Source organism: Coptis chinensis, chromosome 4 (genome assembly GCF_015680905.1).
Source record: "Coptis chinensis isolate HL-2020 chromosome 4, ASM1568090v1, whole genome shotgun sequence".
Lineage (NCBI taxonomy): Eukaryota > Viridiplantae > Streptophyta > Magnoliopsida > Ranunculales > Ranunculaceae > Coptis > Coptis chinensis.
This window is the reverse complement of record NC_141459.1, coordinates 105,840,835-105,912,923: the sequence shown is the minus strand read 5'-3', so window position 1 is coordinate 105,912,923 and position 72,089 is coordinate 105,840,835. Positions and strand designations below refer to the sequence as shown.

At 37.4% G+C, this 72,089-nt stretch overlaps 1 protein-coding gene, 3 long non-coding RNA genes and 1 pseudogene across 4 annotated transcripts; 2 read left to right on the top strand and 3 right to left on the bottom strand.

The window, feature by feature from the left end:
* The first annotated feature begins 16,985 nt into the window (after positions 1–16,985).
* On the top strand, positions 16,986–18,356 carry LOC147506651 (uncharacterized). The gene is made up of 2 exons (XR_015193847.1): positions 16,986–17,585; positions 18,003–18,356. It is a non-coding gene; the product is annotated as an uncharacterized LOC147506651 (long non-coding RNA).
* Positions 18,357–30,513: 12,157 nt separating this feature from the next.
* LOC147506650 (uncharacterized) lies at positions 30,514–31,247 on the top strand. The gene is made up of 3 exons (XM_086605806.1): positions 30,514–30,840; positions 30,917–31,066; positions 31,152–31,247. The coding sequence occupies exons 1-3, from the start codon at positions 30,625–30,627 to the stop codon at positions 31,245–31,247; spliced, it is 462 nt and encodes a 153-aa protein (XP_086461932.1). The 5' UTR covers positions 30,514–30,624.
* Positions 31,248–41,054: 9,807 nt separating this feature from the next.
* LOC147506649 (mitogen-activated protein kinase 4-like) lies at positions 41,055–42,711 on the bottom strand (annotated as a pseudogene).
* Positions 42,712–44,759: 2,048 nt separating this feature from the next.
* On the bottom strand, positions 44,760–46,310 carry LOC147506648 (uncharacterized). The gene is made up of 3 exons (XR_015220842.1): positions 46,074–46,310; positions 45,644–45,706; positions 44,760–45,054 (listed from the first exon to the last, which is right to left on the bottom strand). It is a non-coding gene; the product is annotated as an uncharacterized LOC147506648 (long non-coding RNA).
* Positions 46,311–70,110: 23,800 nt separating this feature from the next.
* On the bottom strand, positions 70,111–70,747 carry LOC147506647 (uncharacterized). Its single transcript, XR_015220841.1, has 2 exons — positions 70,623–70,747; positions 70,111–70,539 (listed from the first exon to the last, which is right to left on the bottom strand). It is a non-coding gene; the product is annotated as an uncharacterized LOC147506647 (long non-coding RNA).
* Between the last annotated feature and the right edge of the window lie 1,342 nt (positions 70,748–72,089).

Sequence of the window (72,089 nt, the reverse complement as noted above, 5' to 3'; positions counted from 1 at the left end):
TGTTTGCTATTTTTCATAAACATTGTTATAATGAACTGAGGTTATCGTGGGGAGATCGAAAGATTTGCAAGGCTTAAGCGATCTGAAAAGAGAGAGATTCTTGGGGTCGTAGCGAGTTACTTCACTGAACGTGGCAGTGAAGGGGTGAGATCAAGGACGAGGCAAAAAAGAAGAAAGCGCTAGCTGCTGTAGCTGTGAGTTCAGAAGTTGAGGTTGCGATGGAAAGATAAAAGGGTGATCTTCGCTGTAGGAACCATTCTGGACCTACGAGAACTGGAGGTGATGCCAGTGCATCGGGGAGTGGAGTCGGCACGGTTAGCCGATCTGGACCGCGCACTGGGGGGAGCTCTGAGGTCGCTCAAAAAGAACTGGGGAAGTAGCAGAGAGAGAGCTCTCCACCTGTGATGGATGATATTGTCATCACAGTGTACGATCCTCAACTGAAGAGGAAGGTTGTCCCCTCAGATGTTATGCCTGAGAAAAGTGTACGGGCGGACGACGGGCCCTCTACAACAATGATAGAGCATTCTGGAAGACGACCTGGGTCTGCTCGTAGGTCTAGAGACTTTTAAGGCTAGTCAAATCCAACCCGCTGTCCCCAGTGTGCGTAGTCTGGCAATGAAGGTGATAGAGTATAATAAGGTGAGTGGTAAGTCTATGATGGGGTAGGACGATATGGATCGTAACTTGGTGTACGTTGATGACCAAGGTAAAAAGCAGATTGTCAAGTGCTCTGGCTGTAGCTTCAAGTCGGCTAAGGTGGAGACCTGCTTGCTCGAGAGCATTGCACTTGATGGGGACCGGAGCGAACTTGATGCCAAAGACTTGGCCGAGAACCTGAGGCTAATGGACCTGGCTCAGTGACTGGTAAGTGTTGTCAAGTATTAGTTTTCGGTTTCTATCGAACTGGGAATTTTTGGCTGACAATATGTTTGTTATGTGTTGCCTAGCTTCTTAGTGGGTTCCAAAAGTTGTAAGAGATCGCCCAAATTGCGGATTCGGAGAAGGGTGTAATTGACGAGCTTAGGGAGGAAATAAAGAACGTGCAAACTGATAAGCACCCAAAAGTGTATTATGAAACCCCATTAAGACATATAAATTTGGTTAATTATGTGTTTAATAATCATGAAATAAATATATTTTCATACTTTTGCAGGTATTCGCAATAAACATGGAAATATTGGTTAAACCTGCGATAAAGCACGAGGAACGACATATATATGAATTCTTCCAAATCCGTACAGAAGCACCAAACTTCCGAAGCTCCTACCTCTTGAACCAGGACTCCGAATGCGACAAGTGAGCTGCTTAGACAATCAGGGCGATGAACTCTACGCATAAGCGGGAAGTTGTAAAATTGCCCAAAGACCGGACAGCCACTGGACTGCACATAGGACCCACTATGCGGGCCCACAAGATTGGATGAGTCATCAATCATGGAGCATGTCAAAACAAGAATGACAAATTATTGGTCCAAAGTTGACACCTTGCATGTAATTAATTAGATTAGGTGTTAATAGTGAAAAAAAATGCAAGGTGTCACTTTGTTTTAATGTGGTTTGATGTTTCACGTGGGAGGAAATGAGATTTCTCTCAAATGGAGAAGAAAACAAAACAGGGGACACTCCATTTTAGATTTTTTAGTTTTTAGTTTTGTAAGAAAAACTTGTAATAGTTTTAATGGAGGAAACTTTGGTTTTCTTCTAGAAAATAAATAAAAAGCAAGTGAGTTTAGATAGTTAGTCTTCTACTTCCTTTTTCTCTCTCTCTATTTTTGTACTTTTAACTTGTAATCCTTTATTCCAAGGATCATGAACTAACTTCCCCTTTGGGGAGTTAATCCAACTCATGTGAGGGAAAATATTTGTTCTTGGTTTGGTAAGTTGTTTAGGAAGAACAACTAGACCTACATCCTATCCCAAAATGATAGTTGGTGTAGTGTCTAGTTAGGAATCAAAGTGATGAGCTTAGATATAAGTCATTGCTTGGTTCCACTTGCTAACATGTATGAGCTTAGAGATAAGCTATACATGTTAGGGATCAAGTTTTCTTCTATTAGGACTTGTCTATGAGTCTAGGAAGAATAAAATGAACTTATTGAAATTAACAACAAAAAGTTATCTTCACATGAGGAGGATTAGCTCTCCACCTTTTCTTTTAGTAAATCGTATTGTGTTTTAGTTGCATGTTTTTGAACTTAATGCTTTTTTTAGAAAAGAAACCTAGTATTAGTATTAAACTTACTCACTAGTTCCCTTAGAGTAAAACCAAATTGTAGTTTGTCCTAAACTTTAGGTTAGTTCGAATCCTTACTTCAACTTTACGAACACGAAGATCGTGAGTAAGGAAATCTTTGAATTCGCATTTTTCGCCAAATTAGAGAGTAAATCTCTCTAACATAGCTAAAAGTGAATATCACAAACCGTTCAAGTAGCTGAGAAGAAGGAGTTTGATGAGATGAAGGCAAAGTACCAGGACGCTTATTTGGCAAATATCGCTCTGGGCAATGAAGTTGGCGAGCTAAGGATTGAGTGCAATACTGTTACTGGCTATGCCAAGCACTGTAAGGAAGTCGCCAAAAAAGCAAATGATACTTATAAAGCTCTGGATAGTGATTATATAGAACTGGAGAAGATGTATTATGCCTTGAAGGAGGAACATGAACGCAGGGTTTCAGGTACACCAGAGTTACACGTACCTGGAGATGGATGTGATGTTCCGACCTTAGGTACTTCTTCTCTAGAGATTGTGGAGAGCCGTTCTAAGGTGGTCGCTGATGATACTCTTTCTGCTGCTGCTGGGGAAGAACTAGAGCCCCTGCAAACTGAAAATTTGACCGATGTTTCTTGAAATTTTGAGTTGTGAGTGAATTTTTGGCTTTATACTCAAAGTTTGATACATTAGAGCTGGTTTCTGGATTTATCCAGGCAGTTCGCCCTTTTTATTTGATTTGATACTAAAAGAACTGGTTTCTCGGACTGTTCTGGCAATTCGATTTTTGTTATGTTTAAGTTCTAACTGAGCTGGTTTTCTAGGATGTCCTGGTAGTTCGACTAGTTTATGAACCGGTTTCCTGAGTCTGTTCGGTCGGTTCACATTTTGCACATTATGAAATGCATGCTTATTCCATGTTGCCGACTTCCCCTTCTCCTATCTGGATATTGTTGCATGTTGTTTTGATCTCTAACTTGGAATTAGACCTAGAGATGTAGGTCATGTCGTCTAATTAAGAAGACTATAGCGCTAGGGAGTGGTAGTGTTCGAATAAGCGTGTTGCATCGAGTTGGTCCTAAAAGTGTAGGTCTTCATCAAGTGAGTGGTACTTGGGCTATGTTGCCCTTGAGCTCGAGTGAGCGTGTTGCTCTAGGGAGCGCTCTGCACGTTGTTGATCCTAGAAATGTAGGTCCTTAACTAGTGAAAAGTATTATGGCTATGTAGCCTTTGAGCTCAAGTGAGCATGTTGCCCTAGTGAGCATTCTGCTTAAGTGAGCATTGTAGCTCGAGGAAGCTTGGTGCTTTAGGGAGTGTTCTGCACTAGTGAGCGAGTTGTGCATCGAGCATTTTGCACTGAGTTGATCCTAGAAATGTAGGTACTCATCTAGCGAGAAATGCTTAGCGCTATGTAGAACTTGGGCTCGAGTGAGCATTGTGACTCAAGGGAGACTTGGAGCTCGTGTGAGCGTTTTGCTTGTGCATTTAAAAGAGTGGTATGTATTAATACAATCCAAAAATATATGCACAGTAATAGTGGTAAGAGTAAGAACTCAAGTGAATGAAGTCATCTATTGATAAAACTTTTTTTAACAAATAGGTATTCCAAGGACGTGGTAATTATGTATGCCCGTCCTGAGTCTTAATCTAGTATGCTCCATTGCCAACGACTCGCTCCACTATGTAAGGGCCTTCCCATGTTGGGGCCAATTTCGAGTCGTCGCTAGTCTTTTTCAAAACTAGGTCCCCCGATTGAAAACTTCAAGGATTCACTCGTTTGTTATATGACTTCTTTAGAGTCTGGTGGTAGGAGGCCACTCGAATGGCTACTAGGTCGCAGTGAATGAGGTTTTCTCTTGATCTTTTTCAGCTAATGGGATCTGGTTGTAGCCACTATAGGCATCCATGAAGGACAGGAGCTCGTGGCCGCAGGTCTGGTTGACAAGTCAGTCGATTCTTGGCAAAGGGAAACTATCTTTAGGGGTTTCTTAATTAAGGTTGGTAAAGTCTACACAGAAGCGAACTGTGCCATTCTTTTTTGGGACTACTACAATGTTAGCAATCCACTCAGGGTATTCGACTTTCCTAATGAAGCCAACTTTTTTGAGGTTCTTGACCTCGTCATTAATTGCTTTTTGGAATCTAAGAGATACTTTTCTAGGACGTTGTCAAACTAGTTTGGCTTTTGGTTTGACATTCAATTTATGATATGCGACACTAGGATCAATTCCAGAGACCTCGATGTACGAACAAGCAAAAACATTTTTATTAAGAGATAAAAAGCTTACAAGTTATGCATTGAGAGTAGGATCAAGATTAGCTCCTACATAAACAAACTTAGGGTCTTTCTCAGTTCCAAGCTAGGTTGACCTTCTCTTTGATTTTGGTCTGGGTTGCCATATTAGTGGGCTGAGCGACCTCTGGGGTCTTGGTCTCTTGTGCTACCTCCTTAACCTGAGGAGGTTGGGCGACCTATGGGGTCTTTTCTTTTGAAGTGATTCCTTTGACCGAGCCCCCAATGGTTTCCTTTGGCAGGTTGCTTCGAGGGGGGGGGGGTCTTGGTAAGGATTTTGACCTCAGAGATGAAGTCTTCTGCCCGTTTAACTCTGGCAATCTCTCCCTTGTTGCTGACTGAATCCCTACTGGGCTTGTCTATTGAGAGAATCTGGTTACACTTGTAAGCATCGAGCTGGTTGCTTCGAAGCTCCATTATGCCTCTAGGTCCAGGGAAGTGCAGTACCTGATCGATGGAGTGTTGATGGTACTGCTTGTATCTTGTGGATCCAACGACGTCCTAAGATGGCAGTGTAGGACGAGTTGGCATCCAAGATGTTGAAGCGCATGTTAATGCTGACTTTGTATTCACGCGACCCAACTGAGACAGGTAGAATGATGTCTCCAATTAGGTCGGCTCGAGATCTGTTAAAGTCATAAAGTGGGGCTATTGGATTTATCATCACCAACTTGGGTAGATTCATTTCTTTGAGGGTCAAATAGAACAAGATGTCGCATGAGCTCCCTGGATCTATCAGGACGTGTTTGACTATCCAGTCGCTGATTTTGATGTGGACAACCAGAGCGTCATTATGTGGTAGTCACACCTTGTTGAGGTCGGCTTCAGTGAATGTTATGTCTCCTTAGTTGCGACAAGTGGTACGTGGGATGTGGACTGCCTGAGAGGAGAACTGGTAGACCTCTTGGAGAGCGCCTACTCTTCCCCTTTTCTCCCTTGAGGACATGGCAGAGTCGTCCTGGGAGGTGATCATTTTGATCGTCCTGTTATTGTCTCTGTCAGATGAGTGCTGGCAGTGCTCATGGAGAGATCGATCCCTGGAGCGTCTTCGGGCCTGAGAGCGAGATCTATTGTTGTTGCCGCGAGCTGGGGTTTGACTTCACTGTCTGCGAGCCATCAGCTTATAGTGCAGGTCGCCATCTGCAATATCAGTGTAGTGCTTGATATGCCCTGCTTCAACGAGGTCCTAGAGGTAATGCTTTATCCCCCAGCACTTGTTGGTCTCATGAAACTTGGCTTTATGAAAAGCGCAGTATGATTTGCCTAGAGTGTCACTTGGCTGTTTCACCTCAGGTCGATAGTATGAGGCTTTCTTGATTTTTTCCAGTATGTAACTAGGAGATCGGGTGAGTAGGGCGAGCTCTCTTTTGGTATGAGTTCTGGTGTTGGGCTTCTGACCTTGCTGCTTAGGTCGCTTTTTAGAAGATGGGGCAATCACGAGATCGCCTCACGACCTCCTCCTCTTCTTCGGGCCTTCACGCTCTAGTCTTTCCTCTGCGCAGCTTGATGTACTTGTCCACTTTCGAAATACAAGTCTTCCAGTTATTCAGGGCCCCTTCATTAGCGACCTGGATAGCCATGTGTGTTTCCTGATGGCATTGGTGAAGGCCAAGGTGGAGAACGACTCCTTGAGGCCGCTGTCCATGGACAAAAGCTCTGTCTTGAATCGTCTTAAGAAGGAGCGGATTGGCTCGTAGCTCTTTTGGGACAGCTGGAAGAGTGAATCGAGGTTAGCTTTTTTTGCGTCGGTTATGGATGTACTAGCTAGCGAACTGATCAATGAGCTTCTTGAAGCTGTCTATCAAATTTGGTTATAGTGTGTAGAACCAATCAAGAGCTCATTCTTTTAGGCTTGCAGGGAACAAGCGGCACTGCAGGTGGTCGACCCCTGAGCACTATAGAGTGTGATGCTCTGGATATAGCGAGCTACATGTTGACCAGGGCACGAACAACCATCGTACATCATGAACCTTGGTTGGATGAAATCTTGGGGGGAGGGTTTACTGAGTACCGTAGCTGTGAACAGGGATGCTCGGTACGTCTTTAGCATTTTTTGCACGATATGAGTGGCGTCTTTCTTAACCGTACTCTGATCGATTTTCTGGGAGAGCTCATTGATCTGCTGGCCGGTTCACCTCGTTGATGCCATCTTTAGCAGTAATGCTGTTAAGGTTCTGAGTTGAGACCTGAGTTTTGAGCGCCTCATTTTTCTGTCAGAGAAAGGTGATGCTGTCATTCATTGTTCCGATGTGCGTGGCTGACCAGATTTTTGACATGTTCTTAGAGGCTTTCCATTCTTCGTGGGCTTGAAAGCTTTCGGTTTGAAGATTTTTCTCAAGAAATGGGGCCACAGACGGTGCCAATGTAAAGGCTCGATTTGGGATAGTCTTATAGGTTCAGTGATTGAAGGAGATGGAGAGATGGTGTGAGTTTGACTGAGTTCACGTTGGATGTGAACTGCCTACGTATCAAGTTCTTTAGCCAAACTTGAATCAAGTCAGATGTAGTTTCTCTTCTCTTTATATAGGCAAGTTGCCCGCGCTTCCTCTTCTCCCACGTCAGGTCAAGTTCAGGACTTGATGACATTTAATGGGTCATGAAGGCAAGCCGCGGTGGAGTAATGGAGTGCGCATCTGAAGCTCCGGTCTTGATGATTCCAGCTGTGGCATATGTTACTATCCGTTGCGGTATGAGCGAATGTGGACCTTCCGGAGGTCGCTGTGCAAGATGAACTGAGGGGATGAACTCTATGCAAAGGTCGTGCCATTGGTTCGAGTTACTGTGAAGGGATCTGGCATGGAGGGTTGTGTCCAAGCGACCTGGAGATGTAAGTGAGGAAGATCGGTTGGTAGCTCTGTATGTGTTGGACACGTGTCTGATATCTATTGGATGTGGATATTACTCCCTCATAGTAGGAGACACTAGGGCTCGAGATCTCTACAACCGGGTACAGAGATCATCTCTGTAACTGTGTTATCTCACCGTTGATTTGAATTCGAGATGTGTGTGTGTGTCTCGATACCTGTGTGTGTGCTTCGAGATGTGTGTGTGCGTCGAGATACGAGATGTGTGTGTGTGTGGTACAGAGATCAATCTCTGTACCCGGTTATAGAGGAACCGGACTCGAGACACTATAAGTGAGACAAATCCTTTATTTTCAGTCGCTATTAACTAGATAGTGTCAATCGTGCACGTAGAAATTTGCAGAAAGAACGTGTTTAGAAAGTTTTAGACTTTAGTGTATATGGATAGCGAAAAAAAAAAGACTTTAGTGTATATGGGTTGGATGGTTGGGACAATGGCTACACAGTGAAGAATATCCATTGCAAAATAAATATTGGGATAACCATTCCAAAGAGTTAGTTTAGAAATATATATAATATAAATAAAATACGTAAATTTTTAACAACTAAGTATACAAAGCTTACTCACGAGGAGACAACAAACATCCACTGCTGCAGCAGTAGCTGAATGCTATTAATTAGAATATTAGATATGAACTTGGTGGCCTTATATGGGCATCAGGAGCATGAGAGTTCACCCCAACTCTTTCTTCACTTCTTGTACCTGACATCACAAACAAAAGGACGCCAATACCATGGTATCTTTGGAACATGGTTTGCTCGGATTCAAATAACTTAACCTTCAAGTAATAAGTGCTCCTCTTGTTTTTATCCACTACACCATTTTTTCCCCGATAAACATCCAGTTCACCCATATTTTCAGAGAGAGTAAGCGAGCTGAGTAACTATGGCGGCAGATTATCTGACTACTCAACGCAACTCTATTGGTTAAAGTACACCACCCATTCAAGCAGGCCTCAAGCTCAAATCTCATTAGGACCCTAGGATATTTGGAGTGATGGACCCATGATATTTCACGAGGATATTTAAAAATTCTAATCATCCATAAATTTGTTTGCAAATTAAAATCAATTTAACAGGCAAAGCGGTTGCAGTTCTCAAGAAAAATTAATCAGTTCAATTTATTTGTTGACAGTTTTATCCACCTTTTGAAAATATTGATAAGTTTGTTTGATTTTCACATTTATAATAGATTTTGATTAACAAAAGCTTCAGAAAAATTGGAATTTTTACTATGGGAGCTGAAGTTTATGCTGACAGCGTATCGTTGGTGAAACGAGTATACTTCTTGGCAAATCACTGAAAATAACTATTTTGTACTTATATGTATGACCATCATGGTAGCAAATATCTAGCTTATATAGGATTGGAATATCAATTTTAATTAATTTAAGTTGTCTGATGTTTTGGACAAGTACCGTGATTTTGATTTTGAATGAATGTATAAACAAATGTGTGATTGGGTACTTAATTAACTATCTAAGTACAGACGTACAATACTATAGACCTACAGTTACTACAGAAGTTGGAGAGCTAGTGAGGAGAGAGATATTAATATATAATGTACCTAGCTAGCATATATATATATATATATAAGCCCGTTATATGAATTCTACCTTAAATGAACTCCATTACCAAAAGGTAGTTTTCTCACAATAGAGAATCTAGTTATAAAAAATCAGCCCAAACAAAAATGTTTAACCCTTTTAAAAGTTATTTTGAAATTTGAAAAATTTGGACCGTTGGATAATTTTATAATATTGTAAGCGAATTTTGATACGTCTAGACATCTTCAAATGTGTTGCTTTTTTTTCCTAAAAATGATCTATATTGTGGAAAGAACATCTCCACAAAAATCAGCATATAATTCATTGTTTTTCATTGTGGAGTTTCTTTGGAGTTTGTATAAGTGCAGTTCATATAACGGGCAGGATATATACTATTTTCTCAATGTTTGATGGTATTCAATTGAATATATACCTTGGCCCCTACCTAAGTCCGTCCCGGGTTATTTGGGTATGTTTGACTAGGGAAACAATTGTTGAACCTAGCCTTTTCAGTTGTATAGGCATAGTTTTAGTATGACTCGCTTTGTGACCAACATTTGCCTATTGTTTCAAGAATTGATTGATGTGAACCAAGCACGTTTCTTTTCGATAAACTTACATGTGAACTAGGAGTGTCGGTGCCGACGAATATAAAAAATAGTATATGAATCTGATTTTTAATATCCAAATCAAATAATCAAATATCGGATAATGTATATCACATCTGAAAAATATTATTAATTAAAGTTTTATTTGCTTTGATTAATTTATTTTTACCATTATAAAACATATAGTATAAATAAATATATTTTCATTTTAGTACTACTTTTCTGTTATTATAATTTTATGTCATTAGTTTATTATTTTTTATTATAAAAGCAAATAAATTAAAATTCATAATAAATATAAGTTTTTCGGATCGAACTGGATATAGCTATATCAGAATCTGAAGTCCAAAATTTTCAAATAATATCCAATTTTTCAAAAACTTGGTTTTGAATTTTCAAATATCCACATAGCCTCCTAATGTGAACCAACCAAACACATGCAACCTATATGACTTGGGAGATATGTAAATTAGCTTTCATTATAACTGAAAATGTGAGGCACAGATATGTCGAACCCTACCCCACAACAACGATAGATGGCAGCCAAAAGCTACCAACGAAGTAGCATACTATAATGAAGGGTTATCGTAAAAGACTTTGTTCTTCAGCGTTTAGGACCAAAGTTCGTCCTAAACAGCTTCGGACCACACATTTGAACTGGTTTTTTTGTTTCTTTTTAAAATTTGCTGAGGACTTTTTTTGTGAAGTTGCTAATGTGGAAAATAAATATGTGGTATGGAACCGCTTAGGACGGACTTCGGTCCTAAGTACTGAGGACCGAAGCTTTTCTCCATAATGAAGCGCCCTCAAAATCTCCGTTTCTTGTTCTTTCGGGATCTAAATGGAAACTGGATTAAATTTCAGGACTGTATATCATACCTAACCCACGGGAAGCCAACTCCTTTTTATTTGTTACCATGTACCCAAGGACCAAGGTAAAACTGGGATGTCTAAGCATAGGTTTGTTCTTATCCAAGAGATGCAAGGAATTGAGGCTGGATTACAAGCGGCGAAATCATTGACATAACATCTGATAGTCAATTCAGATTCTGCACGAGCTATTAATATCATCAATGGTATTGAGTCTACTCCATGGTATTGCCAATATCTGCTACCAGCCATTAAAGGCCATTGTGGTTCTTTCAGGAGCATTGTTTTCCAACATATCTATAGAGAAAGTAATAGAGCAACGGACTATGTAACAAATTAAGCTATGTAATATGGATGTAAGAAGCACAATGTACTATATAGGACCTATAGAAGAGAGGTTGTCTGTTATTTTGAAAGAAGATGCAGAAGGAGTGATGTATAATAGAGTTTAGTAATACAGGTTTCGGTCTGCCTAGCCCATAAATACTCTAAATGAATATAGCATTCTGGAATGCTAGAGGGGTAAGAAGAAGTCATCCTTTTTCTTACATAGTAGATATTATTAAGTCTCATAAACCAGATATTATTGGTCTTGCTGAACCTTTAATTCTCCCACCCAACAAGATCCTTTGGTATTTCTTGGGTTAGGGTAGTACAAGATAAATGTTTTTGCACAATAACACCGTGGATAGGATTGGAAATATATGGGTAATGTGGAAGGATGGTCTTGCAGTGAATTTGGTGAACCTCTCTCATCAACAAATCACTGTTCAAATCAATCAAACTCTTATTACTTCTGTACATGCTAGCCCTGCCTATGGCAGGCGACGAATGTTATGGGATGAATTAAATAGAATAAATGTTGGGAATCTTGCTTGGGCTATTGCAGGTGATTTCAATGTGGTTACTGCACTATCTGAAAGAAAGGGTGGGGGACTTCCTTGCCGAGTTGCTGTGAATGAGTTTGTGAAGTTCATAAATGACAATGCTCTCTTGGACTCTACTACTTTGGGCTATGAATTCTCCTACTGCAATAAGAGGCTTGGGGCAGCAAGAATGTTGCAGAAAATAGACAGAATTTTAGTTAATCAAGAATGGTTGCAGGTATTGCCTAACTGGAGTAGCAAGATTCTTAAAAGAAAGTTCTCTGACCACTCTCCTGTTGTTGGATGGAGCCCTTTTATTCCGAAGCCACATAACATTCCATTTAGATTCATGAAGATGTGGCTAGATCATGCTAATCTGAAGCAAGTTGTAACAGAAAGTTGGAATGAACCTTTGGTGGATGTTCCTATCAGAAAGGTCATGAAGAAGCTGAAAAGATTGAAAGCAACACTTAAAGAGTGGAGTTGGAAGGTTTTTGGGTCTCTGCAATGTAGAATCCATGAACTTGATAATGATTTGGGCATGCACCATCCTTACTGATCTTGAGGAGGACCCTCTCAACCCTATTCTCAGCAATGGCCAGGAAAGCATGAAGGAAGTTGAACTCATGGCGACAAGGATCCGAAACCAAAGATGAAAAGGCAAAAGCTCGAGTCTCGGATGATTTTGAGGGGAGAGAAATTCGCTTATTTCCATCACATTGACTAAATTCAGGCTTAAGAAATCACAGATCTTTGAAGTTACTAAACCTGGATGGCAGTCCTCAGGCAACAACAAGAGATAAAAAATTATCTTGTTGAAGCATATGAACAGAAGTACTTGATGCAGCCGGTTCAAATGAGCCATCACCTGCTGGAGCTTATTCCTGAAGCAAATAATGATATTTTGGGTGCTTTCCCATCTTTGGAAGAAGTCAAAGTTGTGGTGTTTAGTATGGATGCCAATAGCTCCCCTGGACCTGACGGCTTCAAGGGATCTTTTATCGGCATTTCGGGAAATCATTGGCCATGACATAAGCAAAAGTTGTCATCTCTTTTTTCAAAGATAATAAAATCCCTCAAGGTATGAATTCCAGTTTTTTGGTGTTGGTGCCTAAAGTTAATAATCCAATCTCTATCAATCATTATAGACCTCTGTGTCTCAGCAACTTCCTCTTTAAGATCATTACTAAAATAATGGCTAACATAATTAAGCATGTAGCAGATAAAATTATTAGTAAGGAGCAATTAGCTTTTGTACAAGGCAGAACAGGTACTTCTGGCATTTGTCTGGCCTCTGAAATGATGAATGAGCTCAACATAAAAAGGAGGGGTGGTAATGTGGGGTTGAAGCTTGATGTGGCACAGGCTTTTGATTCCATTAGCTGGGAGTTCTCAAGAGATTCGGCTTTAATGATATGTGGTGTGATTGGGTTCAGACTATTCTCAAGAGTGCTAAAATCTCATTTATGGTTAATGGTGGTCCTTGTGGTTTCTTTGAAGCTGGAAGGGGTCTTAGACAAGGGGATCCATTGTCTCCTATTTTGTTTGATATAGCGGAGGATGTCTTGAGTAGAGGCTTCAATTGGTTGTTTTGCTCTGGGAAGGTGGGTTATCTCGCAAGCACTAGTCAGGTGAATGCTCCTACACATATTCTCTTTGCAGATGACATTTTTATCTTCATGAATGGAGGGTTGAGGGGGCTTAAGGCAGTCCTAAAACTCCTTCAAGAGTACCAGGTTTCTTCTGGGCAGATTTGTAATCCCACAAAAAGCAAGTTGTTTCTGGGAAGCATGGATCTTGCAAGAAAGAAAAAGATAGAAGAACTTTTTGGTATCTCTGAAGGTTGTCTACCAGAGAAGTATCTTGGAGTACCGTTATTCCAAGGGAAGGTTAAAAAGAGTCATGTGCAGCCTTTAGTGGATAAGATAAAAAGAAAGGCTAGTGGGTGGGCTGGAAAGCTGTTATCTTTCCAAGGTAGAGTGGTTCTAGCCCAATCTATTCTTTCTAGCATTCCCATTCACAGTATGGGGGTGTACAAGTGGCCAACGAAGAGTATTCAGGAAGGGGAAGCAGCTATTAGAAACTTCATATGGTCTGGTAACCCGGATCTAAAAAAAGTTGTTACTCTAAAATGGGAGAAAGTATGCAAACCTAAAGAAGAAGGAGGTCTTGGGTTGAGAAGATTGAGGGATCTCAACTTGTCTTTACTCATGAAGCTTGCTTGGGATTTGATGCAGCAAGAATCCATCTGGAGTGTATATATGCATTCTAAGTTTACAATGAAGAATGGAACTTGGCTCACCTACTACAAGGCATCATCTGTTTGGCCTGGGATTAAATGGGCTTTGGGTCATATGAAGCATCTTATTGGTTGGGTGGTTGGACGAGGTAAAGACATTGACTTATGGCATGACCATTGGGCTGGTGTTTCTATTGCAGATCGGCTACCTAACTTAGACTGGAAGAATTTTAAGGCTACTGTAGCTGATCTCATAGAGGAAAATAATTGGAGTATACCAGCTGCAGTCTCTCAGGTTTTCTCAAATCTAGGAGTGGATCTTTCGACACTGCAGATGCCAAGTGGTGATGAGCAGGATACTAGAATCTGGAAGCCTAATAGAGAGGGATTTTTTTCAATGAGTTCTGCTTTTGAGGCGATAAGGAAAAAAGAATCTAAGACACCGTGGCATAAGTATATATGGGCACGACACATTCATCCCAGGGCTTCAGGCCTAGCTTGGAAAATCATGCACATGGCTATTCCTACTGATGACAAGGTACAGAAGAAAGGGGTGCACCTTGCGTCAAAGTGCAGAATGTGCAAACAACAAGAGGAAACGGCTAATCATATCTTCTGGAATTGCACTGTAGCTCGATCTCTTTGGGATTGGCTTGCCGATTTATTTCAAGTGGCAAGATATGATTATAACTTCGGTAGCATGATGGAAGCATCTAAAACCATAAGCTCATTGGTTCAAGATCTCTGGGTGGCTGCGGTGATTAACACACTGATCAAGATTTGGAAGGTCAGAAACAAATGCACTTTCGAGGATGCTAATGTCAGAATCCACCTGATGAAGAAGCTTATTCTTAGTAGTATTGGCCTAGCAGGTATGCTATCGAAAGGCTTCATGAAAAATGATTCAAATGAGCTGGTTCTTCTTCGTAAACTTAACGTTCGATGTCGAGTCAGACCAACTGAATGCATCAAACAAGTGTCTTGGATACCGCCAGATGAGTATACTGTGAAAGTTAACACTGATGGCTCTTCCTTAGGAAATCCTGGGAATGGGGGTAGTGGTCTGGTTTGTCGTAATAGTGAAAACATGGTTGTTGGAGTCTTAGCTATGGGGCTGGGGGTGGTAACAAACTATGAGGCTGAGTGTTTTGCGATAGTACTTGCTGTGGAAACTGCAGTGCGTCAAGGATGGCTGAAGATATGGATTGAATCAGATTCTAGTGATGTTGTTCTTGCTTTCAATGGGAATCAAGGTCCTTGGCAATGGAGACAAAGATGGAGAAGGGCATACAAACAACTCCAAGAGGTGCGTATCACGCACACTTACAGAGAAGTGAACTTTGCAGCTGACGCAGCAGCAAAAAAAGGTTCACAATTGGCTAAAGATGCAATCCTCTGGAGTTGTACTAGGCCTGACTTTGTGAAATCTCTTGAATGTCCATATAGAACTTATTTTAGGTTTACCTAAGTGTGACTCGAATGATGTAAAAGGATTTCCCTTTCTGCATCATTCTCTCTTTTTCACTAATAAAATTACCTTACTTGAGTGCAAAAAGTGTCCGCCTAGCCCATAAACATTTTTTTTTTTTTTTTTTTTTTTTGAAAATGTAAAACTAGAAATTGGCTAATTTTTTTTTTTCAAAAGAGACAAATTAAACTAATAGTATTGGAAACAAAACTAATAAAGTAAAGAGTAGTACTAGCATGACAGCTACTATCTTGTATCCGTTAACAGCCAATATGCTAATGCCACATCGCACAAGAGAAAGTTACTACTCATTCATTCTAATTCACATTTTAGCTTTTATATATATATATATATATATATATATATATATATATATATATATATATATATATATATATATATATATATTGGCATGGTGTGTCTCAAATATATATTGGCATCTGATAATTAAGATCAGGAAACCAAGGAATTCATCTTGTTCAACTGGACCAGCCATGGTTGTGTCTCTTCGTCTTCGACTCAAACGACAATGGTAGCCCAAAAACAGTCATGACTTTCACCACTACTAAATAATATTTATCAAAAATGCATAATTTTAAAAATATCTTTTAGTATGCATGCAAGATCGCTCATTTTCTAGATGAAATCCAAATGATTGTATTGCTTTCAACAGAAAAATAGGATTTTAATTTGAAAAATACAACTTTAATTTGTATTGTTGCCAGTTGGTTTTCATTGTTTTCTTTCCTTATATTAATGACTTGATTAAGCAAAATTGAAAGGGATAAGTGGTTTTCTACTAACAACAGTGGGAAGAAGAGAATTAATGCTTTGTGTTTTTCTTTGGGTCCTATTACTGCTGGACCCCAATTTGTGTTGGGCAGACTCCCACAAAAAAAAACAATTATTACAAGTGTGTCATTGGTTTCAAAAAATCTAAAAAAAAAAAAACAATTATTACAAGTATGTCATTGGTCCCCAAAAAATTGAATTCGAAATCCCAAACTTAAACGACCCGGCTAGGTCGATTCGAAATCCCAAACTTAAACGACCCGGCTAGGTCGTTTGGACTAAGTCCCAAACGACTTGGCCACACCGTTTGGGACTTAGTCCAAACGACCCGGCCATACCGGTCAAGAGCCCAAAAAACAGAACTTTGAATTTTTTTTCAAAATTCAAATCCCAAACGACATGGCCACATCGTTTTGGACTAAGTCCAAATGGTGTGGCCATATCGTTGGAGATTTAGTCCAAACGGTGTGGCCATATCGTTGGGGATTTTTCTAAGTCCAAACGGTGTGGTCATTTTTTTATAAGTCCAAATCCCAAACGACATGGCCACATCGTTTTGGACTCAGTCCAGACGGTGTGGCCATGTTGTTTGAGATTTGAACTTTGAAAAAAAATTCAAAGTTCTGTTTTGGGCTCTTGACCGGTGTGGCCGGGTCGTTTAAGTTTGGGTTTCGAATTCAATTTTTTGGGAATCAATGGCATACTTGTAATAATTGTTTTTTTTTGGATTTTTTGAAACCAATGGCACACTTGTAATAATCGTTTTTTTTGGAGTCCGCCCAACACAAATTGGGTCCGTCAGTAACAAATACCTTTTCTTTTTGTTTTGTTTTTATTTGTTTTTCTTGACTTGTTTTTATTTGTTTTTAACTAAAGAATTAAGCAAAACTTAACTTGTTTTTATTTGTTTTTAACTAAAGAAAAAATAAAAAGAACCGGAGTTTTTCATCTGTAACATGACGTCACTTGATTGGGCTGTTACCCTGGTACAACACAGTAGCTATCCCACTAGCATTTTCGATAAAGTAACGGAAAATTATTTCTTCGTCGTTAATGCTCTCATCTTGGCTGTTTCTTCGTATTCTCCATCTATTTCTTTCCCCAACTTCTTTTCTCGTTCGATTATTATTTCTCACTCTCCCCTCTCATTATCACACAGGTTAGACAAGTATCCCATTTTCACACATACACGTGTTAAGCAATCAAGGCCGGGGAGTTGAGGGCCGCGTCTTTTTTTTTTCGATAATGCTTGAGGGCTGCCGGCTGCGTCAACCCAAGGTTTCCACTGACATTTTTCTTATAAACAAAATCATGAAATTACTTCAATTGATCAGGATGTCGGAAGATATAACCATGTCCAATTCAAATCAGAATCCATTTCAATCTATCTGATCATATGGCATTGACAAGTGTAACTTCACTACTTAGACCAGATTATCACGCACATGCATTCTTTTGGTCTTGAGTTTTGATAATTCCCTGCATGCATGTAATGGTCTTGAGTTTTGATAATTCCCCGCATGCAATGTAATTCCCTGCCTAGGAGGCCACAAGATATGAATTATATTTCACAAAATCACAAGTGGATGATAGATTAATTCTATCATCCTCACGTCATCACATATTCACATGGTGAGTCATTCATCCCATACTCAATTCTCTATAAATGAGGAGCACACTACACATACTCTACTTCTCATCCAAGTTCCTGTTGTCTTTCACATTTCAAGAAAAATGTCTCATTTGAAAGCTTTTTTTGTTATGGATTCTTCCTAGCTGTTGTTCTTCTGGTTTCTTCTGAAGTAGCAGCAGCTGAGGCTCAAGCTAGTAAGTCTGATTATTATATACGTGATGTATTAATTAAACTAATTACCGCGTCTTGTACCAAGTTTTTGAAATTTCTACGATATTAAAATATGTACGTCTACGAGGCTAGCAATATAGCTGTTAGCAACACAGTAGTGACTTGCGTTGCGTACACAATAACATAGTACATACATATACCTTACTGGCTCACTGAAAGACAAAGTGCTTGGCGGCCTACCTAGCTCCTAGGCTCCTAGCATACCTGAAATGTCCACCTTCTAAGTAGTATGTAATATGTAATAACTCTTAAATCTTAACTAAGTTATATATATATTCATTCTCGGAATTTCATCACAATACATACATTATCCGTTAAAGATTTTATATTAAGCAATACAATCGTAGACACTGACAACTCCCTTGCTATTTCGTTTGCAGAGAACAAAGAGAGCTTTGAGGATGTTAGGATTGGAGGAGATGGAAAAGGAAATTGCATGTATGGCTGTTGCCGCCCCTGTGGAAAAATCTGTTGCCGTTGCTGCAATTATGTTGGAGAACCTATGGATGTTGTACCCGAAACCAAACCATAACTAGAAAGACTAGTGTACATACGTATGGGTCCCTAGTGTGATATGAATAAACCCACTGTGTAGTGTATAATATACCGAATTTGTACTCGAATAAGAGCAGTTGCAACAAAGCTTGAGTCTCATTAGTTTGAGCTCGTAATATGTTGTTTGTGATTTTATGATTGTAATATGCAGAGATAAAATGTTATATATATGTTCTACATGGAGTGCAACTTTAATTCCGTTTAATTTTATATATTTTTCTTCGTGTCTACAACAAGAGTTTATATGCAAGAATATAATATGACATTGAAAGAAAGATACTTGCAACTTGCAAGACAGATGATACTTCCCGGAATATATAAATTTTAGCATTATTGAATTGAGGGACATAAAATATGAGAAATGTAAGCACTCAGATGTGTACGAGTTCGTGGTTGTTAGAAGATATGAAAAACAGAAACAAAGGCACCTTCTTAAGTGAACTTAATTTATGTACATGCTTAAGTTGATTTCAGTATTAGTCAGTCCAAGCATCCACACTATAAGTAAGACAGATCTTTTCATTTTCAGTCGCTATTAAAGCAGGCCTCAAGCTCAAATCTCATTATTAGGACCTAGGTTATTTGCAGTGATGGACCCATGATATTTCTCGAGGGTATTTAAAAATTCTAATCATTCATAAATTGTTTTGCAAATTAAAATCAATTTAACCGCAATTCAAAGCTTTTTCATTTCTCAAGAAAAATTAAGCAGTTCAATTTATTTGTTGACAGTTTTATCCTGTAGCGCCCAGATTTTTTAGACAATTGAATATTCAGATAAAAAGGCTCGATCCAAATATTCAACTATCTAATAAACCAAGACGTGAGCGGTTTTTGACTCACACGAGTCCCAACTAAAACTAAAATATAAAACCCCCCATGAACATCGCGTTCTAACAAAAATTCGGCAGAATTTCCTCTGTATTTCTAACATTTCATAAATTTACAACCTGTTCTGACCTGAAAATCAAATAATACACTTCTATTTATCATATTAAACCTCAGCCGTAATCCTACTACAAAAAAAGATATATGGATTCGTGGCACTGGCTACTTAACCATCTCGACAAATGCCAGTTAAATCAAGTAGCTGCAGCGCCCCGAAGCCGATCTTTTACCTAATTACCGTCATAACTTCTAATTAATGAATTCCTAACTAAAGACAATAACATTATAACTAAATTATTACAAAACAACTTAAAAAGGAATAAATTTAGAAATAAGAAAGAGTTAAAAAAAACCGCCTTAGCCAATCAGAGTATGTTTCACGTTAAATTTTCTTCGTGAGCACATACGCCTTTTCCTGTCTTCTGGGAGCCGGTTTTCCCTGTCATTTAACACTTTCTAACACGCAACGTTAAATGGTTAGTCAATATAAGATAATCAATGTGAATTACACTTATTAACAGCTGACAAGATTACTTAACGGCTTACCTTTCAGCTACATCACAATGCTTGGCTTATCGTTTTTTTTTTTCTTATAAAATTCTCCAACGTACTTAATTAATTGAACAAACAATTAAGAAAACACTTAAACAATCAACGTTAATAACGATTGTTAGATATTACGTACTCCGAGATTAAGATCATGCTTAACCCCAAGAATCATATATTAAAACTAAATTAAACAGTAATACCATATACAGAATAACCGATTGAGAGGTTAGGGTTTTCCTATGGAAGCGGCTGAGCCGGGTGGCTGCCTACGAACCCTTTTAAGGGATTAAGCCAATCGTAGTTCTCCTAATGAGGTGTAAGGTTCTATGGGAATGGAATAAGCCATTTCCGATGAGGAAGGCGGTATGGGTTCCTTACTCATGTTCTAATTAGGTAACGTCCCCTAATTAACTGATTCTCAACCTTGAATCAGTATTCTACAGGGTATGTCCCTTCACTTCTACTCATTCAAGTTTTTCCCGAACCCTCAGTCACCCGAACAAAATCTCAATACCAATAAAAGAATATTAATCCATACTATCCTAACTAAATATAGTTACGCGAGTAAATCAAACAATACATTACGCGTGGCCTGGCCTTGGCCCTAGCGATATAGCATATAAGGGACTTGGATGCTGCCTAAAACGGACTAACACGGCCCGGTGACGGCCTAGTGCGGCCGGTGATATATGGCTCGACGCGACCTTCTTTGCCGCCTTTTGTGCGGTCGACAACGGCTGCACGGCACGCGGTTTGTTCGATCTTAATAACTTATATATCTAAACTATGTAAAATCTTAATCTGTACAAACACCGGATACCACGAGTGTCGTGCTACTTATTGAACTTCACATAAACTTCGAAATTTAGACAAAACAATGAATCGCGGCCTCAAACTACCAACCCCCAGTTTCAAGGTTTGGACAAACAATCTTTCCAAATAAATTTCAAGAATAAAAGATGAATCCACTCACTTAGTTTACTATTAAACAATGACTTCCATTGCTAAAAGCGATTTAAATGAATCCACATCACATTCTCATAATTGATCCTAATAGTAGTAATCTAACGACCTAAGAATCGACAATTCAATAATAATTTTCCAGATCAAAACACGAAATTCTACTGAATAGAATCAGCTCTACCTCAATCACATTGAGATCGATCTCATGACAACTAATCAAATCAAAGATCAATCTAAACACAATTCAAATAAACAAATCTAAATTATAGTTTTAAAACATCAAACCTGAGTTGAAGAAATGAGAAAATTGAATCGATGAAAGAAGAAGTTTGTTTCCTTCACTTAGTTTATCAATAAACTCGACTCCTCACAGAATTCCCAAGTTGCTGCCGTTAGTACCTCGAGATCCTCGTCTTTTTTTTTTTTTTTTTTCTTTTAGCCTTACGTGGCTTACTCTAAAACAGACCCCACCATTATAAAAAAAGAAGCCCAATTTGTGCTTATATGTATGACCATAATAGTAGCAAATATCTAGCCTATGATGAACAAAAGAATTTACCACTTCATACCAATACATTTCTTTTCAATAATGCATCTATCTTATTATTCTCTCACTTCTTCTTACTAATGTTGATCTAGGCACTCACACATATATATATAGTTTCTCCAATTACTAATTCCTACTAAACTACTAATTAGAAAATTCTAGTACCAACCTAATTCTAATATTACATGTATTGACAATATCAACTTGGTTTCCTAATTGTTGGGAACAACGATACCAATCGATCCCCACTACTAAGATAACTTGTACTTGGACTAACTACTATCTCTAGAAAAAAATCTAAACTTTCACACTACAATCAACCTAGCATGCCCAACACTCTAAACAACTATCACAAACAAATAATAATAATGCAAAGAAAGTAAAACATACCATAACACAAAGATGTTCCATGGTTCGGTCAATGATGCTTACTTCCACAAGAGTTAATCATTTTATAAGTGTGGGAAGGAAGATTACAATCACTCCTCTCAAGTCTCTCCACCTTACTAGATCACTCCTCTCTCCTTACAAGCTTTTCTCTTTGCAAGGGTTCTCTCTCAATTTTGATAGCTCTCAAAATTGGGTTTCTATTCAAGACTTGGTTTTCCAAAACCTTATTTATGTTTCTATAGTAAAAACAAATTTCACGATTACTGTAGCAAAATAAAAACTGCAAATTTAGGCATGAGCACGGGCGCGCTCTCTTATTTTTCCTCAAACCTAAAAGTCCAGTAACTTTGTTTCGTGAGAGGCTGAAAAAGAAACTATCTTCTTTTTTCACGGCAAGGCGGCGCCAGGCAAGGGTAACTGGAATCTGGCCGCTCGGACTTCTTCACACCTAACGTTACAGGTTTCTCTCCTCTTTCTCATTCTCATGTGAGGGATAACTCCAACACTAATAGAAACTCATACTTGCTAATTGTTGGGGTTAATACCAATACCAATCAATTTCCCACTACACAGATAACTCGTATTTGAACTCAATTCAACTCCATACAACAATCTAAATATTCCCTACAGCCAAACTAACATGCCCAACTCACTAAACAACTATTAATAACAGATAATAATGTAAAGCAATAAAAGCAAACCACAACACAAAGATATACCATGGTTTGGTCAATGGTGCCTACTTCCATAAGAGCTAGTCCTTATATAAAGTGGGAAGAAAGATTACAATCACTCCTTACAGTCTCTCATCTTACTAGATCACTCATTTTTCTTTAGAAGGTTGTATCTCTGTAAAGGTTATCTCTTAATCTTGATTGTGCTGTGTATTTTTGTCTCTTCTAACTTAGTTAGGTTTTGCCAAAAACCCCAACTTGTATTGCAAACTCGCAGTTCCATAAAAATAGAATTCTTCTGAAAATAGACATGAGCGCGGGTGGCGCCTTGGGCAAGGCCAAGTCGAGCGCGGGTCGCATTGAAGGTACTGGAGGTCGACCAAGGCATGAGCGCAGGTCACGCCTTGGGCAAGCCTATTCTAAGCGCGGGTCGCGCTCAGGCTTCTACACGCAAGCAGAATTCCTTTTCTCCTCATGTGAGGGATAACTCCAACAATCTCCCCCTCCCGAACAGTGAGGGAGATACCTCCATGCAATTTCCAAATCAACAGGAGGAGTCTGCTACCATTTCGGCAGTAGCACAACAAATATCAAACTTACCTTTCGGTAAGACTTTGGTCATCATATCCGACCCGTTCTTGTCGGTATGGATCTTTTTGATAAACAAATGTTTGTCTTCGAGTACTTCTCTAATCCAATGATAACGCGCATGTATGTGCTTGGATCTAGAATGGAAACTCGAATTCTTGCTCAAATGGATGGCGCTCTGACCTTCACATAGACAAACTGTTTCTGTTTTAGCCCTAGTTCGTCGAAGAACCTCTTCATCCATAACATCTCTTTACAACACTCGATCAGTGGCTGCAATATACTCGGCTTCTGTAGTGGAGAGGGCAACACACTTTTGCAACTTAGATTGCCAAGAAACTGCTCCCCCTACAAAAATCACCAGATAACCGGAGGTGGACTTCATCGAGTCAACATCACCTGTCATGTATGCATCAGTGTAACCTTCAAGTAAGGGCTTACTTCCACCAAAACACAGACACAATTTTGAAGTGCCCTTGAGATATCTCAATATCCACTTAACACCTTCCCAATGCTCCTTCTCCGGATTTGACAGAAAACGGCTTACAACACAAACGGCGAAAGTAATATCTTGTCTTGTACACACCATTGCGTACATCAAGCTGCCCACTGTGAATGCATAAGAAATCTTTTCCATCTGACTCTGCTCATGCTTACCCTTTGGACACATCTCTTTGGTCATGCGGAACTGGCCACCAAATGGACAACTGACTGGCTTCGCTTGATCCATGTTGAATCTCTTCAACACCTTCTCAATGTAGATTTCTTGAAAAAGCCACAACTTCCCACTCTTTCTGTCATGAGTGATCCGCATCCTAAGTATCTGCTTTGCTTGACCCAAATCCTTCATCTCAAAGGACTTACTCAGGTTTTTCTTCAGTTTGAATATCTTGTTGATGTTTGGGCAAACTATCAACATATCATCTTCATACAACAAGAGCACTATGAAATCCCCATCTGGAAATCTCTGAACAAACACACAATGATCGGAAGCAGACTTCTTGTATCATTGCTTCGCCATAAAGGAATCAAACTTTATGTACCACTGTCTTGGTGCTTGCTTCAACCCATACAAGCTCTTTATCAGTTTGCATACTAGGTGCTCCTTGCCTTTGACCTCAAACCCCTCTGGCTGGTCCATGTAGACATCTTCTTCAAGGTCTCCATGAAGAAAGGTTGTCTTAACATCTAGCTGCTCAACCTCTAGGTTCATACTTGCGGTCATACTCAATGCCACCCGAATAGAAGTCATCTTCACTGCAGGAGAGAAAATCTCACCAAAGTCAATCCCTTTCCTCTAACCGAATCTCTTCATAACAATACGAGCTTTGAGCCTTGGGTGAGGATTGTTCTCCTCATGCTTGACTTTGTATATCCACTTATTCTTGAGAATTTTTCATCCTTGCGGTTTCTCAACTAACTCATAATTGTGATTCTTATGTAAAGAATTCATCTCGTCATGCATGACCTTCAACCACTTCTCTTTGTCTATACCTTCAAGTGCCTCTTGATAGTACAAAGGTTCTCCACCATCCGATAATAGAATGTACGTATGTGGTGGATACCTGGTTGAAGCTAGTTTTTCTCTATTTGACCTCCTTGCCCCATCTGTTGGTGCCTCAAGAGGATGCACTTCTGCTTGCTCTGGTGTTGGTTCATGCATCTCATCTGTATCTTCTATACTAATAGGTTTTATCCTATCATGAGAAATAGGATTCTCATCATGAGCTTCAAACTCATGGTTCTCTGCATTCTCAATGTCTTTTGCACGTTCCACAGTATGAACTTCTGGTTCTGGATCAACAAGATCATTGGTGAAAGCCTGTAGCTTCTCACCCTTCTCAAAGTCTGTTATGGTTTGGTCTTCCAAGAACACAACATCTCGACTTCGGATTATCTTCTTGTTAATCGGATCATAGAGTTTGTAACCAAACTTTTCATCTCCATAACCCAGAAAAATGCACTGCTTGGCTTTGTCATCAAGCTTGGATCTCTCATCCTTCGAAATATGTACAAATGCCCTGCAGCCAAATACCCTCAAGTATCCATAATCAACATCTCTGCTTGACCATACTCTCTCTGGATAGTCACTATTTAGAGGCTTTGACGGTGATAGGTTGATCACAAGCACGGCTGTACGCATTGCTTCTACCCAGTAAGTTCTAGGTAGCTTAGAGTGAGATAGCATGCATCCCATCCTTTCTACAATGGTATGGTTCATTCTCTCTGCTATTCCATTCTGTTGCGGTGTCTTGGGAACGGTCTGCTCATAACGAATCCCATGACTTTGGCAATACTCTTCAAACGGCCCAATGTACTCACCCCCATTATCTGAGCGAATACACTTTAACAACTTCCCTGTCTCTTTTTCCACCATGCTATGAAATTTCTCAAACACGCCAAGTACTTCATCTTTGGTATTCAGACTATATGCCCATATCTTTCTTAACGCATCAACAATGAAGGTCACGAAGTATGAAGCTCCCCCATAGGACTTCACTTTTATAGGACCACATAAGTCTGTGTGCACTAGTTCGAGGACATTGTCCTTTCTGTGATACAGGAATCTTTGGAAAGACACCCTGTGTTGCTTTCCTACCAAACAGTGAGTACATGTATTTAAATGTGTACCTTTGATGTCTGGCAAGGCCTTTTGCTTAGCAAGAACTTCCATCCCTTTTATGCCCATATGACACAGTCTCTGGTGACACAGTTTGGAGGAAGATTCTTCTTCTACCGCATTCACTTCTGCTTTACACAAATTAGCTTGTGTTTTGTAAAGAGAGCAAGTTTTCTTTCCTTTGGCTGCTACAATGGAACCTCTGCTCAGTTTCCATACCCCGTTACCAAACGAGTTTACAAAGCTATCGTCATCTAACTTCCCAGCCGAAATTAGGCTTAGCTGAATGTCAGGGACATGTCTTACATCCTTGAGTGTCAAGGTGTAGTCGACATTGGTTTCTACATGAACATCATCAATGCCTATAATCTTCGAGACGCCACTGTTACCCATCTTCATTTCACCATATTCACCACCGCTGTAGGTAGTGAAGAATTCCCTGTGCGGTGTGACGTGATAGGATGCTCCTGTATCTATCACCCACTCTATATCCTAACATGAGGTACTAAGACAAAGACGGCACCACAATCGACCGCAATTCCCACTAGGTCATGCCGACTAGTGCGGTAGTATCTCTACCTGTGTTTCCGTTCCTCTGCACCATGTCTTCATGTACACAGTTATTCTTCTCATCCCTCTTCAGTGTTCTGCACTCATATCTGAAGTGGCCATTGGTGGCACAATAGTAACATTGCCTTTCTGCCTTAAGAGTTCTAGCTTTACCCCTAGATTTACTTCTGTCATCACCTCTAGAATGAGATGGTTTTCTGTATCTACTTCTCCCCCGTTTCTCTATGACAAGGATCTCTGAGTGAGAGGAGCTGCCTTTTGAACTCCTTCTAGTCTCCTCATTCAACAAAAACGCGGTAGCCATCTCCATAGTAACAATTCCATCCTTAGCTGCTCCGTGTAGAGAGACTGCTAACGTCTCCCAACTTTTGGGTAGAGAGCCTAATAGAAATAAAGCCTCAACTTCATCTCCCAAATTAATCTTCATCAAATACATCTGATTGATGGTATTCTGTACTTCGTTAAGATGCTCAGACATTGAAGAACTTTCTTGGTACTTCGTGTCGGCAAACTTCTTAACAGCCAGCACTTTGTTTCCGCCCGACTTCCTCTCATAGAGGTTTTCGAGTTTCTTCCACAAGCCAAAAGTTGTAGTCTCTTGGGATACATGGTGAAAGACACTATCGTTAATCCACTGTCGAATGTACCCAATTGCTTTTCTGTCAAGCTTGCTCCACTCAGCCGCAACAACCGTTTTCGGTCTTTCTCCTCCATTCTCAATGGGTTGTGCCAAGTCTTTGCAATAAAACAAGTCTTCCATCTTGGCTTTCCAAATGGTGTAGTTCTTCCTATTTAAACTAGTCATGCGAGTGTTCATGGAATAGTTCATTTCTACAAGTTATTTAAAATCAAATCTTCTCTCAAGAGTTTTGTCAAACACCTTCCGACCAAGATTTGGATAACACCCTAGGCTAATCTAACCAAGGCTCTGATACCACTTGTTGGGGTTAATACCAATACCAATCGATTCCCCACTACACAGATAACTTGTATTTGAACTCAATTCAACTCCAGACAACAATCTAAATATTCCCTACAACCAAACTAACATGCCCAACTCGCTAAACAACTATTAACAACAAATAATAATGTAAAACAATAAAAGTAAACCACAACACAAAAATATACCATGGTTCGGCCAATGGTGCCTACTTCTACAAGAGCTAGTCCTTATATAAAGTAAGAAGAAAGATTACAATCACTCCTTGCAGTCTCTCATCTTACTAAATTACTCCTTTCTCTTTACAGGGTTGTATCTTTGTAAATGTTATCTCTCAATCTTGATTGCTTTCAAGATTGGGTTTCTCTCTCTTGTGCTGTGTATTTTCATGTCTTCTAACTTAGTTAGGTTTTGCCAAAAACCCCGACTTGTATTGCAAACTCGCGGTTCCACAAAAATAGAATTCTTCTGAAAATAGACATGAGCGCGGGTCACGCTGAAGGTACTGGAGATCGACCAAGGCATGAGCGCGGGTCGCTTTTGGTAAACCTATTCGAGAATGGTCGCACTCGGGCTTCTCGCACGCAAGCAAAATTCTTTTTCTCCTCGTGTGAGGGATAACTCCAACACAAATCACACCACTTTCTAATTAATTAAACTCTAACCCTATTTAACCAAATTTGTTAGATCTAAAATTACTAATTCCAACATGTTGGATTTACCTTAGGAAGATCAATGTATTTTGTTTGGCCATGAGGATTGTGATTGTGTCTATCCGGGCTCTTAAAAACAGAAGTGAGTTCGTGTCTCAAATGAAACCACTCTTTCCAGGCTCAAGCCCCACCCGAATTCCAGCTCCACCGGGGGAGGCGGTTGTCTTAGGTCCCTCAAAACGAGGCACTTAGGGCATCTCCAATGGAGGGTGTAAATTGTTTAAAGTGTAAAATTTACACTCTAAATGTCAAAAACATGTTTCCAATGGGGGGTGTAAATCCCAGGTGATAAGCTAATAGTTAATAGAGGGGGTGGGGAATTCCCCATCCGACTATTAGTTAATAAACATTTCGGACGTCACTTGAAGTAACGTCCCAATTAAAAAGAAATTGGGACGTCACTTAAACTCACGTATGTTTTATTTTTTTTTAGAATTGTAACGTTTGCGACGGGTAAAGACCGTCATTTATCGGTTGGCCCAGTTTTAATAAATTTCGGACGTTACTCAAAGTGACGTGCGGTTTGTTTTTTTTTTGTTAAACCCCTTACGACGGACTTTGACCGTCGGTTTTTCTCAGTTTTTTAATTTTACAAACTCTTAAACTTTGTTGCATTGGATACCATTTTGGATGTGGAAACTATTAATGTGTAAGAGGGGCCATAAAATCCTAATGGCACCTATGTGGCACTTATGTGGAGGTGTATATATACACTCTCCATTGGAGATGCCCTTACTAGTATTTTAGTATGTCAAGTTAACCTCTTTAATGATCGATGGAATTTTTGGAATTTTGGTTTTGTCACTGTGTGTGTGTCTGTTGAAGTTTTGGGATTCTTAGACCAGGAATGAAGCTTTTTGTATGTTTGGGTAATGCGAATCTTAATGCCAATAATGAACCTTGTGTCTATCTCAGTGACTAGGTGGTGGTTGACTTCCAGAAATGAACTAGGCTAGCTTGTAAGTGAAAACAATAGTCTTCTTGGTGTTACCGTCTTAAATAGTTAAGCACTTAGAGCATCATCAACGCGTTTTTTAATTTGGTTGTGACACATCATCATTTTTAGCAATCAAAAATTTCTAAAACGAATGGTTGAAACAACGCGCTGGTTGGTTAAATTTTGTTAAAAATTTGAACGGTCAAGTTGTCCCGCCCCACTCAAATTTTTTTGAAACGGGAGTAGTTGTCCCGCACTCTATTAGCCCATTTTATTTGAAAACGCCACAACAATGTTCCAAACAATTTTGCCCCCGCAAGAACTCACCAACATCTCAAAATCCAAACCTTCAATCACCCAATAAAAATTCGATTTTCAACCAAATTTGTTTCTGTTTTTGCAATGGATCAACGCCGCCGAGCCGGACGTAAGAAGACTATTATCGCGGGCTCGGGAGTTCAAATCCTCCGAAAATGAGAGTGAACTTCGCATCGAAAATGATTTCAATTTTCCACGAGATTGAGTATTGTTGATCATCCGACATTGGCTCCCATCCGCACATGCATGTTTCGTGGTTTATATAACACCGACGGAGTAAGTATGAGTTTATGAACGTTGTTCAATTGATTTTGATTTAAAATCGTGTTTAAAATTTAACGATACTAACTGTTTGATTAAATGCCTCAATGTATAGAAAATGAGTTCGACGAGATGGAGATGCTAATGCCGAAGTATTAAAGACTTCGAGTCATCTAGTGGAAAAGAGGGGAGGAAATGGAGCACGTAAGAGCTCGAATTTTTGGGGAACACCTTTTGGTCCATTGATATCGCGGTAATGAAAGATTCGAACCGATCGTCCAATCGATATTTGCATTGGCGAACGATGGTGGCACACCACGCACACTTTTCACCTTCCATGTGGTGAGATTGGTATCACACCACTTGACTTTTACAATGCTAACGGGTTTAAGTGTGGGAGAAGAAGCCAGTTTTGTTTGATTCAAGTATCGAAGATGATTTTGAAAGGTTGAAGACTCTACTGCCTTCGTTGTTTGATGTTGAAGGTAGACTTGTTTCAGAGAATATGGATGGCAGATACATTTTGAACCTGTACATCAGAGAAAAATTCATGCACCGATTGAGTATTGAATATTGTTTAGAACATGAAGTTGACGCCCTATATTTGGACCCAAACTCTGCGGAGGAGGATGAGTTTATCAGGATATTTTTGTTATATTTTTGGGCCAAGTTGGTTTTTACAAAAGGAAAATCTAGGGTTCGGGCTGGTTGGTTAGCATCTTTGGTAGACCTTGATAGCTTGGAAGATTTTGATTGGGGAGGTGCTTTCATGGCACATTTATATCAGGTTTGATTTGTTTGTACAAACAAATCAAATGGGAAGCAATGCAACGGAATTACTTGGATACTGCAGGTAATTCAATAGGATTTAACTTTTAAGATATAAGTTTTTATTTTGTTAGTTAAATATTATATAATTTAAATTAATTAGATACACTTTCATTTGATTATTTCAGTACTGGTGGTATGAGTATTTGGCTTGCTTAAACCCTATACTGAAAGAGGATTGGGTTAAGGACTTATGGCCTCGCCCTCAGGGATGGGCTGTTTTTGGTCATGCTAGATTAAAAGATGAGGTCCATAATGATCTTCAAGCTGCTAGGATCCAAATAGAGACGAAAAGTATGAAATCTATTGTTTGGAGTCCGTGGCAAGGTTCTCAATTTGAGAATATGCATATCTGTCAGCATAGTACTCTAATGTCATTAAAAAGATTCATATTGCAAGCCCCCGATATAACGTGCTTGGTTCCTTGGAGATAGGGTGACTATGCAAACCATTGGATATACATATATTCCTGCTCCCCACCCACGATATATCGTGCCATGGATGTTTCGAGAATTTGATTGAACGGTATCGTTGAGAGAGAGTCGCGTGGCCGTGTTTTACAGATTATGTTGATGTGAACTCCAGTCTTGATTATGAGACTTATTGGCGGAAAGTTTCTAGGGGAAGCCTATCTGCGGGTCCACTGTATAGAGGTGCAAACATGGATGTCGCAACTAGTCAGAGTTTTAGGCGAGACGTCCAATTCCCAGAACCTGCAAGTTCCACAAGAACATCTGGAGTATATCATGGTTATACACCCCCACCTAGTGATCCATATGACCCATGGTCATACCGCGTTGTTAGTTCTCAGGGAATGGAGACCACATTTCACTTGGAGCGTCCGGTGCTTGTACCTGATCTACAACAGTTTAATGAGGTATATTTATATTTCATTATGTTAATTTAAACACACTATGTATATTTAACTTATATACAATATTGACACAATGCAGGAAACAGATGAAAGGCAAATCAACCAGGGGCATCGAGCTAGTTTAATTGAGCACACTCAACAGTATTATGGCTATTTAGACGAAGAACGAAAGCAAAGAGCAAACGCTGAGCGTAGGATGGCTGAGATGACAAACGAATTGGAAGCCTTGGTAATTTTATTATATGTTTTACATTTTCATTTTTTTTAATATATATTCAATTTTATATTTTAATTGCATTGTGTTGATGTTTCAGAGAATTGCTACTGATATCATGCAACAAAACAGTGCTCCTAATAAGAGAGGGCGAAAACGGAGAGGGAGGGCCGAGCAAATGTATGTTGCTCCATAGTGTTATATTGCACTATTTTGTAATAATTTAGTTATGTCATTGTTTTTGTTGTTGGTTGTTGGTTGTTGTTATTTTTAGGGTTTGAAACAGGTTTTGAGAATCTTAACAGGTTTAGGTATATGAATTATGTTGATTAAACAAAAGGAGGCTATGTCCAATTTTTTTATGCATTAAATTAATTATTACATTACGTTAATTTAAATTCAAGACATTACGTTAATTATTACTTAGAATCTATACATGCTTTTTATTATGTAGACAAAGAAATTCTCATGTGAACAATCAAGCCCATGTGAACGTGACTAATAAGCCCATGGGCCTCAATTTATTATTCTTCCAATCAATTTATATCCGTTGGCATTATTCCCAAGGGGGGATCAATTTATATCCGTTGGCATTTATTCCCAACGGATATATTTCTATCCGTTGGGCTTTTGCATATATATTCAAAGTCATTTTCATTCCTCACTTCAAATTTTCTCATTTTCATTCTCTAATCTTTCTCAACTTCAACTACCAATATGGGCGGATCAAATATTGTCCACATTTCTACACTTGAGATTTGTCGGGTGTAAGGAAGTTGGTCATTACGCTTACTTCATGTCCATACATTAACATCAAATGCCCAAACCCCGAATGCAACGGCATGATGATAGTGGTCATAACTATCAATGATGATGGAACATTGGAAGACAAACTTCTAAAGTGTGATGTTGTTGATGATTGTCCCTCAAATATCAACATCTATCATTCAAAAAAGGTTGATATACTGTATGTCATTTTTGCAAGAAAGCAAGAGATTTCTGCCTTAGGTGTGGCTTGTGCGATCAATGCAATCCTTCAATGTAATATTTGTATTTTGTTTAATTCCCTAGTGTATTGTCTTTAATTGTTTTGCATGTGTTTTAAGTCCATAGAATTTTATAAGATGTTTTGTGTTTTTATTTCAAATTAAGTTGTAATGTTTTTTCATTTCTAGTTGAGTTGATTTGTTTTTAATTTCAACTTATAAACAAACACATTTTTTCAAGAAAATATACTTTCATTAAAACAAAATACAATTTTATTTAAAGAAAAACATACACGTAAACAATAAAAATAGATTACAACATAAAATTTAAATAAATTAGTACGCTTAAAACATAATCTAATACCACCCAAATACATGTTCAGCCCAACGGTACAAAAAGCGACACGGTACAATTTTTTGCAAATCTTCTCAAATCGTTCGTGCCCAACCCAACGGTACAAAAGCCCAACAAGATAATTTTTGTAAATCTTCTAAAATCGCTCAGGCCCAACAATTGAAAAAGCCCAATGTTAATAAAGCCCAAAGGTACAAAATCGAACTGTTTGAATTTTTTAATAAAAAAACAAAAAATTTGACGGTTAAAGTAGTCCCGCCCCACTCTTGGGACGGGTCAAGTTTTCCCGCACACCATTTTCTATTTTCTTAACCAATTTGACTCCAGTTTTGACAATTCTTATGATAGAAACGATAATTTGACAACGCGTTGGTGATTAAAATTGCTATAAACATTGTCAACTGTCACATTGAAAATCAAAAATAGCAACGCGTTGATGATGCTCTTAAGACAGTTAAGCCTATAAGCTTCTTTGTGATATTTGGACCTAAATGAATGGTCGAAATATGCGTCAACAACAAGTCAATTTGGAGTAACTTCTACGATCAGTAGTCATGACAGCTTGTGGAGCCAAGAAGACGAGCAATAATATTTTGAATTGGGCTGTGAATTTGGGTACACAAGCATTCTAACCCAGTTTCTGAACAGTCATATTTTTAACTAGTTGCTTATTAGCATTTTTTGAAGTATACATTTCATTTTCTGAGATTGCTCTATCTCATTAACGGGGAAAAAAACAGGATTGCTCTATCAAGATACCATTATTCGTCCACTACTACGACTTGTAAAATGAAAGTGAAAGAGCTATTATGATTTACTAGCTTTCGAACCCGTCCTACAAACGGGTGCTGTTATATTAAATTATTCTAAAAAATATTAGTAACTATTCATAGCTATGAGATATGGAAATTATATTAATCACTTGTTCAAAATTTCTTGCACCACTCTCTATCAAAAGAAAGCACCAAACCTTGGTAAAACTCATCGATTTATTTTTGTTGTTATGTTTAATAATAGAAGTTTGATTGAAATTTTGTGAGAATGTCCAATGTGGCGAAGATGATATTGAAGTTACTTAAATAGCAAGGCATTTCCAATCATAATAAAATAATTATAATAAACACTACTTAAAATGCAAAACTATACTTGTTGAGATATTATATTCTCCCTATATATAATACAACTATGTTTCGAGGTTAGTTTAATGTATTTGCATCAAGTTTCCGATTTTACGTTAATTATTCTTTGAGGCTAGTTCAATGTAGTTGGATCTAGTTTCCGATTTCCCATTAATTATTCTTTGAGGTTAATTCAATGTAGTTGTATCAAGTTTCTAATTTTCCGTTAATTATTATTTGAGGTTAATTCAGTGCAGTTGCACCAAGTTTACGATTTTCCGTTAGTTATTCATTAAGGTTAATTCAGTGTAGTTCCATCTAGTTTTAAATGTTTCGTTAATTACTCTTTGAGATTAGTTAATTGCATTTGCATTAAGGTTCCAATTTTCCGTTAATTATTCTTTGAGGTTAGTTTAATACATCTGCATCCAGTTTCTGATTTCCCGTTAATTATTTTTCGAAGTTAGTTCGCATCTAGCTTCAAATTTCCGGTTATTTATGCTTTGAGGGTAGTTCAATATAGTTACATCTGGTTTCCGATTTCTAGTTAGCTATTCTTTGATATTATTTCAATGCATTTGCATTCAGTTTCTGATTTTCCGTTAAATATTCATCAAGGATATTGCATCCAATTTCTGATTTCTCGGCTTGTTAGTTAATATATGATTTTAGTTTAATACAGTTGCATCCAGTTTCTGATTTTCCATTAATTATTTTTTGAGGTTAGTTCAATGCAGTTGCATCCAATTTTCGATTTCCCGTTAATTGTTATTTGAGGTTAGTTGTTTAATGCATTTGCAGCAAGTTTTCGATTTCCCATTAATTTTTTTTAGGTTTGTTCAATACAGTTGCATCAAATTTATGATATCCCGTTAATTATTCATTGAGGTTAGTTTAGTGCATTTGCATCTATTTTTTTTTATGTTTATATATTCGTTAATTAGTTTTTAGATTAGTTCATTGCATTTGCATCCAGCTTCCGATTTCTCATTAATAACTTTTTGAGGTTAGTTCAAGGCATCTGCATCTAGTTTATGATTTCTGATTATTTATGCTTTCAGGTTAGTTCGATGCAATTTCATCCGGTTTCTAATTTCCCATTAACTATTTTTTGAGATTATTTCAATGCATTTGCATATAGTTTCTGATTTCCCGTCAATTATTCTATGAGGTTAGTTCAATGCAGTTGCATTTGGTTTTTATTTCCTATTAATTATATTTTGAGGTTAGTTCAATGCATTTGCATCCAGTTTCTGATTCACCGTTAATTATTATTTGAGGTTTGTTTGATGCATTTTTGCATACCATTTCCGATTTCCTGTTAAATATTTTTCAAGAATTTGCATCCAATTTCTAATTTCCCATTAGTTATTCTCTGACGTTAGTTTAATGCAGTTGCATCCAATTTTCGATTTTTAGTTAATTACTTTTTGAGTTTAGTTTATTGCATTTGCATAAAGTTTCTGATTTCCCATTAATTACTTTTTAAGCTCAATTCAATGTATTTGAATCTAGTTTTCGATTTCCTTTTAATTATCCAATGTGGTGTGTAATAGCAACTTTCTACCTATATATCTGTAGTGACCTTGCAAACATGACATAAAAATAAATCATGTTTGATATACTATATAGGATCATCAAAGATTATTCAGTTCCCAATTTTCCGTTAATTATTCTTTAAATTATATACCTGACTCACTATGTGGGATCTTCAAAGATTATCTAAGAACGGGTCTTGTCATATTAATTATTCTGAAAAATATATGCATAACAATTATATACAAATATTATATTAATCACTCATCCAAATTTCTTATAATATGAAAACCTCACGTACTCTCTATTAAAAAAAAACTCGCCATTGATAAAACCCTTCAACTTCATTTGTTTTTTTAATAATAGAAGTTTGATTGAAGTTTTGTGAGATTGTCTAATAAGACAAAGTTCATATTGAAGCTACTTGAATAGCAAGGTGTCCCCAATTATACGAAAAAAGATAAGATAAACACCGTTTTAAATGCAAAACTATACTTATCGGGACATTCCCACAATATATAATACAACTATATTTTGAGGTTAGTTCAATGCATTTGCATCCAATTTCTGATTTTCTGTTATTTATTTTTTAAGGTTAATTCAATGCAGTTGCATCCAGTTTCCGATTTCTTGTTAATTATTATTTGCAATCAGTTTAATGCATTTGCATCTAATTTCCAATTTCCTACTAATTATTCTTCGAGCTCAGTTCAATGCATTTGCATCCAGTTTTCGATTTTCCGTTAATCATTTTATGAGATTAGTTTAATACATTTGCATCCAGTTTCTGATTTCTCGTTTATTATTCGATGAGGTTGTATTTGCATCTAGTTTCTGATTTCCCGTTAATTATTGTTTGAGGTTAGTTTAATGAATTTGCATCCAGTTTTCAATTTTTCGTTAATTATTTCTTGAGGTTAGTTCAGTGCATTTGCATCCAATTTATTTTTTGAAATTAGTTAAGTGTAGTTGCATCCAGTTTTCGATTTCCCGTTAATTATTTTTAAAGATTAGTTTCACGCATTTGCATCATGTTTCCAATTTATAGTTATTTTTTTTAGGTTAGTTCAATACAGTTGCATCAAGTTTCCGATTTCCCGTTAATTTAATCTTTGAGGGTTAGTTCAATGCATTTGCATCCAATTTCTGATTTACCGAAAATTATTTTTCGGTGTTAGTTTGATGTATTTGCATCCAAGTTTTGATTTCCCGTTAATTATTCTTTGAGGTTAATTTAATGCTTGCATGTGCATCCAATTTTCGATTTTCCGTTAAATATTATTTGAAGTTAGTTCGATGCATTTGCATCTAGTTTTCTATTTCTCGCCAATTGATCTTTGACATTAGTTTCAGTATTATATATATTTTAAAATATTTGTCATTATTGGGGGTTTTTTTTTTTTTATTTGTTATTATATATTTTGTGATGTTATTTTTTGTATAATTTAATTTTCCATATGTAATTTGTTTTGGTTTGATTTGGTTTGGTATATAATTTATTTAAGCCCAACGTCCACTTTAACTAAATCAATAGTTATATGATTTATTTAAGTCAACGTCCGTTTTAACTGAATATGGTTATTCCGCTAAAATTGGAAATTATAAAATTCATAAATTTAATTAGAATATGTCATAATTATTGTGGCCTATGGTTTTTGAAATCCTTAACTATGACTAAATGTCTCCAACGTTATTTGTTAGAGCCATATATATAGTGCATACAATACAATTTTATTGTTTTGGGTATACACTATTACTTATTTTGTGATTAGTTTATTTTTTTTTTCCTTTTTTCCCAGTCACATGTGTGGTTAACAAATGCATAAAGTAAATGTTCAAGCAATTCAATTCATTTTTTCCTTTGTTTTTTCATAGTTTCATTATTATTTTCTAGAAAGAAACTTTGTTATGTTAAACTTCACCTGAGTGTGGAAACTATTCTTTTTGATGTAAGGATTTTAGGGAAATCATTTTTGGTTGAAAATAATGTTTTTTGCAATTTAGTATTTTTTTTCCGTAATTAGCTATATTGTTGAGGAAAAGTTGGAGACTCTGTGAAACTCTAGTAATTAGTATTAGAATTTACAAAAAATTGGAGACTCTGTTAAATCTTGAAAAATAGAGCCAAGAAGGTATAGCTATAATATATATCTAAGGATTATGAAACCACTAAAAATTGTTCACATTTAACGGCTTTAAATCTAGAGTGATAATGAATAGGGGCGCGACTATCACACATGGCCCAGCACAGAAAAAGACTTCAGAAGTCAAGTGATTGATTGGCTGATGGAGAGAGAGAGAGAGAGAGAGAATTTAACACATTATTTTTATACAATACACCAATCAGAATTGACTTCGGAGGTTTTTTCTGTGCTGGGCCATGTGGGTTAGTTCTATCCAATGAATAGACACGGTTGTTCACATTTTTCTTGAATTGGGCCATGTTGCATTGTGTTTTTACGAGCAGACTAGATCTGACATGGGTAACTCCTTAATCAGACCCGATCCATTATCTTTTCTAAATAACGACGGTGGTGTCGTACTGTCGTACCGATTTCTAAATTTAACCATTGCACAATTTACAGTGTACTTCTGCCTTTTCCCACCAAAGTTCACAACAACTCTATCCCCGTCTTTCGCTCTTTCCAAACCAAAGAACATAAGTACAACACACAACTTCCTCAAAACCAACTGTTTATAAACCCAATCACCTCACTTCTCTAACTCCCACCTCAAAAGTTCCAAAATGATCTACCGTTCATTCTTCATCACCCTCGCTTTCCTCCTCTTTCTAATAATCTCCGTATCCGCCCACGGGGTGATGTCACGAGGGTGACTCCGAGTGATCATCACCAAGTGCTGCAGTCGGGTGTGCGAGGAGTCGTAGCGCTTGCGAATCATGTGCCTGATGAGGAGGTCCCTTACAGTGTATTAGTTTTGAAGGAAAATTAGTGGGACATGATTCCGTTGCACAGTGATAAAAAGGCAAAACCGAAATATTGGCCGGGTTGATCTTTATCGACAGCCCATCACTTGATTGGATTCACCATAACTACAAATCTACAACTAATTGCTACAACGACAAATAACAAACTATAAGAACAAGCGATTTTAGTTGTAAGTCATAAATGTAGAGGTTTCATGAGTTGGATAGTTTAGACGATTCTGGTTGATCATAACTATTCTCATTGCAGAGTTATATTGTTTTGTACATTTCAATAGATTATTCTACATATTACGTACTTGAATTGAATAGTATATATAATGTAGGTGAAGTGCAAACAACTCACTACTAAAAGAAGGGCTTTTTGTGTCACTTTTTAAGTGACACAAAAAATCACTTGTGTCACTTTTGAAACTAATTCTGAAGTGACCTATAAGCCCCCGACACATAAAGTTCTACCAAAAGTGACACAAAGCGCTTACTAAATGTGTATGTCACTTTTGTTAATAAAAGTGACACTTAAAAATAACCTCTTGTGTCACTTTTTAAGAAAGAGTGTCACAAAATTGTCAAAAGTGACAAGTTGTATCTATTTTTGGACCAGAGTGGGACATAATTTCATGAAAAGTGACATATTAAGATATCTACTTGGTTGTGTCACTTTTGCACAGAGCGAGACACGTATAAGCCAAAAAGTGACACATTAAATATACTACCAGTATTCACTTTTAGACTGAGTGAGACATAAAGTGCGCCAAAAGTGACACATTAAGATACTTGGTTGTGTCACTTTTTTAGACAAAGTAAGATATAAGTGCGTCAAAAGTGACACATTAAATTGTACTAGTTGTGTCACTTTTAGACCAAAGTGAGACATAAGATCGCGTCAAAAGTGACACATTAAGTGTACTAGTTGTGTCACTTTTGGACTAGAGTGAGACATAAGTACGTCAAAAATGACATATTAAGTGTACTAGTTGTGTCACTTTTGGACCAGAGTGAGACACAAGTACGTCAAAAGCGACACAAAAGCCCTTTACTTCTTGTGTCACTTTTGAAAATCAACTCTATGTAACTCGTATGAAAAAGAAAGTGACACATAAGAGTGGTTAGTTGTGTCACTTTTAACACATATGTCGCTTTTCCCAAAAGCGACACTAATGTACATTTGTTTGTTTTTTTTAAAAAATTTCTCATTTTTTATTCGATCATATACATTCATTTATCAACCTGCATCCTGTACGTCATAACCCAAATTTCATTAACCTGTTTTATGACATAAACAACATCCACATTATCAAAACATCACAACCAAAATCGCATTAACCTGCTTTAATTATCATGGAAACATCTACTCGGGAAAAAAAAGACAACATTCAAAATAATTAACTTTTATTGATTTCATCGATCAAACCAAGTATTTATCATCTAGTTTGATTCCCAACAAAATAAGTCATTCCAATACAAAAAAATCACAATAAAACAAACAAAAGAAAATTACATGGCGCTAACGCTATCCTAGCTATATCTTAACTTGTTGTGCGCACTTCCAACACCAAAAAACCTAGCTGCCATCTATTCATCTATTAATCGATCCATGCATCTGCATCATGAATTCCTCATTCCACTATGACTATACAAAATTAAAGAGCTGAATCAAGAAAGGTACGGTATATTGCACAAGTAAGAAAAAAAAATCTATAAGAACAATATACGTTAACAAGAGAGTCCAGTAGTAAGTAACTCTGGTTCTATCATATCTTATCACGTTAGCAAAGGATGTTACCCATGACCTTAGTGAAATGTATTAGAAGAAAGATATATACATAGAAAGTCAAAAACAGATACGCACCTGTTTTAGATACCACCTCATGTTCAATAAATTTGTCTGATCAAACAAGAACAAAACAAAAAGACCTTTCTAGTTCTAAACTTTGTCTTCCTACATCGTACCACCTGATTCTTAAATCAAAGTTCAAATTTTCCAATCAAACCACCAACTCAAACTTCACGTAAAGAAGCAGGAAAAAATATTTTAAAAAAAAGGCTTTACCGATTAGCTAAATGAAAAAAGCAGGACCGAGGTTAATTGATCTGAGTCTCTGGAAGATTGAAGAAAGTTAGTAATTAGTGAATACAACTTTAATAAGCTCAAATCAACTCTGCCTATATTAGTGTAGAATAGATTACTCTAGAGCCAAATAACCAAAAGTTCCTACAGCTCTTGTTGCAGAAGCTTCTCCTTCACAGCTGGTTTTTCCAACAAGTTTCGCAAGCCCAAAATCAGTGACCTACATACAAATAGAAGGGTCAATAATACTTAATGAAATAATCATTAAAGTTAAACAAGAAACTGTTATGGTTGTGTCAAACCTTTCCCAAGGCTTATCAATTAAGATATTGCTTGTTTTGATGTCTCGGTGGACATAATGAATTTTGTTGTACTCATGAATGCATTCCGCACCACGGTAGTGTCAAGTGCAATCTGAACCCTCACAATCCACGAAAGGGATGTATTGCTCGAACATCCAACAGTCACAAAATCAAGTAATTTACGAATCGGCTAACATACATGAATCGACATATGTTCCGGCTTTCCCCAAACCGATAAACCCCAATTATATTTTAAAAACATTCAGATTTTAAAAGCTACACACTGCACCGAAGAAGTGCATAATATACTGAACCATATGTCTCATGTCCAAGAAGATTTGAATCGGTGAAACTATCACCGAAAAAATAATTTCGTCATAGGTGAACACAACAAGTTTCTCCATGTCAAAGACTTCAATCCCCATACCTACAAGAAAATAAAATGTATATATAGTTTAGAGCATCAACCTTGATGAAATAAAAGGTAAAGAAGAAAGAATATATCACTTATTACATAAATAATCCACATGAATTTATCGGTACAAAAGAAAACACTGCCTACATAACAATGGCGGGAATCAATCCCACCGCATGTCGGATTTACACAAGAATGAAACGAAGTGTTAAACCCGGTGACATTGTGAAAAGAGATAAAAGTACTATTCAAGTGTGTGGACATCGGGACATGTGACTAATGATATATAGCATCCCTGATTGTATCCTCTCCCAAGTCCTCATCTATGTCAAGATCAATTGGAACTTGTGCGTGGATCGGAGTTTGGGTTATATAAAGAGGGCATGAAAGGGTGTTAGAGTGCTGCGATGACACTAATTCGCTTTGAAAGATCAAAGATGAGCATTCTCTCGCAACAAGTCAATTGCTAATGGACTGGCACTTTCGGATATAGACGGGAAAGTGGGGCCCTAGGGAATAGGGGAAGTGATTTAATGTACTTCGGCCTTCGATTGTCAATGAACTTCGAGATCGGACTTCGCTTTGGCTCCCAAGAACGTTAATGATCAGTTTGAGCTGATTGAGGCACTCGATACCGAGAGAAGATGGGTTTCTCGACCAAGTAATTCAAAGAAAGATGTAAATGCACCGCACTGGCGTCAATGGAGGTATCATATTTGTCCGCAATGAGAGCAGGAGTTCATGAGCCCTATACCAGCGGTGACAACATATTCAGGCCATGAATCGCTCTTTGCCATCCTGGTCCGTGCCAGCCCACCCAAAAGTCACATATCTTCGTGTCACATTTGGCATTGACGAAAGATTACCGGGCTTGAGGTCCCGTGAAGGATATTTGCGAATGGAGATACTTCCCCGCAACAACTAAAGTCAAGTGTCAAAACGTTTTAGTTTATTTGGATAAAATGCTTCCCGGATGTACTTATGAGTTATGACATACTTCCTCAAATACTTCTTCCATGTAAGAAATAGGCCAAAGATAGGGTGGATTCATTGCAAAATATTGATAACTTTATATAATGTATCTTGATTCTTTGTTGCAAAACGGGTAGTAAACTAGAGCTTAAGAAAAAAGGGAACCATAAAATCGGCACAAGTAGCGTAGATTGTTGGTTTACCATGCAGTATTACCATCTTGATAACATTTTAACAAGCAGTATATATTTGCAGACTAACAAGGATTAAGATAGCAGATGATTTATCATTCAAACATGCACCCAGTATATGTGGATTAACTTCATCCTTATAGTAAGGTAAAATAAATTGCATTTTTGATGATTAATTAGTAAATGGAGAAAGAAAAGAAATGCACGATGGACAACTAGATTATCCGATGGAAACACCCTTAGGTATAACGTAAAGTACCACTAGCATTTAAAGTGAAAATAAAATAAAATGCATACCTAAAATAGAAAATAATCGGCAATGGTCATTAGAAAGTTCCCGAAGACTTGATTATCCGATGCAAGTCTCAGATCCATCAACTTCGTAAACCGGATACACATCCTTGAAACTCCTCCTCCAGATCGGCACCATAACATCCTTCAACGCTATCACATTCTCATGTCGAAGATGCCGAAGAAGCTTCAATTCCCATAAAGTTTTGAGTGCATCAATGCAATTGTCAAACACATTATTAATTCTCTTAATCGCGAACCGTCTCATTCGTTTCTCGATTAATGGAGGAGCCGAACTATACCATAAGCTCCTCTACCAATCACCTTGATTGGAACATATTTCGGTGTCGATCTCAAACAACGTTTGCCACATTGAGAAATAATGTTTTCCTCTAGACCCGAACTCCATTCGGTGGATCCACATAATTAAGCCATATCTCACCAAAATCACTTGAATTATTAGACAAATCACTTGCCATATTGGAAAGTTGACATATATTCATGCCGTTAAACACAAATCTTTTCCTTGGTGTACAAAACTACACCACCCTACATCTAAATTCCTTTCCTTCACTTGGATGAAATATTTCGCCGTGATGAGAGAGAGAGTGAGAGAATGGGGGAGGAAACAGATGGAGATAGAAGAATGGGGAGTGAAACACTATAACTTAATTTCGACTAACCCTAACAATTTAAGTTTTAAAAAAAAAAAAAAAAAACCTTAAACTTCTTTAAGCCAAGAAGAGAGAGAGGGGTTGGGAGGGAGAACGAGGGAAGGAGATAGCTCTTCCAGGGGAGAAAGAGAGTCTTTGGGAGAAAGATACCGCCCACCGGAGAAAAGTGACCGAGAGTTAGTTGGGAGGCTTAACACCGGTCGTCTTTTTCTCTCTCTAACCCTAAGTCTAAATCCAGCAGACTTTGATCAGTTTATTTCTTTTTCTTTTCTTTTTAATTTTTTTTTTATCTTTCTTCAGTTTGTTGTTATTTTGGAGGGCCGCCCAAATCACTTTGAGTTAAAATTGCCATTCAAAAAAACAAAAACAAAAAACAAAAAATCACTTTGAGTTTGAGTAGTACTTGTGTGTTGTAGGTCCAGTTGTGTTGTGTTTTGTAGGCCCAATTGTGCCGTTTTTTTAAATTTGATCATAGTTTTATTTTGTTTTTGTTTTTGTTTTCTCTTAGTAAAAAGTGACACACAAGGGAAACCACTAGTGTCACTTTCAAATAATGTGATACGAAAAATTAAGTTAGTTGTGTCACTTTTCCTAGAAGCAACACGTCAACCCTCATTCCATAAAAAAGTGACACATCAAATTTCTGTGTGTCACTTTTTTGTAGAAAGTGACATGAGGCCTAAAAAAAAGTGACACAAAAAGCCATTTTTTTAGTAGTGACTACGTCAGGAAACATGAAAGCATGCATACAAGTATACAACCATTCCCTTCATCCCTTGCAAAATCTAACTTTTGTCTCAAGCTTTCACATTCACCTAAATATGGGAAGGGAATGAATGTGAGCGAAACTGGACTGGATATGGACATTGAAGAAGGCTCCAAGCCCAATCATAACCAGACACGTTTCCAAATAATTTCGGGAGCCACCTAGTACTATACTCTTGGGATATTTGGCCTTTACCAAACCAATGAATATTTATTATTTATATATGATGATATTTAATTAAATACACAAATCTAATTATTATGCATATGGGTGAATTAATATCATATGATGAAACCATAAGTTCCCTGGGTAATAGAATTAGTACAATCAAGCATACAAAGAGTCAAGTGGCGGGAGATTTGAATGTATCTATTTACCTAAGCTAGAATGCTCACAATCAGGGGTGAAGTCGGACAGTTCACTTATACAACTATAATATACATAACTGCTATATAATAGGATGATGATATCTCAATCATTTGAGTATGACTTTAAATTTGTATATTGGTGCAGCCACATGACTGGCACTGAGGGGATCAAATTGAGAACACACTATAAATTCATTATTAAGATTAGTGTGCAAATCTCACTCTACCAATTATTCCCTAGACTTCATAAGTATTTTCAGACAAATAAGTGATCCTACCCACATAGGACCCAGTGCTCAGGTGATTTGGCGAGATCTTCTCATTTCATTCATATCTCGCCTCAATCAAACACACCATAGTTAACTAATTGATTGACAGTTCCATGTATATATCCAATTCCAATTACAATGTACTGGTCATCAGTAGGTTGTTCAGACAGGGGTTCGGCTAATAGGCCTAAAGTTTATGCAGTGACAGACCAATCCTAGAGTTTACGAGGACCGAGTTTAGGGTTCTTCGAGAAACAGGTGTAGGGTCCTTGGTGGCAGCATCACTTCCACATTCAATTCAAAAATTAAAATAAAAAATAAAATAACCTCAGTGCTACTAAGATCAACAGGATCTTCCCCTTCTAATAATAATAATAAAAAACGCCTGGCAATTCATATGCTGTCATACAAAACATCACATAAACCAAAAACTCCTAATAGAAAGAGAAGACGAAAACCTTAAAAAAATTAATAGAATAAAGAAATAAATGGGGAAAAAAAGTTAGAACGAAAACTCAGAGGACACATATTGGGGGGATAGAGAAGACATTCAAGGTGATATTCCTACAAGCTTGAATGGTAAGTAGGATTCCTCCAATCAACAGGCGGTGGTCCCACGGCAGACGGATAATACTACAATTAATATCAAGGCAATGACAATACCCAAAACAACCAGCTTAATCTTCATGTTAGCCACCCACATTTTCCTCCTCATCTTGGTTCCTTGTTGTCGGAAATCTTGTGCCTGCAAGAATACCAGACACAAATATCACATCATCTAATACTGGTAGACTGCTTAGTTCTGGAAAAAAACACATGATCAAAGTGACATATATAGCCTCCCTGCTTTGCATCTGCAAACTAGATCATCTTCAAGGATTTTAGCAATCTAGAACTCCAGAAATAGACTAGTAGGCTACCAATAACTTGTGATTTCCTACGGTTATAAACTAAAAATACACCTAGCCAATGAAGCTGCAAAGTCGGAAACTTCAGTCTCAAAAATTTATAATATTTATAGGCATATGGCATTCTGAATTCCACCTATTGCTGAAAGGAAATAAAGGAGATGATGCAGTGTCTTGTGATTTGAGACGAGAGCGTACAATGTGTCTGTTCCTTTATATCTTTACTGTTGCACCGGTAGGCAATTTCTATTTACTGAAATATTCTTAAAGAACCTATAATCACACATCCTCTCTTTGACAGGCCATCATATTACTGGATGACTCCAAGGACACCTCTGAAATGAAGCCCAATGGTCATGCCTTTAGCAATGGAGCATTGAGTAGGGAGCCCAATTGACTACACTAAATAACCATTCAAATGCTCACCTGCGAGCGGAGATTCTCTGTTTTGTCCACCAGAAGTTCAATTTTTTCACCACGATCAAGAACCTGCACGGAAAATATGGCATTCATCACTTTTTTCCATGTATTTTGTTCCCCCATTTTCCAGAAATCAGTTAGCAGTTTTTTGCCGAAAAACGAAGGGTTTCACACTCGGTAATAACCATGGCGACAGATAATCCAATATACACAAAAATACCAGTAAATCAGTGATATATCCAAATGAATTTTTGATGTATCAATTTATATATTGAATATTCAGGGGCCTTGGTAATGACAGGATTGGGAGAACAAAGTCATGTCTAGTTTATAAATAACATAATCAATTTGGATTAGAAGATAAAATTAGTGAAATGAGTACTTCTAACACAGGTGTTACAGGTGCAAAAAGAATTGTCATTGATGCTTTCCTTACCTTCATAACCACAAAAAAAATTAGGTTTGAATTCATCATATATTGCCCGTTATATGAACTCCATCCCCAAAAGTGAATTTATAAGATGAATTGAGAGCTGATTATTAATGAAAACGTCTAGAATGTGTTGATTTTTTTCTAAGAATGGTCTATATTGTAGGAAGAACATCTAAACCAAAAATCAGCATATAATTCATTGTTTTTCATAGTGGCGTTTCTCTGGAGTTCATAGAAATGGAGTCCATATAACGGGTAAGATATATACATATATATATATATATATATATATATATATATATATATATATATATATATATATATATATATATACATATATATATATATTATTTTCCCAAAGTTTGACAAGATTCAATTGAATATATACCTTGGCCCCTACCTAAGTCCGGCCCTAAGTTATTTGGGTATGTTAAACTAGGGAAACAATTGTTGAACCTAGCCTTTGTAGTTGTATATGGATAGTTTTAGTATCACTTGCTTTGTGACCAACATTTGCATGTTGTTTGAAGAATTGATCTTGATTGATTGATGTGAACCAAACACGCTTCTTTTCGATAAACTTACATGTGAACTAGGGGTGTCGGTTCAAGCCGAATATCAAAAAATAGTATATGAATCCGATTTTTGATATCCAAATCAAATATCGGATAATTTATATCCCATCTGAAAAATATTAATTATTAATTAAAGTTTTATTTGCTTTGAATAATTTATTATATCATTATAAAACATATAGTATAAACAAATATATATTTTCATTTTAGTACTACTTTTATGTTATTATAATTTTATGTCCTTAGTTTATTATTTTGTACTATAAAAACAAATAAATTAAAAAATTATAATAAATATTAGTTTTTCGGATCGAATAGGATATATCGTATATCCGATGAGGATATAGCCATATCAGAATCTGATATTCAAATCTTTTGAATAATATCCAATTTTTGAAACAATGAACATTTTGTACCATGAACTTTATTGTTTTTATCAATTTAGGCCAAGAACTTTTTTTTGGAGCAAATTGGGCCATGACCTTTTTTCTTTTTATCATTTTGGGCCACCGGTGTAGTTCCGTTACAAGATTTGCCTATGTATACAAACAGCTGCCTATGTGTACTAACGGAAGTTGACGTGGTGTTGTTCTAATGGACACTGTTCCGGCCCCCATAAATGTGGCCCAATAAAAGCCCAATTCAATACAAACTCACACTCATAGCCCAAAAAGCCCACACTCAGAGCCCATGCTCAGAACTTTTCTATAAAAAAACCCGCGCTCAGAGTCCATACTCAGAGCTTATTTATAATAAAGCCCATGCTCAGAGCCTAAAAAACCCACGCTCAGAGCCCATGTTCAGAGCTTATCTATTATAAAATCTATGCTCAGAGCCCAAAAAACCCACGCTCAGAGCTTATCTATAATAAAACTCATGTTCAGAGGCTATGCTCAGAGCTTATCAACAATAAAGCCCACACTCAGAGTCCATGTTCAAAGCCTATGCTCAAAGCCTACATATCTACATGTAAAATCAATATCAATTGCGCACATGTTTTGCGAGTCAAACAACTTCCACAACTTCGTCCACAACTTTCACAACTTCGTCCACATTCAAGATTCACTTCTATCAACTTCATATCGTGTGACAGTTCTCTCGCCGGTTCTCCAACTTCATCCCACGATTGAAATATTGGAGAATGAGAAAGTAACTATCATTAATCCTACCTATAAAATCCAACTTTCGTCATTTTCCAGAACTACACAATCGAGACTTGATCCCAAATCAATACAACATTTAGGTACGTAGGCAACTTCAAACTGAAGTCCAGTCTCAACTCTCACCAACAACCATCTCCTTCACAATCTCTTCCAAAAAGAACACTTCAACAACCATCCTTGACAATCTCCTTCACAACTGCTGTGTTTTGACAAATCTTGTCGAAACAGACACCTAAGTACATCTGATGTGGCTCGGTTATGTAAGCATTACGTAATGTTGTAGCACGTAAAGTGGAAACACGTGAAAATGTGAAATGGAAACACGTGAAGTACTTCCCATCTACATATCTACTTCTCCATTTACTTCGCTGCATCATCTCTCCAACATCCACTAAATAACCATTGCCCCATTTCTAGCTTTTGGATTCATGAACCTGAAATTTCCCATCTATTTCCCATGTACTTTCCCATTTTTCTTTTAATTATTTCCATTAATTTGTCTCAGTTTCTCTCATTTCTCTTTAATATCGCAACTTAGGGCTTTGCTTTTTGTTCAATTTCAAAAATGTCAATTTCCAGATCAATTAGCTCGGTTAATTCACACCCGATCGACTTGCTACTGTGGAGAGCCCCGAACTCCTCACACTTTGTAACGACAAAGATCCCGGGAGAAGGTTCTTTGGTTGTATTAACTATGATGACGAAAGATAAAAGTGTAGTAGTTGCGTTCTTGAAAGTTGTGTTAAGAGCAATGCTTTTTTGTCAGATTAAGAAAGAAAGTTGGTGTTCTTGAAAGAGCAATGCTTCATTGTAATGTGTATTGGTTCCAGCAAACTCATTTTAAGAAACTTGGGTATTTAGAGCATCTTTAGGAGTGATATCAACCTAGCATCAATCACTAAATTTTCAACAATTTGGTGTTTTTTCAACTTCAAAGGCAGTAGTCAAGCGCTAAGGTCTCCACTCAATAGATGACAATGATCTAATATCAATCTGAGCACGAGTCATACATACATTATTTCTAATCTGCCCCCTATTACGAGTCAAGTGAGGCCCTAACCAACTACCAAATCTAGGGCGAGTATCAGCAATCATGTCTATGTTAGGACAAAGAGTTCGAAAGTACTCATAAAACTAAATCTCTAGAAGTCCTGTGAATCCTGCAATCTGAGGACTTCTACTTCCGAATGTCTGTGAAGCTTTATCTAACGCCGCTATCAATGTGGCATATACTGAGCTACCCAAGTCATAATCTCTCATAGCATGCAAATCAAATACATAAGCATAATATCTCAGTCGTACTATAGAATGACCATTGAGAAACATAACATGCCCAATAAAAAACATCAAAAAAGCCCTAACATATACATCAGCACCCTCACTACCAGGTAGAACAATCAAAGTTAACTCCGCTCGTGTATCAGGATCTAAGAGGGGTTCTATATATACAGTCTTAATATGAGATAGCTTAATACTAGAAGAATCATAAGCATCCACATCCAAGCGAGAAAAACTCATAAGCATACTATCAATATTCTCATAATTTGTATGAAAAGGTATCAGTTGGCCTATACCGATACTCAACCCAGAAATCATAGTGAAGTCTAGTGTTGTGAACCCTAACTCCGCACAAGAGAAATGAAATGTATGAGTTCTACTCCACCATCTTTCTACTAAAGCTATGCAATCAGCCTTCTCATAATCCACATCAACCAAAATACCCAAAGGTGTATACAAAATATTATCTCTAATATGTACAAACTCATCCAAACTCTTAATAACCTTCCACCACTTTCTAACACCATGTAAAGCCGATCTAACTCGGTAGTCAATAACATGCTGATATTATGAAGAAAAAAAATGTGTATAAGATAAATAATTAATTGGTCCAACTCAACTAATTAATATTCAAAATATTTAATCAAAACTAATTAATTACCTGAGTATTAGTCACTACACTCGACACGTGTTTTGTATCACGTGTAGAAGACACAACTTCCATATTAAGTGCTTCACCGGGTGCAAATTGCCAATCGGTCGCTCATCCGATACTCCAAAGACATAGGGATGTCTATCATCGGTAGCGACATCCTCGGGTTCTTCTCCCCCCCATCTTCTCCCCACGTATTCTACTTCATCGGGTTCTTCTCCCTCATCTCCAATGTCGTCTGTGTACTGCCAATCATCACCGTCAAAAGGTTTAAAAGGATCCATATAAAATTTCAAGAGTTTAGGTAGGTTTTTGTTTTTTTTTAACTAAGGAGAGGGTTTATAATTGAGAGAAGAGTTGAAAGTGATTGAACCGCTGCTTTTGGTCCCGATTATATATAGAAGTAGCACGCGGTGTTCTGAACACCGCGCGGGCTTGGGCCTATCAGTTGGGCTTTAATGGCGCGGTTTTGGAAAAACCGCGTGGGCTATATGGCGCAGTTTATCCAAAATCGCGTAGTTTGATGTCGAAAATTTGATGTTGCTCCTAAAGTTGCTTGGTATTTTTTTGGTTCAAAATTTTGGTATTTTTTTGGTAGCTCTCCTAAAGATGCTCTTAGTGAATGGAATTTGATGTTTTGGTTCTCATTTTCTACATTATTATTATTATTATTATTATTATTATTTTTTACTTTTTTTTTTTAAAAATTAAGCATCTTTAAATAAAAAAAATTATAACACAACTATATAACAGAGTTCTCCAATTTGGAGATTTGAGAGAACTTAAAGAAGGAAAAAATTGACTAAGTGCTGGTGATACCCGATAGTTGTTTACACATGCAACACACGTGATCTTAGGATGGCGTAAGGGTGACTTAAGGATCCACATAAGCTTTGTTATGTGTCCACTACAACAGTGCCACATGAGCTTTCCGGTTGGACACATACATTTGGCATGCCACATAAGCATTTGAAGTAACGAAATGGTAACGGTGGCCTAACCTGATACATTAACTAAAGTTGTTGGCCCAATTTGCTCCCAAAAAAAGTTATTGGCCTAAATTGATAAAAACAACAAAGCTCATGGTATAAAACGTCCATTTTTTCCGAATTTTTCAAAAACTTAGTTTCGAATTTTCGAATATCCACATAGCCACCTAATGTGAACCAACCAAATTACCAAACACGTGCAACCTATATGACTTGGGATATATCTAAATTAATTTTCATTATAACTAAAAATATGAGGCACGAATATGTTGAACCCTACCCAACAGCAACAATAGATATGATGGCGGCCAAAAGTTTTGTGCTGACACAAAATTAGCGAGTTCGGATTGGGAATTGAAGCTTATTGATTGCAATGACCATGCCTAAGTGTATATTTTATATTATTATTTGGGTATGCTCGACTAGGGAAACACGTCGAAACCTAGCCGTTGGTATAAGGGTAGTTTCAGTATCACTTGCTTCATTACCAACATTTGCTAAATCTTCTGTTTCAAGAATCGATCTTGATTGATGTGGACCAATCAAACACGTTTCTTTTCATTGAACATGTGAACTAGCGGTGTAAACAAATAGGTTTCGGTTCGAATATGCCTATATCCTAATCCGAAAATTTATACTGCCTATTCGAATTCAAATCCGATGGATATCAAAAATAGTATTCGAATCCAATTTTGAATACCCAAATCAGATATCGATTATATGTCCCATTTGAAAAATATTATTAAGAGTACTCTATTATTAACTGAAGTTTTATTTGCTTTAATTAATCTTAATTTATTTAATTATTATAAAACTTTGTATAAATAAATACACTTTTCATTTATTACTACTTTTATGTAATTACAATTTTATGTCATTAGTTTACGATTTTACACAATACTTGAGTTGGCGGCCAAGCTTTCCTAATATGTCCACCTTCTACTAGTACTAATATAGTAGTAACTCAATTATATGTTCATTCTTGAAATTCCATTACAAAATAATACATACAAGATCTCTTCAAGACTTCATATTAAGCAATGCAGTAACATTTTAACAAAACACCGGCCGACCCGTGCTATTTTGTTTGTAGAAGACAGAGTGAGTTTTATATAAATTTATATACGTGTTATTTTGTGTGTAGATGATATTTCCTGGAATATATAAATTTCATCATTGAATTGAAAGACATAAAATATATGTGAAATATAAGCACTTAGATGTGTACGAGTTCGTGGTTGTTGCAAGATATGAAAAACATAAACAAAGGCAGCTTCTTAAGTGAACTTAATTTATGTATATGTTGTTGGGGATTATATCAATACCAATCGATTCCCCCACTACACAGATAACTTGTATTTGAACACAATTCAACTCCGGACAAAATTTAAATATCAACTACAACCTATACTAACATGCCCAACTCGCTAAACAACTATTAACGACAGATAATAATGTAAAGCAGTAAAAGCAAACCACAACACAAAGATTTACCGTGGTTCGGCCAATGATGCCTACTTCCACAAGAGCCAGTTATTTATAAAGTGGGAAGGAAGATTACAATCTCTCCTTTCAGTCTCTCACCTTACTAGATCACTCTTATCTCTTTACTGTGGTTGTATCTCCAGAAGGTTATCTCAATCTTGATAGCTTTCAAGATTGGGTTTCTCTCTCTTTGTTTTTGTCTGGTTCTTTTTCTTAGTCTTCTGACTTGTTAGGTTAGGTTTTCCAAAACCTTGATTTTGGTTTTTATCTCCAAAAACCAAATTTCGCGGTTACTGTAGCGAGGCCCACGAAATTAGACTGGCGCTGGCTTTGAAGCTGGTCGCTTCAACGTCTCGAGTCTCGAGGGTCGCTGCTTCGAGGGCGGTCGCGCTAATGTAATCGAACTCGAGCTGGTGCGCTTCTTCGAAAGCTGGCGCTACCGACGAATCCGGGTTTAATTTGCTCGCTTTCTCTCCAAATTTGTTTCTCTCCTCATGTGAGGGATAACTCCACAATCTCCCCTCCAACAGTGAGGGGATACCTCCATGCAATTGCCAAATCAACAGAGGAGTCCGCTACCATTCCGTAGTAGTAGCACAAAAATATCAAACTTACCTTTCAAGAAGACTTTGGTCATCATATCCGACCCGTTCTTGTTGCGGTATGGATCTTCTCGATACACAAATGCTTGTCTTCGAAGTACTTCTCTAATCCAATAATAACGCTGCGTGTATGTGCTTGATCTAGAATGAAAACTCGATTCTTGCTCAAGTGGATGGCCCTCGACCGGTCACATAGAACTACAAACTGCCGCTTTTAGCCCTAGTTCGTCAAAGAACCTCTTCATCCATAGCATCTCTTTGCAACACTCGGTGGCTGCAATATACTTTCGCTTCGTAGTGGAGAGGGCAACACACTTTTGCAACTTAGATTGCCAAGAAACCGCCCCCCGCAAAAGTAACCCGGATAACCGGAGGTGGACTTCATCGAAGTCAACATCACCGCCATGTCCGCAGATCGCTGTAGCCTTCAAGTGAGGGCTTACTTCCACCAAAGCACAAACATGATTTGAAGTGCCTTTAAGATATCTCAATATCCACTTAACACCTTCCCAATGCTCTTTACCCGGATTTGATGTAAATCGCTTACAACCCCAACGGCGAAAAGCAATATCCGGTCTAGTACACACCATGGCATACATTAAACCGCCCCATGGATGCATAAGGAATCTTTTCCATCCGGCTCGCTCATGCTCACCCTTAGGACACATCTCTTTGGTCATGCGGAACTGCCACCAAGCGGACAACCGACCGGGTTCGGCTTGATCCATGTTGAATCTCTTCAACACCTTTCAATGTAGCTTTCGAGAAAGCCACAACTTCCCACTCTTTTCATCACGAGTGATCCGCGATCCCAAGTATCACGCTTTGCTTGACCCAAATCCTTCATCTCAAAGGACTTGCTCAAGTCTTTCTTCAGCTTGATATCTTTTTTAATGTTTGGGCCAACTATCAACATATCATCCACATACAAAGAATAGCACTATGAAATCCCCATCCGAAATCTCCAACAAACGCGACAATGATCTAAGCGGACTTCTTGTATCCTTGCTTCGCCATAAAGGAGTCAAACTTTATGTACCAATCGTCTCCGGTGCTTTGCTTCAACCCATACAAGCTCTTTATCAGCTTGCATACTAGGTGCTCCTTTGCCTTTGACCTCAAACCCTCCTCGGCCGGTCCATGTAGACATCTTCTTCAAGGTCTCCATGAAGAAAAGTTGTCTTAACATCTAGCTGCTCAACCTCTAGGTTCATACTTGCGGCCATACCCAATACCACCCGGATAGAAGTCATCTTCACTACAGGATAGAAAATCTCATCAAAGTCAATCCCTTTCCTTTGACCGAATCCCTTCACAACAAGGCGAGCTTTGTGCCTTGGGTGAGGATTGTTTTCCTCATGCTTGACTTTGTATATCCACTTATTCTTGAGAACTTTTCTCCCTGTGGGTTTCTCAATTAACTCATAAGTGTGATTCTTATGCAAAGAATCCATCTCATCATGCATGGCCTTCAACCACTTTTCTTTGTCTGTACCTTCAAGTGCCTCTTGATTGTACATAGGTTCTCCATAATCCGATAGTAGCACGTACCTATGTGGTGGATACCTGGTTGAAGCTAGTCTCCCTCTTTCAGACCTCCTTGCCCCATCTGTTGGTGCCTCAGGAGGTTGCACTTCTGCTTGCTCTGGTGGTGGTTCATGCATCTCATCTGCATCTTCTATACCAATAGGTTCTATCCCATCATGAGCAATAGGATTCTCATCATGAGCTTCAAACTCATGGTTCTCTGCATTCTCAATGCCTTCTGCACGTTCCACAGTAGGAACTTCTGGTTCTGAATCAACAAGATCATTGGTGAAAGCCTGTAGCTTCTCACCCTCCTCAAAATCTGCTATGGTTTGGTCTTCTAAGAACACAACATCTCGACTTCGGATTACCTTCTTGTTAATCGGATCATAGAGTTTGTAACCAAACTTTTCATCTCCATAACCCAGAAAAATGCACTGCTTGGCTTTGTCATCAAGCTTGGATCTCTCATCCTTCGGAATATGCACAAATGCCCCTCGCACCCAAATACTCTCAAGTATCCATAATCAACATCTCTCGCGACCATACTCTCTCGATAATCACTATTCGTAGGCTTTGCGGCGACAGGTTGATCACATGCACGCACTATGCGATTGCTTCTACCCAAGAGCTTCTAGGTAGCTTAGAGTGAGATAGCATGCATCTCATCCTCTCTACAATGGTACGGTTCATTCTCTCTATTCTATTCCATTCTCATTTGCGGTGTCTTGGGAACGGTCCGCTCATGACGAATCCCATGACTCGCAATACTCTTCAAATGGCCCAATGTACTCACCCCATTATCCGAAAGAATACACTTCAACAACTTCCCGTCTCCCTTTCCACCATCTTTGTGGAATTTCTCAAACACGCCAAGTACTTCATCATTGGTCTTCGACTATAGGCCCATATCTTTCTTGACGATCATCAATGAATGTCAAGAAGTGACGGCTCCCCAAAGTGGGACTTCACTCTCATAGGACCACATAAGTCCGTGTGCACTAGTTCAAGGGCGATTACTGTCCTTTCTCGTGGAGACGGAATCTTTGGAAAGACACCCGTGTTGCTTTCCTACCAAACAGAAGTACATGTATCTAAATGTGTACCTTTAATGTCCGCACGGCCTTTTGCTTAGCAAGAACTTCCATCCCTTTTATGCCCATGTGACACGGTCTCTTGTGCCCGCGCCAGATGAAGCTTCTTCTTCGCAGATTCGCTTCGCTTTACACAAACTAGCCTGTGTTTTGTAAAGAGAGCAAGTTTTCTTTCCTCTGGCTGCTACAATGGAACCTCTGCTCAGTTTCCATACCCCGTTACCAAACGAGTTTACAAAGCCATTGTCATCTAATTTCCCAAATTAAATTAGGCTTAGCGAATGTCAGGGACATGTCTTACATCCTTGAGTGTCAAGGTGTAGCCGACATTGGTTTTATATGAACATCTCCAATGCCTATAATCTTCGAGACTCCACTGTTACCCATCCTTACTTCACCATATTCACCACAACTGTAGGTAGTGAAGAATCCCCTGTGCGGTGTGATGTGATAGGATGCTCCTGTATCTATCACCCACTCTGTATCCTGACATGAGGTACTAAGACAGCACACACCACTTCGACCTGAATTCCCACTAGGTCGTCGACTAGTGCGGTAGTATCTCTGCCTGTGTTTCCGTTCCTCTGCATCATGTCTTCATGTACACAGTTATTCTTCTCATCCCTCTTCAGTGTTTTGCACTCATATCTGAAGTGGCCTTTGGTGGCACAATAATAACATTGCCTCTCCGCCTTTAGAGTTCTAGCTTCACCCCTAGATTTATTCCGTCATCACCTCTAGAACGAGATGGTTTTCTGTTTTTCGACCTCTCCCCATTTCTCTCCGTGAAAAGGATCTCCGAGTGAGAAGAGCCGCTTCTTGCACTCCTTCTAGTCTCCTCATTCAACAAAGACGTGGTAGCCATCTCCATGGTAACAATTCCATCCTTGGCTCGCCCGCGTGTAGAGAAACCGCTAATGTCTCCCAACTTTCGGGTAGAGAGCCTAATAGAAACAAAGCCTCAACTTCGTCTCCCAAATTGATATTCATCAAATGCATCCGATTGATGATATTCTCAGACTTCATTAAGATGCTCGGACATTGAAGAACCTTCTTCTTACTACTTCGTTCCGCAAACTTCTTAATGACTAGCACTTTGTTTCCACCGACTTCCTCTCATATACAGTCTTCGAGTTTCTTCCACAAACCGGTCAGTAGTCTCTTACACACATGGTGAAAGACATTGTCGCCAATCCACCGTCGAATGTATCCAATCGCTTTTCGTCAAGCTTTTTCCACTCAAATTTCATCGGTTTTTTCGGTTTTACTCCTCATTCTCAATGGGAAGTGCCAAGTCCTTGCAGATAGCAAGTCTTCCATCTTGGCTTTCCGGATGGTGTAGTTCTTCCTATTTAGACTCATCATACGAGTGTTCACGGAATGGTCCATCTCTACAAGTTGTTTAACCTCAAATCTTCTCTCGAATTTCGGTCCAAACACCTTTCCCACCAAGATTCGATAACACCCTAGGCTATTCTAACCAAGGCTCGATACCACTTGTTGGGGATTATATCAATACCAATCGATTCCCCACTACACGTATAACTTGTATTTGAACACAATTCAACTCCTGACAAAATCTAAATATCAACTACAACTTATACTAACATGCCCAACTCGCTAAAACAACTATTAACAACAAATAATAATGTAAAAGCAAAGAAAGCAAACCACAACACAAAGATTTACCGTGGTTCGCCAATGATGCCTACTTCCACAAGAGCCGTTCTTTATAAAGTGGGAAGGAAGATTACAATCTCTCCTTTCAGTCTCTCACCTTACTAGATCACTCTTATCTCTTTACAGGGTTATATCTCTGTAAAGGTTATCTCTCAATCTTGATAGCTTTCAAGATTGGGTTTCTCTCTCTTTGTTTTTGTCTGGTTCTTTTTCTTAGTCTTCTGACTTGTTAGGTTAGGTTTTCCAAAACCTTGATTTTGGTTTTTATCTCCAAAACCCAAATTTCAAGATTCTTGTAATGGGCCCACGAAATTAGACTGGCGCTGGCGCTGCTTTTTGAAGGGGTCGCCTCTAACGCATCGAGTCCGAGCTGGTCGCATTTCCTTTGAGCTGGTCGCCAATGTATCTTTGGAACTCGAGCGCTGGCACGCCTCGACGCCGAATCCGCCGAATTTGCTCCGTTTCTCTCTAGCTCTGTTTCTCTCCTCATGTGAGGGATAACTCCAACATATGTGTCACACTCCAAATTTCCAGAAAATTTAAAATAGAAAATTATCCAAGATATAATTATCTCAATCATCACCCTATTCAATCATCTGAAAACCCAAGATGAAACGAAACCCTAATAACATATTATCAACCACAATATTAAAATCTGAAATCAAATTTAAAACCAAAATGAACAATCCTTCAATCACATTATTAAACTACAAAAAAAACTAACCAACTCTATTACATCTGTCTCAAAATAAAACCATACACTTTAGAAAAACTTAAACCAGAATATTCCAATAGCAAATCCAAATCACGTGTCCTCATCCACTACACTCCACCATTTATGTTTCCAAGAACACACCCACGTTGTAAAACAAAGCAAACATGGGTCAGCAAATTGAATTTGTTAGTATGAGTAAGACTATATATAAAAACAATATATTCAATATTTCAAATAAAGAAATATACTACTACAATTATTTCAACTTGGAAGATAAGTTAGTTCCGTTTTCTCAAAATGACATGTAGTTTCGTCACAATTCAAGTAAGATTTCACCCCCAATATACAATTCCAAGAATCTCATATAACAGTACTCATCATTCCAACTTTCCAAAATAACTCATAACATAAATACCACTTACATTCCACTTATTAAATGCACATATGATAACCTAATTAAATATGAGTTTGATACACCTTACCTTTAAGCCAACACACCGTCTTAGAGTAGGATATTTACATCCCTTCATAAAAGATTAAAAGATCTTACCCTCCTGCAAAACAGAGTTAGACATCACAATAAAATGATTTATCTCAGCCAGTCAAATTTCCATTCATAATCAAACCTCATTTAAGACATTTAAGTCTAATTGATACAACCTGGTTCGTCCTGCATATTCAGGGAATACCACTTATCATAATACCTATATCAAGGGTAGTCATTCACATGACATCATTACATCATAAAGTTTCTGCTTGCATAACCATAGATCTCAGACTATCACAAGTCATTAATATTTTCGTAATAACATATCAAGTTATAGTCATTTCGCAATCACATAAAAGATCACAAATATTCACTAATATTATTCACAGTCATACTTCACATCCATAACATCACACAAATTCACATAATTTTTGTTCATTCAATTCCACAATGTATCTTGTTTATTAATCACTTATTTATTGACCTCACCTTTAGTTCATACTCCACGATTTGCACTACACACATTTGCCAAATCATATATACCCGTGTGCCTCTCTCACACTAAGTACCACTACAAAATATATGTCCCAAGCGGGGATATCGCCTCCAGGAACATATTTACATCTTGCAAACTCGTAACTTGTGAGTCACAGCCATCTCTGGGTTTTCCATGCTCATAATCACAACCTCTTATGGTCATTCAATATCTCAGGTCATTCATGGCGCATTCAATGAATACCTTGGGTCATTCCCGCCACATTCAAGGAATACCCATCATACACTAATAGGTGATTTATGACACATTCAATGAATACCTAGGTCATTCTCGCCACATTCAAGAAATACCCATCATAACACTAACAGGTCATTCATGACACATTCAATGAATACCTTGGGTCATTCCCACCACATTCAAGGAATACCCATCATAACACTAACAGGTCATTCATGGCACATTCAATGAATACCTTCCTATCACATGACATCTCAAGTCATAATATATCATTACCAAATCCTGAGGCGTGGAGAGTTCTAAAGGTGTATTTCGACTTCGTTGAAAATATTATTTTCAACTCACTTTTCATTATACTAGCATTAATTATACACAACAATTGATCACACGCATAGTTATTTTCACGCATCAATGTAAATCAATCCCAAGATTTAAATATCATTGGACGAACATGAATGGTCATCAATCAAATACAATTCAAACAGCCACAATCACGCATTACAATTAATTAATAACATTATATACATATAATTATCACAAAAACTAATATATAATATATAATATAGTGGCTGCACTTTTACTCAAAGATTCCTATGCATCAAAATCTTTCAAGATTGGAATCAAGCATTCGTAGTTCTTAACAGCCACATAGTCAAAGTCAAAGTCAATCAGTGCCAATATATATAATTGCATAATACCACGCCAAATCTTTAGCTACCAATATATCTTATACATACAATATTCATCAAACAATTATGCATGCAACTCTTATTCCAATACATGTAATATAACTCTTTAGACAAATAAAATAATTACTCCTCTAATCAATACACATTTATTTGAAATATTAATACGATACAACTTGCAGGATCATTACATTTTTTTCTTGTACAACTAAAATCTACACTAATAAGTTACGTATATTGTTCAATGCATGAAAAATTGGTTAGGACAATTTGACCTTTGTCCATTCTAAAAATTCTAGAGAATTCATATAATCAAAGTTTTAAATCAATTATACCATTCTGAAAATTAGACAGAAAATCCATTTCAATACAAAAATTCCTAAACACTAGTTCGTTTAGTATGTACCCTAAACTATGTGATGGAACATGCCCAACAACTTAAAATTATGTTATTCAATTTTCTGACTCACTTTCTTGTAAAATTCACATCAAATAGAATATAAACTGGAATCAGTCAAGGCCAATTGGAAATGAAAGATGACTAAGAGAACTAAAATTGTATAGTTCTGTCGAAAAACTAGTTACATCATCTTATTAGTCGAATTCAAGTCACAAGTCAGTACTTGTGCAGAATTTTGCAAGCATATCATCGTTCCAAACGACAATTAAAATTTCAAAACAAATAACACACGTTCATAATTAAGTATGGAACATTTTATGAAGCATTTATGAAGCAAACAAGATAAAAATCACAAAAAAAAAAAAAAAAAAAAAAACGATTTATAAATATTTTTTGATAAAAATATGTCTACTCACCTGAAATTGAATTTCCAAAAGAATACCAAAACTTCCTTTTCTCCAGTCATTTTTCTTCTTCTTTCCCTTCTTTTTATTTCTTTCAATAAAAAATATTCTTTTTAATGGAGGCTAGGGTTTTGTTTTTGAATAATAAGATTTTTACAGAGGAAATTCGCATGTATTGTTTATTCAATGTTTTAAGTCTGTTTAAGTTAACCTATGAGCCTCAAATGGGTCCAAAAACACCCAAGGTCCATACCTATGAATGGGTACATTTTAACAATGTTTTCAAGCCCAAAAAAACGATTTTAAAATACCCACAAAAGTTCTAACAAACAAATTCAAGTAAAAACAATTTTGAAAAATCAACAACAGCCAAACAAATTCTAGAACAAACTAGACTTCATAATATAATAGTTATTTTCAATTCAAATAATGTAATTTATGTTTAAAAATTAGGGTTGTTATAATATGTTTAAGTTGATTTTAGTATTAGTCAGTCCAAGTATTTGCGGTGTACAATGAATTCCTCCATATCATGCCACTTGGAAAAAATTTGTAAAACTATCTGGATTATAGATAATGAATGTGCAATATAATTGGCTGGGTAGGAGACACTATAAGTGAGACAGATCCTTTCATTTTAAGTCGCTATTAACTAGATAGTGTCAATCTTGCACGTAGAAATTTGCAGAAAGAACGTTTTTAGAAAATTTTAGACTTTAGTGTATATGGGTTGGATGGTTGGGACATTGGCTACACAGTGAAGAATATCCATTGCAAAATAAATATTGGGATAACCATTACAAAGAGTTATTTTAGAAATATATATAATATAAATGAAATACGTAAATTTTTAACAAATAAGTATACAAAGCTTACTCATGAGGAGACAACAAGCATCCACTGCAGCAGTAGTTGAATGCTATTAATTAGAATATTAGATATGAACTTGGTGGCCTTATATGGGCATCAGGAGCATGAGAGTTCACTCCAACTCTTTCTTCACTTCTTGCACCTGACATCACAAAAAAAAGGACGCCAATACCATGGTATCTTTGGAACATGGTTTACTCGGATTCAAGTAACTTAACCTTCAAGTAATAACTGCTCCTCTTGTTTTTATCCACTTCACCATTTTTTTTCCGATAAACATCCAGTTCACCCATATTTTCAGAGAGAGTAAGCGAGCTGAGTAACTATGGCGGCAGATTATCTGGCTACTCAACGCAACTCTATTGGTTAAAGTACACCACCCATTCAAGCAGGCCTCAAGCTCAAATCTCATTAGGACCCTAGGTTATTTGGAGTGATGGACCCATGATATTTCACGAGGGTATTTAAAAATTCTAATCATCCATAAATTTGTTTGCAAATTAAAATCAATTTAACCGGCAAAGCGGTTGCAGTTCTCAAGAAAAATTAATCAGTTCAATTTATTTGTTGACAGTTTTATCCACCTTTTGAAAATATTGATAAGTTTGTTTGATTTTCACATTTATAATAGATTTTGATTAACAAAAGCTTCAGAAAAATTGGAATTTTTACTATGGGAGCTGAAGTTTATGCTGACAGCGTATCGTTGGTGAAACGAGTATACTTCTTGGCAAATAACTGAAAATAACTATTTAGTACTTATATGGATGACCATCATGGTAGCAAATATCTAGCTTATATAGGATTGGAATATCAATTTTAATTAATTTAAGTTGTCTGATATTTTGGACAAGTACCGTGATTTTGATTTTGAATGAATGTATAAACAAATGTGTGATTGGGTACTTAATTAACTATCTAAGTACAGACGTACAATACTGTAGACCTACAGTTACTACAGAAGTTGGAGAGCTAGTGAGGAGAGAGATATTATGATATCAAATCTCGAGCATAGCGTATTGATGCAATATATAATGTACCTAAGCATATATATAATCCCGTTATATGAATTCTACCTTAAATGAACTTCATTATCAAAAGTGGATTTATAAGATGAATTGAGGGCTGATTTTTGGTGAAGATAGTCTTCTCACAGAGAATCTACTTACAAAAAATCAGCCCAAACAAAAATGTTTAACCCTTTTAAAAGTTGTTTTGAAATTTGAAAAATTTGGACCGTTGGATAATTTTATAATATTGTAAGCGAATTTTGATACGTCTAGACATCTTCAAATGTGTTAATTTTTTTTTCCTAAAAATAATCTATATTGTGGAAAGAACATCTCCACAAAAAATCAGCATATAATTCATTGTTTTTCATTGTGGAGTTTCTTTAGAGTTTGTATAAGTGCAGTTCATATAACAGGCAGGATATATACTATTTTCTCAATGTTTGATGGTATTCAATTGAATATATACCTTGGCCCCTACCTAAGTCCGTCCCGGGTTATTTGGGTATGTTTGACTAGGGAAACAATTGTTGAACCTAGCCTTTTCAGTTGTATAGGGATAGTTTTAGTATCACTCGCTTTGTGACCAACATTTGCCTACTGTTTCAAGAATTGATTGATGTGAACCAAGCACGTTTCTTTTCGATAAACTTACATGTGAACTAGGGGTGTCGGTGCCGACAAATATAAAAAATAGTATCTGAATCTGATTTTTAATATCCAAATCAAATAATCAAATATCGGATAATGTATAGTATATCCCATCTGAAAAATATTAATAATTAAAGTTTTATTTGCTTTGATTAATTTATTTTTATCATTATAAAACATATAGTATAAATAAATATATTTTCATTTTAGTACTACTTTTCTATTATTATAATTTTATGTCATTAGTTTATTATTTTTTATTATAAAAGCAAATAAATTAAAATTCATAATAAATATAAGTTTTTCGGATGGAACTGGATATAGCTATATCAGAATCTGATATCCGAAATTTTCAAATAATATCCAATTTTTCAAAAACTTGGTTTTGAATTTTCAAATATCCACATAGCCTCCTAATGTGAACCAACCAAACACATGCAACCTATATGACTTGGGAGATATGTAAATTAGCTTTCATTATAACTGAAAATGTGAGGCACAGATATGTCGAACCCTACCCCACAACAACGATAGATGGCAGCCAAAAGCTGCCAACGAAGTAGCATACTATAATGAAGGGTTATCGTAAAAGACTTCGTTCTTCAGCATTCAGGACCAAAGTTCGTCCTAAACAGCTTCAGACCACACATTTGAACTGGTTTTTTTGGTTTCTTTTTAAAATTTGCTGAGGACTTTTTTTGTGAAGTTGCTAATGTGGAAAATAAATATGTGGTATGGAACCGCTTAGGACGGATTTCGGTCCTAAGTACTGAGGACCGAAGCTTTTCTCCATAGTGAAGCACCCTCAAAATCTCCGTTTCTTGTTCTTTTGGGATCTGAATGGAAACTGAATTAAATTTCAGAACTGTATATCATACCTAACCCACGGGAAGCCAACTCCTTTTTATTTGTTACCATGTACCCCAGGACCAAGGTAAAACTGGGATGTCTAAGCATAGGTCTGCTCTTATCCAAGAGATGCAAGGAATTGAGGCTGGATTACAAGCGGCGAAATCATTGACACAACATCTGATAGTCAATTCAGATTCTACACGAGCTATTAATATCATCAATGGTATCGAGTCTACTCTATGGTATTGCCAATATCTGCTACTAGCCATTAAAGGCCATTGTGGTTCTTTCGGGAGCATTGTTTTCCAACATATCTATAGAGAAGGTAATAGAGTAGCGGACTATGTAATATGGATGTAAGAAGCACAATGTACTATATAGGACCTATAGAAGAGAGGTTGTCTGTTATTTTGAAAGAAGATGCAGAAGGAGTGATGTATAATAGAGTTTAGCAATACAGGTTTGGGTTTGGGTCTGTCTAGCCCATAAACATTTTTTTTTTTTAAATGTAAAACTAGAAATTGGCTAATTTTTTTTTCACAAAGAGACAAATTAAACTAATAGTATTGGAAACAAAACTAATAAAGTAAGAGTAGTACTAGCAGGACAGCTACTATCTTGTATCTAGTTAACAGCCCAATATGCTAATGCCACATCACACAAGAGAAAGTTACTACTCATTCATTCTAATTCACATTTTAGCTTATCTAACTCCTATAAAGAAAACGAGAGCTTCAACAGTAAATTCATCACGCCATTAATTTTTTTTCCAATTTTACCCCTTGCCAAACACGAATATTGCAGCTCATGCTATTTTTTGTTTTATTTTTTTTTATTTTGTCTTTTTACAAGAGTAAAATGGTAGTTTCACGTCCATAAATTAATGAAAAATAAAATAAAATCGGGGATTGTTAATGTGGCGGAGACACGTACAAAGAGGCTAGTATATATATATATATATATATATATATATATATTGGCATGGTTGTGTCTCAAATATATATTGGCATCTGATAATTAAGATCAAGAAACCAAGGAATTCATCTTGTTCAACTGGACCAGCCATGGTTATGTCTCTTCGTCTTCGACTCGAACGACAATGGTAGCCCAAAAACAGTCATGACTTTCACCACTACTAAATAATATTTATCAAAAATGCATAATTTTAAAAATATCTTTCAGTATGCATGCAAGATCGCTCATTTTCTAGATGAAATCCAAATGATTGTATTTCTTTCAACAGAAAAATAGGATTTTAATTTGAAAAATACAAATTTAATTTGTATTGTTGCCAGTTGGTTTTCATTGTTTTTTTTCTTTATATTAATGACTTGATTAAGCAAACCTGAAAGGGATAAGTGGTTTTCTGCTAACAACAGTGGGAAGAAGAGAATTAATGCTTTGTGTTTTTCTTTTTGTTTTCTTTTTATTTGTTTTTCTTGACTTGTTTTTATTTGTTTTTAACTAAAGAATTAAGCAAAACTTGACTTGTTTTTATTTGTTTTTAACTAAAGAAAAAAGAGAAAGAACCGGATGAAAGAGTAGCAAGTTTTTCATCTGTAACATGGTTTCACTTGATTGGGCTGTTACCCTGGTACAACATCCTGCTAGCATTTTCGATAAAGTAATGGAAAATTATTTCTTTGTCGTTAATGCTCTCATCTTGGCTGTTTCTTCGTATTCTCCATCTATTTCTTTCCCCAACTTCTTTTCTGGTTCGATTATTATTTCTCACTCTCATTATCACACAGGTTAGACATGAGTATCCATTTTCACACATACACGTGTTAAGCAATCAAGGCCGGGGAGTTGAGGGCCGCGTCTCTTTTTTTTCGATAATGCTTGAGGGCTGCGTCAACCCAAGGTTTCTACTGACATTTTTCTTATAAACAAAATCATGAAATTACTCAGGATGTCGGCAAGATATAACCATGTCCAATTCAAATCAGAATCCATTTCAATCTATCTGATCATATGGCATTGACAAGTGTAACTTCACTACTTAGTCCAGATTATCACGCACATCGGCACATGCATTCTTAGAGCATTTGCAATGCAGGTGATAGAGAGGGGGTAGTGATAATTATCACCTACTTGGGTCCAAAACTGCTGTGCAATGCAGGGTGATAATGAAGGTGATAATTATCCCCGCCAAAAACGAGGTGAAACCAACCACCGAGTTTATCACCGACTTGTTAACCGGGACGGGATGTTGGATTCGTCCTGATTACAAAACTCACCGACGGAATCCAACATCCCGTCCGAGTCCTAACGGCTACCAACGGTCAAAAAGTCGAACGGTCAAAAACGGTCAAAATAAAAACTTTGGTATATATACAACATTTGTTTCATTTCAACTCACACTTTCAACAATCATATATCATATTTCTTCTTCTTTAAAATCAGTTCTTAAAAACCAAATATCAAATGGCATCAACTCAAGCATCTCAAGCAAGTGGTAGCACTCAAGCAAAAAGCGAGCTCACTTTAGCATGTCCGATGATCAAGCTCTATGTCTTGCTTGGATAAAAATTAGTGAAGACTCTATTGTTGGTGCTTTCCAAAATGCAAAAGGATTTTGGAATCGTGTAACAAACGAGTTCAATCAAGCACGGGTCGGATAGGTCTCCGATTCAATTAGCGGAAGGTGGAAATATATTTCAAAAATGATGAACAAATTTGTTGCAATTGTGAATCGCGGTGGAGGCTCGACATGCAAGTGGTACAACAATACAAAGCCGGGTAATTACAACGCTTGTCAATTTGGAATTTATTGATTATCTTAGTCTTAGTCTAATTATTTCCGTCTTCGCCTAATTATCTTAGTGTATTTATTATTTCCATTTTAGTCTTAGTCTAATTATTATCTTAGTCTAATTATTATTGCAGTTTAATTATCTTAGTCCTAGTGATTATTTTAGTCTAATTACCACCATTTTTTTTTTTTTTTAGTTGTCCGAGGCAAGGATGACGTACCAACTACAAGAAAAAAATCGGCTTTTTCACTTGATCATTGTTACGTTATACTCAAGGATAATCCAAAGTGGAGTAACGCTTTTGAGGCAAGGTCAAGCCGCCCACAAAGGGAAAAGGTCGCAAAAATGATGGTGAAGATTCAACTTCTAATTCACCAAGTGTTGGTGGAGTTGAATTGGAGGGTTCTCAAGAAATAGAGCGTCCAAAAGAAATGGAGCGTCCTCTTGGATCGAAGAAAGCCAAGTCCAAAAAGAACCAAGAAAAATCATTTGGTATGTTGGAGGGTTACTTTACACGTTTAGAGGATACATTTGCACAGGATGCAAATGAAACACAAAAATGCTTAGAACTTAGGGAAAGGGAACTTGCATATGGTCAAAGAACTGTGATGGCAAGAGAAGAAAAAATCGGATTCAAGCAGAAAAAAAAAATCAGGTTCAATTGGAAAAAATCGGCTTCAAAAGATGCAATATGAAGCTAAGATTTTAGCGACCGATACAAGTGTCCTCCATCCCGATACCGCTTTTATAATCGAGCAACAACAAGCTGAAATACGTGCTGAATGGGGAAGGGCTAGAGGTGGTTCTAGCTCTAACTAAGCTTATGTATTTTAATTATCTAGTATTTTATTTTAATTAAAGCACTATGTATTTTAATTAATGCACTATGTATTTTAATTTCAACGTTTTTAATTAATGCACTATGTATTTTAATTTCATTGTATTTTTAATTAATGAACTATGTATTTTATCTAACTGTTTTTTTTTTAATTAATGCACTATGTATGTTCTCATCCAATATAATTATTTTCATAGAAATACAATTACCAATCAAATTAAAATACATTGTAATATAGTTCATTAAAATACAACTGATTAAATACGTTGGAACTACATAGGAAATACATTAGGAAATACATAGGAACTTAATAGTTCACGTTAGGAAATACATAGGAAATACATAGGAAATACGTTGGAACTTAATAGTTCACGTTAGGAAATACATAGGAAATACATTTTCATTTCCATTTTAATTTTCGCCTCCTTCTCCCTCATCTGGATCCGACCAATTTGGATCATAAATTGGTACCGGATCTGCTGTTTCTTCAATGCCAGTCCAATTAAAAACATGTTCAACTAAGTCCTTTTGAAGATTAGTATGTGTAACTTCATTTCTGATCTTATTTCTTGCTTCAATCATCCGATAGACAAAATGAAAACCATCATCTTCCCCGAAAAGAGCGGTATTGTTTCTTTCCTCCGACCTTTCCAATTCCAAACTCCACTTTCACGCTCATTCTCAACAATCATATTATGCATTATAATGCATGCCTTCATTATATCTCCAAGAACAACAACACTATGACAACGCCAACGCGAAGCCTTAACAATATGCCATCGTGGCCTGCAAAACTCCAAACGCCCTTTCAACATCCTTTCTTGCGGCTTCTTGACGTTGAGTAAAGATCTTTTCATGCTTATTTCTTGGATAACGAATGGCTTGAACAAATGTGCCCCATTTTGGGTAAATACCATCGCAAGATAATATCCCATATCATAGTCATTACCATTCACATTAAATGCAACAGCAGGAGCCTCACCTTGCTCTAATGATTCAAAAACATGAGAACGATGGAAGCACGTTAATGTCATTATCGCGAACCTTGTAGGCGGAAGAAGCAATGCCGGATCCAACAATGTTTGTCCAAGAACGGCTTCAAGTATCAAAGTTGGTTCCTTCTTGTACCCTACATGTGTTCCAGCCCATCCACTTGGGCAATTCTTCCACACCCGGTGCATACAAATCGATTGATCCAAGCATTCCCGAAAACCCTTTGCTGCATTTTCAGCTAATATCCTAGCAATGTCGCTTCACTTGGTCGCCCTCAAGTACTCTTTCCTCAAACGCCGTGATAATTGCCTTGCACCAACGCTTCATAGATACATTTGCCGTGGAATCTCCAATTTGTAAATACTCATCCGTTGAATCGAAGAACAACCGGGCCAAGCTAATTGTGCAACCCGCAGCTAGTCCCTTTTGTAACCCGAAAATTGCTTGCCGACCCAATCCATCCACCTTGTCTTTAAAGTAATCGTCGAATGATGCAACAGTATGCAACATATACATAAAAAGCTCTCTTGTCATCCTGTACCTTCGCCTAAACTTATGAGGAGGCCACCTACAAGGTGTTGTGAAGTAATCCCTCATTATCTTTTGTTTACTGAAATCACCACCATCTCTAAACGCGTGTACTCTCGCCATTGCATCCACCGCGTTTGTCTCAGATCCACATCTTCAATTTCAATGGCTGCTTGAGTCATTAATACCCCAGCAGTGGATAATAACTGCAACCTCCTCCTCCTCCTTCGCCTCATCATATCATTATGCTCATCTCTTACTTTTTCCATGTAGTCATCTTCAGTAAGTACCGACCGTAGATCGACCGGTGAAACCGTAAGATCGAACTATTACTACTAGATCCTCCCCATAACCTTTGGTTATATGTAATTCTTTCTTCTCTAGACATTTTTCCTATTTTTAGCTTGGTTGTGGGGAAGAAGATGGCTATGTTGTTTGTTTGATATAAAAGATAGAAGAGTAAAACGAAATATGAAAGGTAAGGTCACATATGATAAGGTCACATGTGATACTTTGATTTTGGTCCACTTACCAATTGACAACACATTTTATTAGATTTTTGTTCACTCTCCAAGTGACAACACATTGTATCCAAATGTCTATCCATGTACCCTCAATAATTCCAAATGGGCCACCATCCATAATTGCATTGTTTGGAATAGTAAAATGTGCGGGAGGAGGAGGGTTAAAAACCGGACGGGATGTTACATTCCGCCTCGGTCTAAAAACCGCACGGGATGTTACATTCGGCCTCTCGGTATCCCCATACACTATTCCCCGTCGAACTGGCCGTAACCAAACCACCTGCAAAATGAGTGATATTCCAAACTAAAAATTTGTTGTTTCAACAATGACAGGAAATGAGTGAAACAAATGTGAAACGAGCGAAACGAATGTTCCATTTTTGGAAACATACGAACTTATAAGTTTTAATTTTTTTGCCATAACCTCATTTGTTTTATTGACATATTCATATAAAAACCTGCTAATATACTTTGAAAATAATAAAGAAGACAAACAACAATCATGAACAACACCCAAGTCTAACACAGAAACTCGGTAAAAAACTAACTTATAATTTCTTAAAAAAATTGGACATAACCTCCTTTGTTTAATGACATATTCATATCCAAAACTCATCAAAGAAAAACCTGCTAATCAAAAATTCATTACAAACAACAATCCCAAACGCCATAAGACAAGTAATGGCGCACAGTTATTACAAACTACAAAAAAATATCTATCGAGACCTCCTCCCCCTACGAGAAGGCCCGGTCGAAGAGCTCTCCCCCCTACGTCGTTGTCGCCTCTCTGGTTGAGCTTGAGCTTGAGGTACTCCACTTCCAGCATTCTCCAACTCTTGCACACGTCTCTGAAGCTCCAAAGTTCGATTACGTTCTTCTTGTAAGTACTCAAAACTGCGACGAGAGGACTCCATGAAGGACTCACGCATGGCATAAGTGAGAGAGCTGTAGTTAAGGAGCTCTGACCTTACTTCATCCTGTTTAACAAAACAAATGCAAGTTAGGGGTTATAGTGAATACTAATAATAACAAATCATAAATAAATTCAAATCATACTAACCTCGGCTAACTGCTCGAATCAGATCGACAAATCTGCTACCACTGCGGCATCTACTGGTGGAATAGGTATTCTCATATCTTGCCCCTGAGAAGTAATCATGCTCCAATGCCAAAGGTCATCATCATCAAATATCCGCGGGAGTTCTTTGCGCATCTGAATATCATGAAACACCCTCGGGCTGTGGATCGGGCAACTCCACTCCTCCCTGAAATGAATGTCGGGCCTCAATGCTCCGAAGTAACCCCTTCAAAATTGGTGCCCCGTATAACGCACCTAGCAAGAGACCTCGACCAACCCTCTTCCAATATAAGTCATAGTCGCCTCGTAAAACCGAAAGCGATCGTCCCGGCCACTCATTTGGGTTTGCTCTATAGTGTGAAAGAACAAAGGGGAAGAATATCGAGGTCATATCCATAGGTGGTGGGGGTAAGGTATAACAATCTCTCCGGATACTTGCCGCCAACATCCGTCCCCAAGGTACCATGCGCGAAGATCGACCCTATAAGTATCATTCGGCCACCGAAAGAAACCTTGCTCTATGACACATATATGATAGTCTACTACTCACCGCTCGAACATCCGGAATATCCGCATAAAGGGTCCGAAAAGATGAAGGACTCGCCCGTGGTTGCCACTCAATTCGACTAGCTCCTAAAAGCTCAATCTGGCCGACGAAAGTGTTATGAATATTATGTGATAGGTCCCCATACCCCCTCGCCTCACGATGAAGCCCCCATGCTTGAATAACGTGGAATCAGGTCATGAGTCTCATCCTCTTCCAACCTCTTCAACACAGGATGCATCACACGAAAATGCTCGCATTCCACCAATACCGCCATCAATAGATAAAATACAATATCAATATATATATAAACATGTCAACATTAATAATTAGATAAATAAATGAAATGAAACAATAACTTAATAAATAAGACTTACCGGGTATAATCCAAACAAAGCCGCACAAATTGCCTTTAGCGGCTTTCGTCTCAACTATGAGGTCTAGCCGGTAAAGGTATGCTAAGATGGATTGACCCTACCATAATCCCACATCCTCTCTACGCCCGAGACAATGCCATCCACCCGATCGTAAATAACTATCGGCATATCCAAATAATACCGCACTAACAAAGTAGAAGAGGAAGGCACGTGACATACCGTGGATCGACTCCTCACCAATATGATAGTCTTTCGGCTTCTCCTTGAGTCTATTCAAATATCTCACCAGAAACCAACTCATATTTATAGCTCCTCCCTTAAACTGCTTCGGCCGATAATCTCAAAAACCCGTCTTGCTCATCATCTTCAACCAAATCAAAACATTCAAAGAAACTCATCGCCGTAGTAAAAACCTCTAAAGTTTCATCAAAAGGAACGGCATCTCCATAACCAATTGGGATACCCGTGAGCATTGTGAAATCAAGAGGGGTAATCCCAAGCTCACCCCATGGGAAATGAAATGTGTGG

Bases quoted from the DNA above. Each gene is read 5' to 3' on its own strand.
- LOC147506650 (XM_086605806.1), top strand. From the start codon at position 30,625: ATGGATGTCGCAACTAGTCAGAGTTTTAGGCGAGACGTCCAATTCCCA. The intron at 30,841-30,916 runs GTATATTTATAT...GACACAATGCAG, and splicing joins ATCTACAACAGTTTAATGAG to GAAACAGATGAAAGGCAAAT. The intron at 31,067-31,151 runs GTAATTTTATTA...TTGATGTTTCAG, and splicing joins CAAACGAATTGGAAGCCTTG to AGAATTGCTACTGATATCAT.